Source organism: Protomyctophum bolini, assembly GCF_963924005.1.
Source record: "Protomyctophum bolini genome assembly, chromosome: 5".
NCBI lineage: Eukaryota > Metazoa > Chordata > Actinopteri > Myctophiformes > Myctophidae > Protomyctophum > Protomyctophum bolini.
In genome coordinates, this window is record NC_137866.1 from 26,058,698 (window position 1) to 26,130,786 (window position 72,089).

General features: G+C 41.3%; 2 protein-coding genes across 2 annotated transcripts in view; one reads left to right on the forward strand and one right to left on the reverse strand.

Moving 5' to 3' along the window:
• Positions 1–634: 634 nt before the first annotated feature.
• LOC308315446 (guanine nucleotide-binding protein G(s) subunit alpha) lies at positions 635–43,120 on the reverse strand. The gene is made up of 12 exons (XM_080763419.1): positions 41,628–43,120; positions 33,962–34,034; positions 26,134–26,188; positions 25,477–25,596; positions 21,601–21,698; positions 11,416–11,470; positions 11,092–11,165; positions 10,601–10,659; positions 8,824–8,944; positions 7,752–7,882; positions 4,296–4,363; positions 635–3,919 (listed from the first exon to the last, which is right to left on the reverse strand). Exons 1-12 carry the CDS (start codon positions 41,764–41,766, stop codon positions 3,773–3,775), a joined length of 1,140 nt encoding a protein of 379 aa, XP_080619545.1. The 5' UTR covers positions 41,767–43,120; the 3' UTR covers positions 635–3,772.
• Positions 43,121–51,081: 7,961 nt separating this feature from the next.
• Positions 51,082–72,089, forward strand: part of LOC308315026 (piezo-type mechanosensitive ion channel component 2) — a gene marked incomplete at both ends in the record, with an annotated part of 47,661 nt that continues 26,653 nt past the window's right edge. Inside the window, 15 exons of the mRNA XM_080762850.1 lie at positions 51,082–51,145; positions 52,799–52,894; positions 63,308–63,409; positions 63,511–63,556; positions 64,008–64,010; positions 64,416–64,548; positions 64,831–65,047; positions 65,979–66,192; positions 66,293–66,461; positions 66,911–67,006; positions 67,148–67,189; positions 67,886–68,018; positions 68,785–68,939; positions 70,480–70,746; positions 71,775–71,883. Of these exons, the coding sequence (XP_080618976.1) occupies positions 51,082–51,145; positions 52,799–52,894; positions 63,308–63,409; positions 63,511–63,556; positions 64,008–64,010; positions 64,416–64,548; positions 64,831–65,047; positions 65,979–66,192; positions 66,293–66,461; positions 66,911–67,006; positions 67,148–67,189; positions 67,886–68,018; positions 68,785–68,939; positions 70,480–70,746; positions 71,775–71,883 (1,846 nt within the window). The remainder of the gene's footprint in view (positions 51,146–52,798; positions 52,895–63,307; positions 63,410–63,510; positions 63,557–64,007; positions 64,011–64,415; positions 64,549–64,830; positions 65,048–65,978; positions 66,193–66,292; positions 66,462–66,910; positions 67,007–67,147; positions 67,190–67,885; positions 68,019–68,784; positions 68,940–70,479; positions 70,747–71,774; positions 71,884–72,089) is intronic.

Consider the following 72,089-nt stretch of genomic DNA (forward strand, 5'->3'; position numbering starts at 1 on the left):
GACCTGAAGAAATATTGCTAGATTAGATATGTAATTCAAATTAACCGATTGGTTGAGGATTTGGAGACAGGGGCGATTCTCAATATTTTAGGTTTGTGCAGTAGTATAGCCTTGTGATCATTCACCATGTCAGTGCCCTGAGGTGATATCAGGGGTTTGCTTTGTGTTAAATTGCTGTGGATCGTTATAATCAGATCCTTCAGACACAGAATTCTTAATTTAGCCGAATGAATGAGAGCTATGGCACACATGCGACCAATGTTAACGCAGATTTACGAACCTACAGTAGCTTTGTTAATTTCTCCATGTCCACATTTCCCCACATCTATTGAATGAATAGTGTGTTGTGTGTGTGTGTGTGTGTGTATGTATATATATATATATATATATATATATATATATATATATATATATATGTGTGTGTGTGTGTGTGTGTGTGTGTGTGTGTGTGTGTGTGTGCATCCATGGTCCTGCTTCATTGCATTGTCAGTGCACACCATGAAAATGTTTATGGTGCCAATATCTTTGCTTTATCAAATTCCTCATATTTTTATTGTGCTAGTTGGTTAAAAGATTTAACAGAAAACTTGTTATTCTATAACACTTACAGATACCAATACACCTTACTGAAATTACAAAATTAAGACTATAGAAGTGCACAATTACAATTATGACGGAAAAGGCAGAATATATGCCTGTCTAGTCATAGAATACTGCTGGCAGAGGTGTGTGTGTGTGTGTGTGTGTGTGTGTACTAATGACAGACCGGTTACTGTCTGCACCAAAAAAAAACCCACACCTTTATTTCTCAGAGTTCCCATTCAGAAACCCATATTTGATGTACACAGTAAATGAAGACTAGGGCACTGAAGTGAGAGAGTTGCTAAGTGTCACACAAACTCGTCGTTCAATGAAAATCTGTACTTTCATGACTCATGAGCGACAAGGTAATAAGACGAAAGTATAAAATAGGCTTAATACTGTACAGGCCGCCTCAGTTGTGCAAAGCTAGGATGGAGGACCCCAAATTGAAAAGAAATTAAAATGTATTTCTGTCTTTTCGTATTGTAGTAGTTTTGTCTTCCTTTAGAAAAAGAAAAAAAAGATTGTAGAAACAAGCAATGTTTAGCATTTTGACCATTTCTCATCACCTTTACTTTAAAGCTAATAAAGGAAATAAATGGTGAATAAACACTTATCTCCCATTTAACCCATCAAAATGTCTTTTGCAGATGGCACGGGATCAGAACAGAAGAAACCCGAACACAACTTCAGTTGAAAGGATTTAAGTTATAGCAATAGGCACACTATCAAGTGTACAATTTGTCAAGATTCATTTGATTCTAATAAAATACTTTTTTTTCTTTTCTTAAAACCCATATACATTTCATATATTTATCTTTTTGGGGTATATGGATCCAAAAATAGACATTTAAATCATAAAGAGAAGAGAGGGAGGGAGGGTGGGGCTGCAGGGTGATAGGGCAGAAATATAGCCTATTTATGTTTTGGAGAAGAAATGTGATGAAACATATCACTTGACAAAAAAAACACAGTTTCAACTGAAAAAGTGTCATTTTTATCGAGCGACACATTGTCGAGCGGCAATTCCACCAAAGTATAAACTATGCTTAAAGCTTAATTTTTGCTTCATTGCATGACTGTCACTTGCCGCCAATAACTGATTTTCAAGCAGCGCAACACCTTGACTTGAGACAGTTCTTCCGGCAAGCGACGTCATACTACCCATGTATAAATTATGCTTAAGACTTCAATAGCTACGAATGGTTGCTCTCCCTATGTCGAAGGAGAGCAGAAAGATAATAGGAAACTGAGGGGGCTTAGTAAGGGGTGGGGGATTGGCCAAGCTATACAGCGCAGTATGACACCCACTTTTAGCTCATTACACACATAGTCGTAATCAAGGCACAGGGATCTTCTAAAAGTGTTTTTTTCTTTTTCAATAAAGTTGTACAAAATAATACATTTTACAGTCTGTACAAGAATAATCAATCAGCAGTAAAGTAAAGACAGACATACACAGGAGCCAAGAAGGAAGTGAGGAGGAGAGGTGGTGGGAGGAAGGGAGGAAAGCAGGCCTGTTGGAAGGAGAGATAGGAAGTGAGTAAAGATTAGTGTCTGATTTCGTGTTGCTGTTGAATTTATTTGTAATTTAATGTTTATTATGATTTTCTCTAAAACAAAAGACCGTTTCCAGTAAAACAAGGATGCAGGGAAGGAATGGGTTGTGTTGAGGGACAGAGTGTAAAAAAGACTGCGAGAGGAACATCAGCGTTGGAAAATAATGAAAGAATAGGGGGGGGGTCGGAGTAGATGACTGAGAGACAAAGAGTCAGCTAAAGAAAGAAAAGCGCACAGGGCACAATGGCACAAAAGTCTACACAGACAAAAACAGCTGTGGAGACAGTAAAACAAGGTCAATCAGGACATGATGAGAGTTCTCTTTAACTTATATGGTACTGTACTGTAGAAGGATGCTTTTTGCACTCCGTTACTCGAGTTCCGTAAAAGTTGGCGTTTTCTCTTTTTAAATTTAATATAATCCCTCTTCACTTTTTTTTGCTGCACCACCAACAAGGCAAAGTCAGGTGGTAAAACAATCCCGTTGGAGAAGTCAGGGGAGCAACGATTATCATCACCCCATGGAAAATTATGTCCAAACTCCACCAGAAAAAAAAAAAGAACCAGAAAAAAGAAGAAAAATTCACATCAGCGTTGGCCTTGTTCCTCTTCCTGAAACCCCACTGGCTTACTGTTCACAACACACTCCTCTATGGTCCTTTGTCAGTCTCTGTGTTAACACTGCTTCTTTCTGGGGCCTAGCTGTAGAATCAGGAAGTCTAGTCGATCTCAATGCACTGTGCTATGTGCAGACAGCCAGACAACCAGTCTCTCAATGGCTGCTACAGGAGGACTCACAGGCAGGCAATGGTGGGGCCAACGGCCATGCGGTCCAGGGTCCAGTAAAAAGCATTGTGTTTGTAATTTGTATGTGTGCAGATGTGGTGGGGTGTGCACGACTCTTTGTGTGTGTGTGTGTGTGTGTGTGTGCGCAAGTGAAGTGAATGTGTCATAGCCTTAGGTAGGGATCTGTGTGTTCAAACTGCATGTGTATGTGTGTGTGTGCGCCATGAATTCAGTTCAAGTCCTGAGCACAGTGCTTGTTTTAAATACAGTGGAGTTTAGTTCATCAGCTGTGTTGTATAATTCTCTATATGCAGTATTTCAACAGTAATCTCTTTCCAGGTTGCAATATAGAAGTAGTAGCTCTTTTAAAATCGACCTAAACAGTCTTCACACATCTCACCTCCATTTAAATCTAAACCATCACGGTATTTAGGGATTAGATGAAATAGCTTGAGGATCAGAAACCTTCCGGAATTGCAGGAGCGATGCGCGCAGGAGTCAAATCAGAATACATCAGTCAGAGGAGTTTGGCCTGAGGGGTCATTGGTAGAGATGACAGATGACACACAAATTCACACTCCCATCACATCTCTTCTTGCTATACTGTAGGTAGGAGGGCTGCATCAGAGTTGAGGTGAGAGCCACGGGAGGTTCCAGGATCCTCAGGATTAAAGTTCAGAGTGTGTGTGTGTGTGTGTATTTCGGCTACCCCTCAACAAATTCTTTCACAAGAGCTTCTACTGTTACTGCCACAGAAGAGGGGAGTTCAGGGTTTTAGGGTTCCAAGTTCAATCCGTTTCATTTGTTGTTTTCTTTTTGGCCACACACCCCTATCCTCTCCCCATCACAAGAGTTCATATTGCCGGAGGTGCATCCTCTGAATGATGTCTCGACAGTCGTTGAAGACGCGACGAATGTTTTCCGTGTCGACAGCGCATGTGAAGTGGGGGTAGCAGTAATGCCTCCCGTCTCCACTGGCTGTGCTGATCCTCTGTACAAAAACACATTGAGAAACTTTATTAAACTACCAGCAGACTGATATTGTAATTGGAAAAAAGGATGTGGAAAAAAGGTGCCAATGTTCAATTTGTCGCTAATTCTTTAGTAATTTGATGAAAGCAATTTGACTGAAACGGCAGGACTACCTTTTTCCAACGATGCCTGTCCCTCTCCTAGCACTGGTTTTGTAGGTGTGCAAAAAGACTATTTACAATGTTTAGATTTGGTTGTTGATAAAACTCACTTGTACACTCTCCCACATCACTGCTAAACACTCATATCTGCTTGGCAAAATTTGACAACTGTCACAAAGTAAATTCACACATGCTCTCAAATTATACAATACAGGTTTCCTAGTCAGAACCTACCAGGAACTCATCTCGAATGAAGTACTTTGCTCGTGTGACCCGTGGATCTTCCCCTGGCTCTGGTGTTGCTGCAGGAGAGGAGCAACAGGGTGATCAGAGACCTTTTTAATATGATGATCAGAGAGACTCACACTGATATTCAAAACATTAGTGAAATCATACTTATAATCAACATAAAAATCAAGCAATAAACAAGTCCTATGCAAAAAATACCTCAAAACAAGGGAGGCCATTAACCAATTTTAACCCTGGCAGCATACATATTTTGAGCAATTATTCAGATGTACAAGCTCACAACACGGCGTGATGTTAAGTGTTAAGTTTGTATATTATTTATTTTAGCTAGACTATATTCACAAATCACACGGCGGCCATCTTGCCATTAATTTAATGGCAGGGTGGCAACTAGCCAACTAACTTGCCAATATTGCAGCTGTACAAAAAAAAAGTTCTATCTGCTAAGTGTTTGTTTAATAACTGTAGACATGTTGAGCTACTTTCTGTCAATAAATGCCTTGCAGGTGATTATTTTGAGAGGAGTTTGGTAAAGCAACGTCCTGCTGTCTACTGTATTATGTGCAACTTTAAACAGGTGGTACGCAGAGCAGTTGAGCGATTACCAATGAGCGCTTGCAAACTCGACGAACACTTTGGAATTGCTTGACAGACAGTAGCTCATAATGTCACTTTGCAGATAGAAAGAGAATAATTCAGTCCAACATTGCAATTCAGTCAATTGCAATGTTGATGAGTTTGACGTTGTTTAAAACTATCAGATAGGACTTTTCTGTTTGGAAACTTAATGGCAAGATGACTGCAGTGTGAATATGGTCTATTAGGGGCACGTTCGGAAATACCGGAGTGCACTTACCTATTAGTTTGCATTGCATAGTGCGTTATTTCCGAACGCGCCCTATATGACAAAGTAGTTCAAGTGGTTAAAACAGCTTCAAAGGTCTCTTGAGGCTTGTTGTTGAGGTTGAGAGTGGCCAGAGTGACCTCTTGTGGCTGGTGGCACTAACTGCATGCTACTTCAGGAATTGGGTTTGCATGTTGATCTATGTTAATCTGTCTGTCGGAATCTCTATCCAATAGGGGTGTAACGATTTAAATTTAAATGATCGAACTGTATCAATATGCAAACAGAAACATATCGTATCGTTTGACTTTTCATCGTATCGAATAGGGGCGAATTTCATCTTGACTCATGCTTTTTACAATATCATTATATTTCCTTGTGTAATGACTTGTTCAAAAACATTACAAACATTACTGTTTTCCAAAATAGCCAGTTAAAAATGTAAAAAGAAATATCAAATGGGAGAGGGAACTGTACAGAATTGTGTGTCTCTGTGCTGCTGTAGTGCATTCTCGTGTGCACGTGGACTAGTTTTGTTGACTTCCTGCTTGCGCATAGTTGTAAGCCCGCGTGAAAATGGCAGCTGCACCCAACAGTAGTCCTGACAGACCGTGACCACGCGGACGATATCAGCCTGTTCTCTGACCACGTGGAACAAGCTCAGGAGCTCCTGACCAGAGTGGAATCAGAGTGTGCCAAGGTTGGCCTAGGCTTGGCTGAATGCCAAGAAAACTGAAGTGATCACCTTTAACATCCCATCAGAGCATCCACCTGACAACAATAGGAGGCACTGCTTTGAAGGAAGTCAAGGACTTCAAGTACCTGGGCTCATGAGTCAACTCAACTGAGCAAGACCTGAAAGTGAGGAAGGCACTTGCATGGAAGGCCCTGAACGGCATGGCCAGTGTATGGAACTCCAACTTCCCCCGTCAAACCAAACTCAGCTTCTTCTACGCAACAGTAGAGTCTGTTCTCCTATACATTGAATGCTGGATCCTGAAGCCAACCCTGGAGAAATCTCTAGATGGGTGCTACACCAGAATGCTGCGTGCAGCACTCAATATCAGTAAGATGTTACCAACAAAAATCTGTATGATGGAATGCCAGACATAGGAGTGCGGTGTGGGACCATTTTGTCAAGATTGACGATAAACAGTGAAATGAAAATTGTGCAGAAAAACGTATATGTACTTATCACTCATCTACAACTGTGATGACAAATTACATTAAAGTGAAACACCTATACAGCCTTCATCAAAGCAAAGCAGCATGGTAGACTTCACCGTGAAACCTCATTGTGATGACCGGTGGGCACCAAGTTGACAGCTAAGAAGATAGCCCATTTCACATTGTTGAGGGGAAAGACTTCCGTGAGTTGATAACATTTCTTGAACCAGAGTAGGCCGTGCTTTATCGAAAGACAATGCCAAAGCGACTGGAGGGGCGAGTCGGTCGAACCCACGGTTGTCCAGAACCACCACAAAAGGCCTCTGCCTGGACTCTGGACATGGCCCCGGCCCAGTATATGGAGCTGGCCTGTTCTGACATCACAACACTCCATAGTTGGGCATGCCTGACACAGAACTCCATATAAAAAGGGACACAGACATACTAACTGGGTAGGGCATGCATTTACAACTTGCATCATTCCAAGTAGCTCAGTGCCCAATGGGCACCGCTGAGCTGACATCACAATGATGTTCTGACATCTGCATAGACTCCATATTTGGGGATGCCTGATAAAGAACTCCATATATGGGCATAAAAGGGACACAGACATAAATGTGGTGGGGCATGCATTTCCAAGTAGGCCAGTGCCAAATTATTGTAATTTCTCAAATGTCGACCTTGTTAGGCTGCTGTAGCCTACGGATTAAACAAGTGTTCCGTGTTTAATAAACACAAAATAAAGACATTTTTATTATCATTAGGGCTTTGATGTGAATTCTAAACGTGATTAGTTGTGGTGCTTAAAGGAAAGTGCCGTTTCTCTCAACTGCTACGCAGCAAAAATAAAAATAAAAAAAATAAAAAATGACAGACAGACACATCGATAAATGCCCCCCCGACATGTCGACACACAAAATACTAAGTCGTTCACATCCCTAGTATCAATAAATTGTTTATAATGCAATGAATCGATTGCCAAGTACTTGTGTGTTGTATTTAGCAAGTCTTAATGTCACGTGGCCTACTGGTAAAAAAGATATGAGGTAAATATTTACAGATTCCAACCGACCTGCATTTCTATATATCAATGGGATAAAGATTAAGGGATAATAACAGAACATTCTTTCAACTGGGTCATATTTGGAACAGGTGGTGAAAACTGGGTATAGGGTTATTATATTTGTTCAAACTTTTATTGGGACTGGAGTTACAAACTGGGCCTTTCCTGGACAATCTGGGACATCTGACCACCCTACTTTAGTTTAGTTAAATTATTTCCCTGAAATGTTCTTCTCCTCCCAAGAAAAAAACACTTGACACATAGAATTGAATTTCTATGATTTCTAATTGAGATTCTATGCAATCTCTTAAACTTCTGTTATATTTTCTATCAATCTTTTCTGCTCTCCATTCCCGTCGTCTCTCACCATCATCCGGTGTGGTGTAGCGAGAGAACTCTGGAAAGTATTCTTCGATTTTGGACTTTCCGGCCAGCACCTTCTCTGCTAACAGGTCCTGCTTATTGAGGAACAAGATGACAGAAATGGTCCTCAGCCACCTGCAGACCATAGAATACAGAAGTTAAAACAATAGGGACATTGAGTTTCTGTCCTCAACGAAAAGGTTTTATTTCATTAACTGTAGTAAGTTAGTCCATTAGAAATTTGACAATATGAAGATTTGAAACATAATATAAATCTATCCATCCTCATAAAATACACATTTACGGAATGACTAATACAAGCAAAACTAAAATACCAGAGAAATACATGTAAATGAATGTGAACTGAAGGAAGACAAGCAGGAGATTTGTATTTTTTTGCTCTACTTATTTTATTGTTTTATGAATTTATGCTGTCTGCACTGTATGCACTTTTTGTGCCCAACACGTCCACACAAATGACCCCCGTAGGAAGCCCATGGCATCTGGGGACGACTTAGGCTCTTTTTTAATGCTATAAAAACCGCTAAAAATCTCTCTCTATATATATTTTTTTGTTTTGCTTGGCCATGCCTTCTTTAGCAATCCTAGACATGTTTCGCGCATGCACACTGCCGTTCACTTCCTTGTTTACGGCCCGACTAAACTGTTTTATAGGTAAGGAAGGTGGGGCTTTTCAGAGTAAAATCTGCCTCATCTGCTGGGCACTCTAACTCCTTTATTTTGAAAAGATCCGGTGCACTTCTTTTTATTTATTTATTTTCTTTAAAGCTGCTTTCATATGGAAAAACAAATGACAAATAATTAAATGTTGAATCATACATACAAGATATAAAGATTAGAGGAAAAAGTGAGCCCATTTCGCCTTTCACTATTTTAGACTTAGAGTGACAAGGACATTTATGTTTATAATAATTAGCGTTAGATCAAAGTGAGGGAGAGGGTTTAGATGTGGCAGGTAGTGCACTTTGGGACAGTCCTCATAAGTGAAGTCTGGTATATGAAACTGTGTGTGTATGTATGTATATGTGCATTTGTGTATTGTACTCCAAGTTCACCTGTTATTCCAAATGTTCTTGAAGAGGTTGAGGGCCTCCTGTAGACGGTTGGTCTGATTGTCCTCTCTGATCACCATGTTGTAACTGCTACTGGCCACCACAAAAATAATGGCTGTTACATCTGTAGGAGTAGGTGGTGAGAGACAGAGAGAAAGGGAGAATCAGTGATAAAAATAGATATCTCAACACAAGAAGACGAGTAAGACGCGCGAACGCGGGAAGCGAACGCACTCAGCTCCATATATGGGCACAAAAGGGGCCAGGTCCACAACAAACAAATGACTGGCCCCTTTTGTGCCCATATATGGAGCTGAGTGGACCTGGCCCCTTTTGTGCCCATATATGGAGCTGAGTGATTGCTGATGCAACACACTCCATATTTGGATAGCGGGACAGACAGACAGACAGACAGACAGACAGACAGACAGACAGACAGACAGACAGACACACACACACACACACACAGACACACACTCATGATCTGCTAGGTCTCATAGTAAGTGCTCACTGCGTTCGCAATTAGAACAAATGAAACAAGTGAAGAGACATTTAACCACTTGAACCCTAGCATTCCTATTCTGGGGGGGGGGGGGGGGGGGTCCTGTTTGTGAGGGAATTTCAGGGAAACCTCACAGAAAATCGTCAATCTACAAGCTCACAACTAGGGGTGTAATGATATAGTAACTGTACCGAAATATCGAATTTAATTAAAAAGATCGAAGTATATCGATATGTATTGTAAACAGCAAATATGGTATTGTATCGATTGACTTTGTATCGTAACGTTTTGCAAATAATCGGTATCGAATCGTTTTGCAATGTATATAATACAGTAGTACTATTTAGAAATTTTAAGAGAAAAAATAAAAAGATGGTTTTAATTACTTGTCCATTCCATATAGCTCCAATTGGTCTATCGATTAATGTGTATATTCTCTGTGTTCATGTCAAGGCGTGGGTTTGTCCATATGTGTTAAATACAATGTCCATCTATTTGCCATAGAATCAATGTGTTTACTTATATATATCCATAATTAATAAATCTTTCCCTTAAAAAACCTGCGCTATCCACAAGTTTCACACATATTTAATATATTTGCTAAATAATTACTGTATCGATTTCAAATCATCGAATCGTATCGCCATAATGAACCAATAACGTCCATGTATCGTATCGTAAACCATGTATCGTGATATTGGGCATGTCAAGCAGACAATAGTTCCAACTTCCATCATGTAGCTTGGAACTTACAAGAATAAGTACTTTGGTGAAAGTAATTGAAACAGATGGATAATGGCTGCCATAACCTTTCGGCTCACAAAGGACAAACCAATAATTACGTATAATTTGACATCCCCCAAGTGTATTTAAAAAAACGTTTTATTTTGTTGCCCGAAAATCAATGTTTTAAAAAAAGCCTTTGCATAAACAAAAAGCTCTGTGGTTCCGTTATTTTATCATTAGTTGTTTTCATAAAAACTAAAAAAAAGTGTATAATAGAGGAAGAAAGATGTGAGACGGGTGGCGGGAATAGAGCAGTGGTTCCCAAACCTTTCAGGTCGAGACCCAAAAGAGAGAATAGACGTTTACCCCGGGACCCAAACTAGTGAAAACAGCAGATCTACTGTTTGGGAAACAGTGGGATAAAAGGTTAGAATCAGAGAAAGACCTTGGATTTAAAAGGGTGGAAAATGTAGTCATAGAAAGAAGATGAGAGGACGAAGGAGTGAGTAAAAAGGATGTCACTAGATTAATCAGCCAATCAATCAAATGTACCGTTGAAGCACTGGATCCATTTCCGGCGTTCATCCCTTTGACCACCAACATCAAACATGCTATGAAGAGAACAGAGAAAACTGTTGGATATACAGATCATGACCTTTGAATGATAATCATTGTCAGGTGTCTACTTGCATAATCTTATGAAAGCTTAACCCATTTAGGCCTGACCTCGGAAAAAAGAAAATCTATCTAAATCCTTTTCACGATTAAAAAACAATAGCAGACCTACAAGCTCGTAGCGCGCCACTCGGTGGCGCGCTATGAGCTTGTAGATATGCTATTTTTCAATAGCTAAATTATAACAATGTTTAAAACACCAAAAAGGGTTCCCTCCCAAAATGGGTTAATAGATAAGAAGAAGATTGTGAAATAATTGTGAATTCTATTTCAAAATTCAGATGCCAGTGTCGTATTTCAGTTGAGAACCATTGATTCAATAGGGTTTTAAAGACAAACTTTCTTCTTGAGAGTTTTTATTTACTCACTGGAAGTTGACTTTATCCACTTGGAATCTTGTTTCAAAGATCCCTGAAGTCAATACTCTGCACCTCAAAAGGTCCTGGTTAAAAAAAAGAAGGGGAAAATAAGTATGTAATATGAATGGGGTTGGCTTCCAATTAACAGTTTCTTCACATTTAGTTTCAATTCATAAATTATGTTGTGAAGACAAACAATTCATGTTACAATATAAAAAATATGATATGAATTTGATAAAGTGAATATAAGTATATCTGCAAAACACAGGATATGCATATTTTATGTTTTGTAGATCAGGTTTACTACATTATATTGTTTAATTAAGCACTCACTTGATCTGTGGGAGTATAGTCATTCTGTTTCACTATGTCAATCTTGTCCAGAAAGCTGCAGAGATAAAGGAAAAAGGATGTTAAGTACTGGACATACAGTAAACAGTCCTTACAAACTCCATTCTTTCTTACACATATTCACTCAAGGTTGATTAACGTCATTAACGGTCATAAAAATGAATGCAATTCATTTGTGTGAAATTTTTAAGCAGTGCCCAACCATGTCTCTCTCGATGAGCACGAACACCTGCAACTGCTTAGCAAGTGATTACCACACAAACAGGACCGGAGACTGAGCCACTTAAAAAGGCACACTGGTCGGCATGAGTTTATGGACACACGCCGGCCACTTCTAAACCACACAGGAAGGCACGCGCAGTCGCGCACACACGCGCGAAAGACACACAAACGTGAAGAAGCCAAAGTTAGTATGCACGAACACTACGCACGCTCACATGGAAACACGGCGTGCACACAGCCACGCACACATGGGATAAAAAAAGCTCCAATGCACATGCACACACAACACACAGACACAGAGACTTAGGGCACGTTCGGAAATACCGCACTGGAGCTCACTCGCCTATTAGTTTGCATTGCACAGTGCGCTCAGTGCACCATTTCCGAACGCGCCCACAAGCAGCGTTTTGATCTTTAATTGGTAGTATTTGCAACACCTGTGACTGAAATTCCTATAATATTGTTTCTCTAGTCGATACTGTATATAGCTCAATTAAATACTAATCAAAGGCACAGCTTAATTCACACGGGGAGTGATTTTATCACCATATCTACTCTAGTATTCTTTTTTTTTGTGCTGCACGAATCTTGCTCAAATGTGAATCTCGATTTTCCTCCACAAGAATTGAGATCACGATTGTAATTTTTTCCATGAAAATATTTATTGTCTGTAGTTACATTCAAAATGTGGCACCTGGAGCCAACTACTGTGGCTTTAAACAGACAACATCAAAGTGTTTGACTGAAATCTCTTAAAGTCTCTCTTGTGAGATTGCATAGGTGTCTTGATCTTTTTTCGATTCATTGTGCAGCACAAATTATTTTAGCAACTTACTATCTTCTATTCTAGTAAGTGAGGAAATCGAGGCAAAGCAGAAAAAGCCCTGACAAGATTTGATCTTTAGCCAACAAGGGTACATACATACAACATACTACATACTACAACACCATCTCAGACATCGTGCTTAAAAATTGTGATCTCTACGGAGCAACTCCAGATACACTTTAAAATCCTGAGTGTAAATTAATCTAACCACTTAAGCCCCATTTAAATTAAAAAAGTGAAAATAGCCATCTTCGCTATTATAGTCACCATTTGGTCACAATGGTACACTCTATGAGTAACAAATATTAACACTGAGGATTTTACTTTGTACAATGAAGGAGGGCTGCAATGACTGGGGGATGAAATGCGCTGTGCTTTTGGAGCATAGAAACAGAGAATTACAGATGGAATGGAGAGGTAAGGACGTAATGAGAGAGAGAGTGGAGATGGGTGTGTGTGTGTGTGTGTGTGTGTGTGTGTCACTATGTTCTCGTACATGCATCACTGCTGGCACACACGCCAACCTCACACACATGCGCATATGTAAAGGTGGACTTATTTGTTATGGCAACAGACATGGCATGTACCAGAATGGCTACGCTAATGCATTGGAGATTATACCATGTTAGCTTGTTGCTTCCGCTAAAAGTGAAATGTACTACATACAACAGGTTTTAGCATTGTTGCGCAATATGCACGAAATGAATGCTGAACACACATGGTAAAGGTCAGTCAGTGCTCATTTGCCCCCAAAGTCAGTGTAATCTTGAGAATGGAAATTATTACACGTAATTAGTATTAATTAATTTTGTTGTATTATCTATTCTAATTGGGAAGAGAAGTTTGATAAAACAAGGAAGAAGAGAGGCGGGACAAAAAAGAAGGAACGACACTAGGGAGAGAGGAGAGAGCAGGAAAGACAAAAGGCTTGTGTGTGTGTGTGTGTGTGTGTGTGTGTGTGTGTGTGTGTGTGCAGAAACAGGAACATGGATAAAAAACAGAGTAGTGAGAGAGAGAGAGAGAGAGAGAGAGAGAGAAAGAGAGAGAGGGGGGGGAATGATAGAGTACTGGTGTCTATCTGACATTACAGAGCAGATTTCAAAAATAGCTCCTCAGCACGGTTACCATGGAGATCCAACCATAGCTACTATTAATAGTCTGATCAGCTCCCAATCTACTGTGTAGTCTGCTGGACTAGAGCCAGAAAAAGGATCGAGAGAGAGAGAGAGAGAGAGAGAAGAAGAATGAAGAGATTCAGCAAGAAACTGAAAGTGAAGGAAAGACATTGAGGCTGCGTTAAGAGGAGGGAGAGAAAGATACAGAAGAGAAATGTCAGAAGGGGAAAAGCAAGGGAGGGCTGAGTGGGAGCGTGTGTGTGTGTGTGTGTGTGTGTGTGTGTGTGTGTGTGTGTGTGTGTGTGTTAAAGATAGATGGAGCGAACAAACTCCTGGATTGAACCAACTACTGTACATCACCTGGGGGGGGGGGGGGTTACCGTCTCCCTACGCCGTTCAAAATACAACACAAAGCACTAATTCGAAACACATGAGAACAGTAGTTCAACGCTGCTCAAAAGCTGGAATATTTAGCAATGTACCTATTCTTAGATATCACAGACATCACCCCCCCCCCCCCTCATCCTCCCATCCTTCATCTGTCCCTCCGTCCTCAGAGGGGACATGTCATGTTTGGGGTTCCTGCAACTGTGCAAGTCACTGCTGGATCATGAAAACTTTGTTAACTCCAACTCTGGTGTTTTTGTCCCCGTTTTTCCACAATCGAAGATGACAGCGTTGATTGTTATCTCGGTTGTGTGGAGGATTCATGAGTCATTACACAACAAAACCCTTTCAAAGTACAGACACACATTCTGTAATTTGAAAAAAAGAACAGAAAATTGCATGCAGGCTTCAGAATATGATATGCGTTTGGGCGATTTCAATATCATTTTTATTTTAATCGAGTCAAATGCTCCACAATATGCAAAGAAAAGCAATAGCTCAGAGATGAACCAGCAAAGAAGAGAAATAAATTGGACAGAGAAAGGGGGATAGACAGAGGAAGTGAGAGAGTGCAAAAGACAGGTGGCAGTGTTGACACATACGTAGTCAGATGCTGTGGCATGTTGTCAGTGTACATACCGGTATAAGCTATTGTGTGTGTGTGTGTGTGTGTGTGTGTGTGTGTGTGTGTGTGTGTGTGTGTGTGTGTGTGTGTGTGTGCGCATGCATGTTTTGCAGTGTGTGGGATGACACAAAACTATACTTCTTCAGGGTATGCTGCCCCTTTGTCAGGTTATTGTAATTCAATCAGTGTATTGTAAAAATACGTTTGACGTGTATAAGAACATTTAACCTCAGCGAGAGGTTATGATTATATGTAGATTATACAGTACAGTATGTATATAGATAGACACAGGTACAATGTACAGCTACATGCACACAATCTACAAATGTTTATTTTCTTCACTCCAAAACATTAAAAAAAGCTTTTCATCTTGTTATTGTATTATTTGTTATTTTTTGTCACACTGTTGAGGAGGCTCTGAGAGAAAATAACTAATAAAAACAAGTTGAAAAAGTATAAGAAACTGTTTTCTCGCAATCGCAAATTGGGTTAAATGTTTTTCGTACTTCTGGTCCTATGAAGAGAAGACTTTCGCACACCTGGTTCAGTTTCAAGCAGGTGCATTGGCGACAAGTACTACTGGTCCTGCAAATTTAACATGTACTAGACTTGTACGTACCCGTCGGCCACCGGCCTTCTTAGGAATGATGCAACTTGGGAACCTAATAATACCCGTTGTCAACTTGTCATAGCACCCGTTTTATCTGTCTGTGTCCCTTTTGTACCTATACTGTATATGGAGATGTCTGTAGTATGCAATACCTGTTTTCATAAAATCTATGTATCTGTCTGCCTCTGTATCTGTCTGCCTGCATGTGTGTGAAGAGTGCAAACTGAAAAGTGGACTGATTAAGTAATCAATTGGCAGGTGTGTGGTTGCCATGGGAATCAATTGGCCAAGGCAGAGGCTGGAAATTGCACAGGTGAGGGGATTTAAGCTGATTAGGCCCACTGGCAGAGCCTGACCAGAGCCTTTTTATTTGTGGTGGTTCTAGAGAACCGTGGGTCCGACCGACACGATACCGGGCACTGGACTCCCTGTGGGGGTGTGGAACGCGTGTGTCGAATTTGAAGTCGGTGGGTTCTGGAATTACATGCATACAACCGTACACACGCACGCACGCAGAGACGTGGCGCATTTATAGTAGGATGCCTAAAATTACAAAATAATACAGTATATTAAATTATCAACAGTTTTTTCTATTCTTTTTTTACTTCAAAGTGGGGTTCAGGGTCCCTGGTCCCTTGAGGTGGTACAAATCCAAATGGAACCTTACTGTAACTCTCTTTTTTTTTTAATGAAAAAGAACCACTGAATAAGACAATGGCTGCATATGTGAGCACATTTTCAGCAGTCAGTGTGTGAGTATCTGTAGTTCATGTATCTCGAACATACAAGTGCATCCACTATTGCAATTACTGAATTGCAGATTGGCTCAAATTACAGCTGTTTAACACACTGTGTCCATTAAGTGGTTCTTCAATCCTATCAATCGGTTTTATATGGGTGCGTTCGGAGCACAGTGCTCAGTGCGCTATTTCCGAACGCACCCTAAATAATTCTCTAAACATCTCGTTTAGCAAGTTGTGAAAGTCAAACAACTTCCATTGTGGTCAACTCTGAAATGGTCTTGAACAAATAGGTATTAGTTTCCGAAATGAGGAAATCTGCCCTGTTGATTTCTTGCCTTAAATGCTTTCGGAAGTTCATTTTATGAAAAAGTAATGGCTCTGGTATGAGAAAGTACATTTGTAAGCGTGCTTTCCTCTGTCTTTGGTTGTGTGTTGCTTGAGTGTCTAGTTGCAGTGTCGTTATCTCAGCGTGACCACAGTACCGCTTGTTCCTCCAATGCGTTCCCAGAACTCAGGTTAGTGCTACTTTTTGTGCAGAGCTGAAATTAGGTTCTGAACATTATCTGAAACCGAGCCACAGCCTATGGAAACAAATCCAGAATCCATGAATGTGTCACATGGCACAGCACATGCACCAGAAGTGGAATGCATGGCTGAATATACGATCTACATAACTTATATAATTCTTACCATTTTAACCATATGGTTAATAATAAACCAGTTAATCTCACCATCCCTAATGTATATTTTTAATATTTAAACGAAGCTGACTGACTGATGCAGTCAATAACTTGCCTTCTAAGAAAGTTACTATAAAAGCAATACTACCATAATAAAACTGGCTAGCACTTACTAATAAACTTTTTTTGAATTACTATTATAGCCACACCCATAAGTATTTGTCATATAGTGCATATGTTACAGACTACCGTAGGCATTTAGGTGACACTGCTATCAACAGTGAGTGAGTCACAATAACTGAGCAGCAGGGAGGGCTCCAGTATCTTGCTAAAAGGACCCTTCAACAGGACATTTAACTGTTAAGTAGCTTTGAAGTTGTGACCTTCAGGTAATGGTACAGTACTGCAGTGACCTTCAGGTAATGGTACAGTACTGTTGTGACCTTCAGGTAATGGTACAGTACTGTTGTGACCTTCAGGTAATGGTACAGTACTGCAGTGACCTTCAGGTAATGGTACAGTACTGTTGTGACCTTCAGGTAATGGTACAGTACTGCAGTGACCTTCAGGTAATGGTACAGTACTGCAGTGACCTTCAGGTAATGGTACAGTACTGCAGTGACCTTCAGGTAATGGTACAGTACTGCAGTGACCTTCAGGTAATGGTACAGTACTGCAGTGACCTTCAGGTAATGGTACAGTACTGCTGTGACCTTCAGGTAATGGTACAGTACTGTTGTGACCTTCAGGTAATGGTACAGTACTGCAGTGACCTTCAGGTAATGGTACAGTACTGTTGTGACCTTCAGGTAATGGTACAGTACTGCAGTGACCTTCAGGTAATGGTACAGTACTGCAGTGACCTTCAGGTAATGGTACAGTACTGCAGTGACCTTCAGGTAATGGTACAGTACTGCAGTGACCTTCAGGTAATGGTACAGTACTGCAGTGACCTTCAGGTAATGGTACAGTACTGCAGTGACCTTCAGGTAATGGTACAGTACTGCAGTGCCTCGAAGTGCTCAGATAACCTGCAACCACAAGGCGGCTTGTCTTAAGCCACAATGCTAGGCAGCAAAAAGAGAAGCCGTCTTAGGCCAAGTATCCACTTGAGATTTGTCATTTAAAAAACAAAAACAAATAAAAACCTGCCAACCTGTTTTCAAGTTCAGAGATTAGCATTAAGTTGCTCCATTTTTGCTTACTTCTATGTACATTTTCTTTTTTGACAGGTCTCTGGTGGACACGTGGCCTCAGGTAAGTTTCCATAAACAATAAGTGGTCATTTGACTACTTTCCCTATCCCTTCCATGATTTGGAGGTACAAGAACGAACCGAACAAACTAAGGGGTCAGAGGATACGAGCGGAGTGGAGTGGGAGCAGAGCGGGACGATTTTGAATTGAGAGTGGACTGGAGCTGTTTTTAAAATGCGTCAGAGCCGAGCACAACTTGTCTGAACAAAAGTTGATCTACAAGCTCACAAATCGTGGAAATGTGTATAAAATAAATGGCTAATCATTTCAATTATATTACAAATCTATATAATAAAAATAATTAAATTAATGTAAAACCTAATCGATGGAAAAATCACTAAGATAAATAACTGATAGTTGCAGTCCTAGCTCACACAGATCCGCTGGCCTGGGATAAAATCCAAATAAGTCTCTTCAGCCTGCTGTGCTTCCCTTTCATCATCAGTCTCACACTAAGCTTTTTAAACCAGTTGCTCAACTAGTGGTATGGGATTTTAAAGTACGCCACCCACAAGGTATGCTCTGACAGGGTTGTCAATGAATCAGGGAAGGTGGGAGAGAGAGCGAGGGGGGGGGGGGGGGGGGTCTAATCATGGGGCCAAATAAATAAAATACAGCCAGGCGTCTTCTGGGACGTAACACATAATAGTGCTGTTCGTAAAAAAGTGATATAAGTGAACTAAGGTTGTTCTCACCATAGGCAACCACAGTATATTAACTAAAAGCACCTGTTGTTTAGAACTAGGTGTCAATTCCTCTAGTTAAAAGCCATCTATATCTAGAAATTGTGTGTGTAATCCACGTAACTCGTGATCCGTTTGTCCCACCAACTTCAAATTCGACACGCACGTTACACACCCCCACAGGGAATGCAGTGCCCGGTGTCGAGTCGGTCGGACCCACAGTTGTCCAGAACCGCCACAAAAGGCCTCTGCCCAGGCCAGACTCAATATTTGGGCAAGGGCCTAATTAATTTACTCCATCTATAAATGCACCATGTGTGCGTGTGTGTGCGTGTGTGTGTGTGTGTGTGTGTGTGTGTGTGTGTGTGTGTGTGTGTACGTACGTCTGAATTCCATTTAAGGGACACATACATAATAACTGGGTGGGGCATGCATTTCCAACCTGCATCGTTCCAAGTAAGCCAGTGCCCAACAGGCACCATTCTAGTTATATCAAATTAGTTTTTAAAAGTGGACACAGGTAGCCTGTCGAATGTCCAGTGGTAGTATACTATATTCTTACAAGCCTTGTGCTGGGGGAGTAATAATTGTCACCTGATCCGAGATTACAGGAAGGGTATAAGCCAGGGATCAGAATGTCAGAGATGCAGGTGCATGATGGCTGTTTAGTGATTTAACCCATTTAGACCTGAGAACGATTCTACAAATGTCTTCTAAATCATGACAGTTTTCAGAAAAACCCATGTTTCTATATTAGTGGTTCTCGAACTATTTTATGTCAAGAAGCCCAGAATTATATGTATATATTTCTGATATATTTCAACTTGTATAATATATTTGTGTATTTTGTAATGAATAAAAACAGCAGTATAACATGAAAGTATTCTTACAAATGCATGGTAGGGAAACATTTTCATGGAAAGGACCGCAACATTTACACTTATTATCCCACAGACCCCTATTTGAAAAGTATCAAGGACCCCCAGTTATGCACCACAGAAAGTATGGACAGTCGCACAGGTACTCCCAGATATATTTGGTAAGTCGCAGATCCAATTGCAGGTGCATTTCACTTGTTTTTGAGACAAATTAATTTAATGAAGAGGATTGTCAGAATATTTGGCGTGTGTAATGCAGGGCAGTTTGAGGTTGGGGGACAGGGCTGCGCAGCGCTAGGTTCCGTGAGGCTGTGCGTAAGTCGTGGCGCTGTGAGGAGGCGCTCGAAGTGAGCAGCTGTCTTGCTCTATGCTAAGGAAGTATTAAATTGCATAGGGCACTGTTTGTTGTGTTGCGGCGGTAGCTATAGGAAGCATGCCAGTGGGGTACCAGCGAGAACGGTGGCCTGTGTGATGCAGGTGTTGCTAAGGGGCGGAGGTGTTTTAATTCTGCGTTTTATTTCACTAATAAAGTAATTATGAATTTGTAATTTGTTAAATGGGGAAAGGGGCTTCGTTAAGACCTCCATATTATTATGGTCAGTTCCTGTGTGAAAAGTGGGAGTGATTGGTGCAGGCAGTGTGGAGCTATGACAGTGTTTGTGATATTCAGACATTGAGTTAATTATAGTTTGATTTGGCCACCGACCCCCATCTGAAAATATGTTGTTCCAGGGACCTCCCAGAAGCAAAGATTTGAGTTAAAAACGTTTGCTCTGAAAGAATATATATTCAAAGATTTGCACTACATTTTCACAAATTTTCAAAAATAGCAGACCTACAACCTCATAGTGCTATGAGCTTGTATATCTGCTATTTATCAATAGCTAAAGTGTAACATAATGCTAAAAATGGGTTAAAAACAAACAATTTTAAGCACCCAAACAAATAAACTCTGGTGGCCACAGCCCACAACATGATGCATCCCTGAGTCCTACACCAAATCAGCGCCCCAATCACCTTCCAGGTTGATGGGAAGCAATCAATGGCCTCCCAGGCCCCATTGGCTAAAGGATTTTATTTGTCCACGCATGCGCAGTAGTGCGTCATCATTACAACATCACGACACAAATAGTACATCACGGACAAATATCACATCTCACAATGTTGCCGGGGGATTCCTCCGATATCATTATCTAAACTCTGTCATGAAAGGATTTACAGTGGTTTGGATGCTCAAACGTCGGAACATCGACTATTCAATACAATACCTGGTGTGACGTCACACTCTCAGGTTAAGTCTCAAACGGGTTAAAATCACCCTACAGTGAATTGGATTTTGGGATTAGGTTACTGACTCAGAATATTCCCACTCAATCACGTGTGATTGGACTTTGAGGCAGGCCAGCACAGATGCTTTCAATGTCTGATAAGAATGCAATATGCAACATCACCAATATCAACTGGATAGCTCTTTAAGTTGGGTATAGTATAGTACCTTGAAAAATAGAGAATAACCTGATAACCTGTTTTAACATGTAGCTGTAATAATATATAATTTGTACATTCATTTTGGCCTTTTACATTCATCAAATGTGTGTGCATTAGCTCACACTGTTAATCCCCGTGATAGCGGAATTGTAGTTGTTAACTTCCAGTCAGTGAGGATAGTGAGCAAAGACAGGTTTTTCTCTAGGGAGATATAAGTTCTAGTCATTTGGCATTAGGACACCCTAGAAAATATGTGACTCCCTGGGGAATGGAGTTCACTGCCTAATGAGCTAGCCTTGGTCCCAGCCTTACTCATCTGCGAAGACAAAAGCCTGGTCACGACTCACGACCTAAGGCAGAGAGTGTCTAGCGGGAAGCGGGGCTTCCAGCGTTTTAACTTCTCCTGGAAGTTGTCATTTTTCCGCTTCCGCCAAATTCCTGCACTTCCATTTAGAGTTTAGACAATCAACAACATAAGGTCTTGCCCAGCGTGCTAATGAGCTAGATCCGTCCAGCTGACTAAAAGGGAAGGAACTTCCACAAGACGTCTTGCGGGTGTAGATGTCATGCACCTATGAGGGTTACTGGGTGTAGATGTCATGCACCTATGAGGGTTACTGGGTGTAGATGTCATGCACCTATGAGGGTTACTTACTACTGCGCACAGTCGATGAGCTGGTACTCATTGGACCTCTCATAGCAAGCCTTGACCCCCTCATCCTGCCACAGTGTCTTCGCATGGTCATAGAACTCCTGGGAAGGAGGGACGGAGAGAGGTAGTGAGATGAGTGAAAGAGAGGTACATAGGGAAGAAAGCACGGGTGTGGGTAAGCAATAGAGGCATACAGAGTGAGAGAGGTGAAGGTGTATAACATTTAGGTATAAATATTTGTGACTGCTGCTTACTTCAATGACAGTGACTTACAGTACATTAGCCACATCAAAGGAGTAAAAAAAGCATGGAATGTGTATGTGTGAATGTGTACAGTATGTGTGAGGCTGTGAGCTATACCAGTGCAGTCTATGCCTGCAAATTGTTTTTGTGCACATATTAACACTTATGATGTCCAGGACGAGTCCACGTCTTCATAATTACACCCGTAGGAGGCCCAGGACGTGTGGACACATCTTTAGGTCCTTTTAAATTATATATAAATCGCTAACATACATTTTTCGACAGAGGCCGTTGCTAGGCCTTGCTCGTCGCCCCGGAGCTGTTTTTCTGCACACGCAGCCGTTTACGGGCCTTCCTTATTTACTCTGAATCTACAGCGCTATCCATGGTTTTGATCAGAACGGCGATGTTCTGTCCTAATTTCTGACTTCATCAAGCATCTCGTTATAGAATATTAACGCTTCTAAAGAGAGATCAGACTTATTAGCGCGAGGTAGCAATGGAAGATTTCACGTCCCGGTTTTGGGGTGAAATGGAAGGCAGGGTTTTTCAGAGGAAAATCTACCTCATCTGCTTAGCACTCTAGTACATTTATTCTGACAAAAAAAACAGTTGACTATGCAGCCTTCAAGGTGCACAATACAAATAATATAGTGTATACACAGTATGCATGCAGACATAATTTGTCATAGCAAATTCCCTTCTGATTATAAGAAAGCAGCATATGGAGTTTGTCTGTCGTCCGTAAAATGCGTCTGAGGGCCTAGTGGCCTACTAGTACTGCAGCTTTGTTGACACCACATGCAGTGTGCGTTGTGCCTGGTCGGGGCCTGTGTACATGTCTGAGAAGGTAAATAGTGGTGGAGGGAGACAGAGGCGCATACCAGTAGGGCAGAGGAAACTCACTGGAACAGCTCACTTTAAACCAACTGAGCTGCACCATCATTTGTACGCTTAACACCAAAGTTTGACTAATTTTGCTCATAATCGCATCTAGAGTGATTTATACAACAAGCGAGCAGATGGGGGATGATGAGTATGGCTCAGAATGGCTTAAAAGGTAATCCCTGATGAATTCGCTGGTAGGTGTGATAACAATTATTACGGTAATCATAATAATAATCAGTCCTGATATAATGATTTACTATATTCTACGGAGTCCGAGAGCGATACAGTCTATGCACAGTTCATAGTGTTGACAGTTTTTTGCTCTTCCCATTTCTGGTTCAAGTCAGTTGTCTTGTAACAATTCATGGATTACTGAAATACAAAAGGTGTGTAGTAGGCTATTGTCTCACCATGAGTGTCTATTACCTGTTTCAGTTAAGCAACAGGAACTTGTGGTAGTTAATGGCCATGCACAGGGCCTAATCCAGGCTAAACGCAAGATACTTCCTGGTTTCAGAGTGGATATATCTATTTGCATTTCAGTGTTACACTCTCACCCTCTCTTTTTTTCTTTCTCATTCCCTCTCTGTACACTGATTTATGACAGACAAAGTATGTAGAATATGAATGAGATACATAGCTTGGTCAACAAAAAAAGGAAACCACATAATTGACAATAATGTTACACATGATAATCTGACTGGAAGTGAGGATATATTTACACACACACACACACACACACACACACACACACACACACACACCATCAAGTAGCCCAGATGCGTACTACCGATGCTCTGCCTCATAATACCATCAAGCTTCCTTTTCCTAGCAAAAAGGACAAATGCCCAATCTCCATCCTCCTGATTTACAACGGGGCCTTTGCATTTGACAAACAAGTCGACCAAACAAACAAATGCAGCCAAATAAACCAGTAAATGGTTTCCCAACAACTAGGCATATGTGGAATGTTCTCGGGCAGCAGGGAGACTTGGCGTTGGTGAAAAGACACAGGTTTGATGCTCACCACAGATATGTGTCTTGAGCAAGACTGCTGGATGCTTTGCTCGCTGTACTGTAAAAAAGCTGCGGTGTCAGCAGCATGTCTTATGTATATAAATAAATTAATGAAGATTATAGTGTAAAACACGATCACAGACAATGCATACATAGGTGCTTGCCTCTATATCATCACATAGCCTTGCATTATCTTCTGCTTGCCTAGCCCATTCAGGACGGGAACCCCTTTTGGTGTTTTAAAGCATTATGTTATACTTTAGCTATTGAAAAAAAGCAGATCTACAAGCTCATAGCGCGGCACCGACTGCCTTTATTAATTGATAGATGAACCGTCGTCTGACAGGAAATGGGGAGACATGCAGCAAAGGTTGTCAGGATTGGGACTCAAACCTGTGACACGCTGCTGGAATTACCTATAGCTAAGCCCCTCCCCAAACCTCTATGGTCCAATCACAGCTAAGCATAACATGGGTTAGACAAACTTCTCCACCAATGGTTTTCCTATATGATAAAAAATGTCCCACTCTTTACCAGGACCAGAGTTAATGTAAAAATAAATAAAAAAGATGAATTGGTCTTTCTTAGAACAGCACAATGTGCAAAATGTGCCTTTTCTCAAATGGATAAAATATTATAATGAACACTTAATACTGGACAGGGCTGAGTTTAGCTCACTTTCAGCAAAATATTATATAAAAAACATTACTTATTAACCCATTCTGACCTGAGATCAGATTCATAGAGGTTTCCACTGGACACACACTGGTCTGATTAACCCATTCTGACCTGAGATCAGATTCTAAAAATGTCAGTCGTTCTTCGATTTTTCAAAAATAGCAGACCTACAAGCTCGTAGCGCGCCACTCGGTGGCGCGCTACGAGCTTGTAGATCTGCTATTTTTCAATAGCTAAATCATAACATGATGCTAACACCAAAACGGGTTCCCGGTCAGAATGGGTTAAAAGAGAAACACCTTCCACTGTATACTATAAACAACTTCTGTGTAAAGTTGGAAATGAGTGAACAAAGTGAGAATTCAAGCAGCCAAAGCGGTAACTGTAAATGAACAGAGGCACTCCGACCTCATAGTTTGTTAAGTCAATTATTTGATTAATGAGAACACTCCACAGGGAGCCAAATAAATCCCTCAGCCTAACCCTAGAGCCAGAGTATAGCAGGTCATTAGTATACCTCAAACCTCACCTCTCTACCATTGTCATGGGTTAAGACCTGGGACGATGGGACTTTCTGCTACATTGAAAGGATAGATTTCAAAGACTATTGCTGACAACACCTACTGCTGCAGCCTGCTACGTCGACTACTATAATTTAGATTACATTTTTGGTGACTGGGAGAATGAGATGGGGAAGGACATGCAATAAAATGTCTCAATAAAAAAGTATTGAGAAATACAATGTCTTACTACTACCACTACAGTGCTGCTATTTTTACTTCTACTGTACTTGTCTTTTGCCATTGTACTACTATTGTTACATCTTACTATCACTACTGTTACTACTAAATGTTGCTATCACTACTACCACTACCACTACACACAATTACTTATGTGTTATTACATTATACTCAAGCGTGTTATTACTTATTTTTCTGGTAATACTACTGCTAGTGTGTCACTGTGTGTGTGTGTGTGTGTGTGTGTGAGTGAGTGAGTGAGTGTGTGTGTGTGTGTGTGTGTGTGTGTGTGTGTGTGTGTGTGTGTACTCACCGATGGGAACTCAAAGTCTTTCTGGTTGACAAGGTTGAGGACATATTCAATCCGATACTGGTTGTCAGGGCAGGCCAACTGCACTGGTGGGGTGAGTGTACTCATAGCCGTAATGATGGTCTGATCAACACACACACACACACACACACACACACGCGCGCGCAAGAACACACACACATTCATATAAGAGAGACACACAAGCACACCGTCGGGCAGAAAAATGAATCTCCATCTAGTCTCCATCTCCATCAAAAGTATTTTAGTCTTAGTCTTAATGCAATGTTAATTTAGCCAGAAAATATTTAATTTTTTGATTAAGACCTTTTGTTAGTCATTTTGTCTACTGAAATGGTTTAGTCTTAGTTTAGTCTTAGTCGACTAAATATTAAAAACCATAGTCTTAGTCAACAAAATTAACATAATTCAACTTTTTATGTTTTTCCATAAATGAATGCTGTGCTTTGTCATACAAGAGTGTCACACAAACGTAGTGAAAATAGCCGATAACTTGTGAGCTTATAGAGCAGCTATTTTCACTATTTTATTTTAAAGAAATGAATAAAAAAGGAACCTTGTTGACATGCAAGGTTTCCATCAGACACCAAGAAAAAATTATAGTCTATCAATTAACCCTTAATCTAGTTGCCAGTCACTCACCTCTATGGCCTCTTTAATATTATTCTTGATGTCGTGAATTTTTTGCTTCTTCTCCCTGACAAAGAGACACAAACAGATGCTCAGTAACGTTCACAATATGGCATTAATACAGCAGAACCAGAGTGGTGACAACAGCTCCGTCATAAATGCATTTAATGACTTCTAATCACCAAAAATCACAGTTGAACCGAGTTCTGTCTTTCTGTATAATGCATTCAAATAGCCCACCAGAGGACTTCTGGGAAATGATTGAGCGAAGTGACGATCAAATATTTTGGATAATCAGGTTATTCAAAAAGCGCATCGTTTCACATCCCACCAGGGAGAAGATTGTATTCACCACCCATGTCATGTTACAGTAGCTGTCTAATTAGGGACCCAGTAGGCCAGGTGAATGCAATTAACTTCCCGGTAGGATACAAAACCATCAGTACAAGGGGTCTCCTGGGAACCAGGGTTGAATTGAATCATTACCAAAGCACAAACAGTTGTAATGGCCAAAACATGTACAGATGCACACATTGCATACCGAGTTCTGTGTATTTTGTAACACACTGAGCAAAACATAAGACGCTTAACACAGATGAGATAGATTATACTAAATAAAAGGTGATTTTGCATTTGGTTCCGCTTCCACTGCCATAAAGACGCTTGATTATTTTTAGCATATCAATCTCTAGATTCAATTACCGGTAAAATGCACCCTCACAAACCAGCAGAAGGTTTACACAACTCTAACTTTTCTTCAACCACCCCAATGAATAGCAACTTTGAGTACTTAGAAAAGCGCTATATAAATCATTATTATTATTATTATAACAAGGTGATAACAATTCCAGCCAAGTTGTTGTCACAGCTGGTAAAAATAGTACCAATACTTTTCTATTTCTATGATTAAATTCTGTGGTCATAGTACTGGACGTTCTACACAGAAATTTATCTATCCATTTGTAACTCAAGAGAACCATACATTTGTATGGTTCCATTTGCTTAACCCATTCAGGACGGGAACCCCTTTTGCATGTTTTAAGCCTATTGGTATACTTTAGCCATTGACAAATAGCAGATCTACAAGCTCATAGCGTGGCACCGAGTGCCGTGCTACGAGCTTGTAGATCTGCTATTTTTAAAAGAAACCGTGAAAATGTGTGCATATATTCTTTCAGAGCAAACGTTGTAAACTCAAATCTTTGCTTCTGGGGGGGTCCCTGGAACTACGTATTTTCAGATGGGCATCATGGGGGTCTGCGGCCAATTACATATATTTTTGGGGGTCCTTAGGAACATAGCTTTTTCAGAAAATCATGATTTAGAAGACATTTTGTAGAATCATCCTCAAGTCTAAATGGGTTAAAACTTTACTTAACACTCACAATTTTACAGTGTACCAGAGACTTTGTTTTATTTTATTTTATACTCTTGCTAAACTGCCAGCTGCAATGTTCCAGCAACCACAAATAGGCACATTTCCACGCATGGACGATAAGCTTTAGATTGTATCATATCCTATTCTAAAGAAGTATTGCTTAGGAGAGCTAAATATATAGAGTTAGGAGATACAGTCGTTTATCTCATGTTTAAAGTGCTGAGATGTTTTATTTTATTTTGTAATGGTCTACTTCCCTTCGCTGCTTTTTGTCCAATAAAATTACCAAATTGACACATTTAGTTTTTTACCTCATCTTATAAATGGACTTTACGGTTTCAGTTTTTGTACGAGAAGTGAGTTCCATCCATGTGTTGATTGATGGCACGTGAGAGTAAAATACAGCACAATACACAGAACTAGCTTTTGATTCGGGAAGTGTAAACAGACCTTCACCGACATGCCATGTGCAGAAAATGATCTTTCAACTAAATGATAAGTGTTTATACAACATATTTGGTGTCTGTGTGGCAGAAACATTTCTAAAGTAATAGCAGTTAATATATAATTTTACATTGAGCTGAGGATAGGCCATCACTCACCGTTTACAGGTTTTGTAAAAGTGATGAAAATGGGATTTATGTAACACCTATAATAATAATGAATTGCATTTTCCCAGAAGTTCCCACATTCACACACCAATGGTAGCAACCACTGGAGGCAAAGTGGGGTTCAGTGTCTTGCCCAAAGACACTTCGACATGTAGACAGGAGGAGCCGTGTTTCGAACCGCCGACCCATGGATCATTGGTCGTCCTGCTCTACCTCCTGAGCCACACCTAGACCAGTAGTTATTTTTTTTGACTGAGTGATCTGAAGTTTGCCATGTCGATGAAGAAAGAACACACTGTATTAAATAACAGTATTCCTCTAGTAAACTATGGTCTTGTATTGCACTTTCAGATTGTTAATTAATATATAAAGTGCATTAGAATCTTTAGAACCGTTTAAACCACTGGTTTGGACTCGGAAACACTGCAGTTGAGTAAACTATACTGCTGGTCAGCATAATGTAAAAACAAGAATGCCCAGTCTGATAGAACACACAATAGAGCTAGACAGCTGATGTAGTTTTGTTTATGAATGCTAAAATGATAGTGCAGTTATAGTACATCTGCATGACGCTCCCTCGTGCACGTGCACACACACACACACACACACACACACACACACACACACACACACACACACACGGTGGTTGGCCAATACTGGTCTTTCACAGATATACTATGTCTCAGCATTCAGACAAACAATAATGTACTGATAAATGCACAAATATGAGATTTCAACACAATGGATAATATTTCTATGATTTCCATATTTACTGTGTTAACTACGGAGTCGGACTACACAAGGACTAGTCTAAAAATGAAATGAACTGTCTCAATGATTCAAGAAAAGTGTTTAGTTCCCAGATTACAATATACAGCCAACAGCGTGAATGGTGTACTGGTTAACTCATACAGTACATAGCTAAATGGCAGTAGCAATAGTTCAGCACAGGCTAACATAGATTTGTTCTATTTTTTAGAAAGAGTTGTAAGAATGAAAAACAAAGCCAAAAAAAAATTGTCATGCACCTTGCTGCCCCGTTTCAATCCGGAAAAGCATCCTACCTCTTGAGAACTGTGATTTTTACTTTCTTTAACTGTATATATGATGATGTCATAATAGTGTATATTTGTATGTCTTTTAAATGAATGGAAAATGGAGGACTCCGATGTAAACAAGTCTTAGTTTTTGTATTCGTTTGAACTGTACCCAACAGCTAGCCTCCTGCAAAGCCATGCCATAAAAATATGAAAGGGAGAGGACAGTCTGCTGTCTTTAACAAAACTCATCATAATACATTTAAAAAACAAATCAACATTCATCATCATTAAAAGGAACAATCACAGCCATCCACATTGGTTTGGGATCTAAAACCTCCTCCATTGGACCAGCTCTAAAATACTTCAGTGTGACAACCTTCAACTACGAGAAGCTGAAGGAGACAGCAAGCACACTACAGTAGATAGAGAGCCTTCTAGAAAGATTTGGTGGAGAGAGAGAGAGTGAGGAAAAGTCCATGCTGGAGGACGGAGAATAGCCCCCACTAGTGAGAGACAAGGAGAAAAGGAGAGACCCAGACACCGAGACGGAGAGAGAAAAAGAGAGGTCCAGCATTCAGATTCACCCTCTTGTTTATTGTGTTAGGAAGGAGAATGAGAAGGCCCCGTTTACATTTTCAACCTGATAGTCATTAAAAATCACATGGGTCATTACAAAGTTGTGTGTGTGCCTTCTCAGTGCATCTTGGTCCCGAGTCCTGTGTGTGTATGCCCATGTGTGGTCTGAGCCCTTACATATAAACATTACATGACAACACAATATTTATGCACTTAACATTGACGCACGATTCATCTCAGTATTGTTTCATACAGTGGGAGCTATAACGTTCAAATGCATTTAGTGACAAATAAGTCCTTGATTTTTGATTCACGCACACACACAAGTCGTGGGTTCGATTCCCGAGCACGATGACCATTGCTGGATGTCACTCTTCCTATTTCCTGTCACTACACTCTACTATCTTCCTATAAAAAGGAAGACACATCGGTCTGTCTTTCTGTCATAACCCAGCTGATCCTCATTGGCTTAACAAATTGATCTGAATTTGCACAGCTTATGTAGGGCTTCAAGAAGCATTTTTTTCACCTTACCAAATTGAACACCGCTTATTAGCGAGAGAGAGAGAAAGACATTGTTTACCTGCCTCAAAATACATGCATCAATAATGAGATCTATTAAAGCGCATCACCCACACTCTACTAATTTGGTGTTCATATCGGGTGCAGTACTTAGTTTAGACAGTACTTGGTTTAGGCTAGTCATTGGTTAGACCAGCCATTAGTCCTACAACTACAACCTATCTCAAACCCTCACCCTAACCCTAACCTCCCACGGGGCAGCACACCTAAACCTAACCTTAACCCATGGGGGTGCGCACGCTTTTCCGACACACCAAAGGTCCGAAGCGCGGGGACATGCGATGCGAAAATGCGATGGTCCGACCGACATGCGCTGCTCCTGTGCTTGCGGTTATGGTTAAGTTAGGGATTGAGGTTTCGGATCAATAGTATGTCGAAACTAAAGCCTGTACCCAACCCATGTCTAACCAATGACTAGTCTAAATTAAGGCCTTTTTTAGACGGCGACCATCTCCATATAACACGTCAAAGTCCCGTTGCGTTCTCATTTTTTTGGACCATTTACACGAGAACGCACACTTGAATGAACACGCTACAAAGTGCATGCATATATATGCCAGGTCGATAGGTGGCGATAACGGGCTGCCAAATAGACCAGTCACCCACGTACAAGAAGAAGAACCTCTTCACACAAGCCTGTGCAACACGGCTCCGTCTTTTTGGCAAATCTAGAACTTCCTGTTTGAGAGCTAGCAAATTTAAGACATTCGGTTGCTTTCAAAATAAAAGTGTTGTTAATTAAATAATTATTACATTACATTATTAGTATTATTATTACATTACAGTTATTGTAAAGACACACATTATATTTCTGTGTAAAAATAAGTAATTCAATAACACAGAAACATAATGTGTGTCTTATAGCATCATTTAAATGCTTAATTTCTAGTTTTAATGTGCAAATAATTTATTTTAAATACTCTGCCGCGCAACACTGCTCCTGTCAGAGCATGCAGGCAAAGCGCACCACGGGATGGTTATATATTTTATAATACATTAGGCTACATAAACGCTGCTGCCGCGGCTGCCGCCTATCACAAGGATTTTTATTTACATCATGGTTTTACATTCACCATCATGCATGTAATAAACATATGCGCTGTGAGCCAACGTGAGCCATGGTGTCATAAGTTTTGCGGATTCACCGTTTTGCCTGTTTACACGGAGAAGGGATAAAACGGCGTTCTCAAAGATTTCCACTCTGGAAGGTGGTTTCACTTTGTTGCGTTTTCACCTCCTGAGAACACGGTTCTCGTCTAAATGACAGCAGCAAACGATACTTTATTTTGACGTTTTATATGAACACCATCCTCGTGTAAATAGCACCTAAGTATGCACCCCGTTCATATCTTCGAATGGGGAAGGACTAGTCCAGACTATTAGAATAACTAATAATAATTAAAGAATATCCATGATACATTCTGCTTGACTTTGAATAAGTTTTATATATAATTCAACAGGTTATGTTATATTTTGGTGTATGATGTTTTAAAATGTTGTTCAACTTTTGGGCCCCTTCTGAATTTTGAGCACCTGTCCCTCTAATGAAGGGATCAGATCATCAGACACTATCTTACACATACAGTACTAGCACACACTCCCATATCAACTTCTTTCAAGTCAAGGACCCCCAGAATTATCTGTATTTGGCTGCGGACCCCCCATCTGAAAATATGTTTTCCAGGGACCCCTCCAGAAGCTAATATACTGTATTTAAGTAAAAACAAAGTTGACTGTGAAAGAATGTATTCAAAGATTTGCGCCACATTTTCACGATTATTCAAAAATAACAGATCTACGAGCTTGTAGTGCGGCACTCGGTGCTGGGCTATGAGCTTGTAGATCTGGAATTTTTAAACGGCTAAAGTAAACATAATGCTTAAAACACCAAAAGGGGTTCCCCGTTCTGAAGAAACACTCCACACACAAGCAGAAGTCACGAGCTGTGTCACACGCCACTGTATGCCTTAGGTGCCGATGTTCTAGTCTAACCAAGATGCTTCCGTTTGAATCATATCCACTAAACACAAACAGACAAAGAAGCACACAGACGCAGAAACAAAGACGTGCATAGACAGACAGACACAGACACACCACCCATACCCACACCCACACGAGCCATAAGAAATATGTCCATTATTATTAACAATGTATGGGCACAGTTGCAGATCAATGAAAGATGTTGGACTACAAGCCCAGAGTGACCCCCAGGTTGGGAAACCCTGCTTAACCCATTTAGGCCCGAGGTCGAAATTTAAAAACCTCATGTTTCTATATCAGTGGTTCTCAATATTTCATGTCAGGGACCCCAAACATTATACGTAATATGCCACCGACCCCCATCTGAAAATATGTTGTTCCAGGGAGCAAAGATTTGAGTTAAAAAATGAAATTTCAGGCACATTTTCACGATTCTTCAAAAATAGCAGACCTACAAGTTCATAGGCACTCGGTGCCGCGCTATGAGCTTGTAGATCTGCTATTTTTCAATAGATAAAGTTTCAAATAATGGTTAAAACACCAAAAGGGGTTCCCGACTCCCGTACAGAATGGGTTAAACAAAAGCATGTAGCATCCTACAGTTAAGTAAGAGTGTATAATTCCTGGTATAAATTTGAATCTTCCTGGAGATGGGTGGTTGAGGCGGGGTCGTTTGCTACACAAGGATACTGTAAATTAAAACATGGCAAACATATTTTGAGAGCCAGTTGAAACTTTTTTTCCACTGAGCAGTTACCAAGTGAGATGAATACCTTGAATGAGATCTCGGCCTATATATATATATCGATATGTCTGGTGACAGTGGCAGCAGACAAACCTACCTAAAATAATCTTCTAATACTTTATGTTACTGTTTGTGAATACTATTTGGCCCAGCACTTCACTTGTCCCGACTCCCAAGTCAAATCTGCATGAATTACCGTGTCAGGTAGATAGATAGATAGATAGATAGATAGATAGATAGATAGATAGATAGATAGATAGATAGATAGATAGATAGATAGATAGATAGATAGATAGATAGATAGATAGATAGATAGATAGATAGATAGATAGATAGATAGATAGATAGATAGATAGATAGATAGATAGATAGATAGATAGATAGATAGAGAGAGAGAGAGAGAGAGAGAGAGAGAGCAAGAGAGAGAGAGAGAGAGAGCAAGAGGACAGCAAAAGAGTACTGTAGAGGAGATATGATAGATACAGGACTATATGTACCAGTCTAGTATGGGTTGTGCAAATAGGCCAAGATAGCATTGCAAAATCCCTAAATCCAACACAACCTCCTTGGTATTAATTGACCTGCTCAGTGGCCATGTGGTTAGAATATCTGCCCTAAGATTGGGAGGTTGGGGTTTGATTCTGGGTCACACCAAAGACTATAAAAATGGGACCCAATGCCTCTGCCTCCCTGCTTGGCACTCAGCATCAAGGGAGGCCGGGAGGGAAGGGATTGGGCGTAGATCTCTGCGACATACAGTACTGGCATCATGTTCAGGGGTGTACTTACTGTATTTGTACATCATGACTGTGGGATGTTTCTCACGCACACCAGAAACAGGAGACATAGGTTGCCACATGGCTTGGCAAGGCTTACTGGTGTTAAATCGGTGGGAGACACACCTGATTGCAATACTTTGCATACTTACTCTGCATTGAATCCGTTGACATGCAGAATCCTCATCTGTTTGACTATGGTGCTCTTTCCTGACTCTCCAGCTCCTGAGAGAGAGAGAGAGAGAGAGAGAGAGAGAGAATTAGAACAGAACTACTCAAATTCCTGGTTGAGGTTATGCTGCCCACCCCATTCATCTAATTTACTGTAACATAACCAATGTAATGTAAAATCGTCTCACGTGGTTTGTGTCTGTAGGACAGCAACAGACACATGTGAGGAGTGAGTCCTTGAGAATATGACCACATACAAAGGTATGTTGGGATGAGGTAAGAATCGTAAGATGCCTGTAAAAATATCAGAGATGTTGCCTACTTGCCGATACAACTATAGTCCAAGTTTGACTTCATTGATAAGCTCAAGAATAAACAACGGTCTAAAGACAGCCGGTATCTACTGTATCTGCAATACCTTTCCTTGTTCACCTGGGTGAGTGTACCCATGTCTGTGTGTCACCTGGGTGAGTGTACCCATGTCTGTGTGTCACCTGGGTGAGTGTACCCATGTCTGTGTGTCACCTGGGTGAGTGTACCCATGTCTGTGTGTCACCTGGGTTAGTGTACCCATGTCTGTGTGTCACCTGGGTTAGTGTACCCATGTCTGTGTGTCACCTGGGTGAGTGTACCCATGTCTGTGTGTCACCTGGGTGAGTGTACCCATGTCTGTGTGTCACCTGGGTGAGTGTACCCATGTCTGTGTGTCACCTCAAGTATAAATCATGCTTGAAACGTAAAAACAAAAACACCAAAGCAAATGTCGGTCCCTCTACTCCATTCGTCTGCATGGTTATTTAGTCTCTCTCTCTCTCTCCCCCTCTCTCAGATGTGATACAATGTCTGTTTTCATTTTTACTGAATGAGTCCACAGACAAGTTACAGACAGTAAGCAACTCATTACTTATGTACTCTACCCCCCCCCCCCCACAAAGTTGTTAAGTGCAGAGACAGAGTACAAGAATAGATAGAGCATGAAGACAAGAGCGACTTAAGCCACCATAATCTATTCTATAAATGTACAGAATCTGTGTGTATCCGTCTCTGCTTTCCCCACATAGCTTGAGAACAAAGAAAAAAATAACCCCAAAAAATAACCCATGGGAATGCAGTAGAGTTGGGAAATAAATATTCTAATCTCGAATATCTGTTGAATTTGGTGGAAAATTCATATTCTATTAGTGGCCGTGGCAACCGCCCAATGTTTTATAATTTCAATGATGTGCCGACGGTCTTCAGTACCAGACAAAAGAGGCCGGGGATTAATTGGTTAATGCCTCCACGAGTCTTGAAACACTTCAATGTGACCGATTTGTGTTTTTAGACAATTCTGAGACACCTGAACAGGGCATTTAATTTGCTCCCAATGTATGATACAATGGGGATTGGGGAGGCTACTGAGCAATCAATTCAATTCAAACGGCTTTATGCCATGAGAAAACATACGTTTACATTGCCAAAGCAAAAATCACAATATCGCCATATATATTATTATATCCATTATTTTGTCTCCTCTTCACTCATCCTCCTACTGAAACAATAGCCTCTGCTGAGATCCAATCCGCCATCTTGTTTGTCTTGAAAAAATGTATTGTGTGCAAGAGGACCACAATGGAAATAAGTCCTAGACTTTTATTGTGTTACTTATGCTCATGATGTTTTAACTCTATGTTGATTATTTTCGATCTCCGACATCTCTGACTGACCAACCATGAAATATTCTTCAATCTGTTTATCTGGGAGTAGTGCTGTTGTTTTTATTTTTTTGGTTATTGTTGTTTTGCTTTCTTTATATGAGTAATTGTCTTGCATTGTTCATTGTTGTTTTGTCATTTGTATTGTCATTTGTGCGGAAAAAGGAAAATCAATAAATACATTGTTGAAGACAATCTGTTTATCTGTGCGTTTTGTTTTTCATATTTACACCAGTGTCTTTGAAGCTGTAAATGGGAAAGAAAAAGATGTCCAGAGCGACTAGCATGGAAGCTAATCTCCAGTCGTCTGGTAGACGCCGTTGGCCTCTAGAGCGGATGTGGAAATGGTCTCGATCTTCGCATATATGTGTGTGGAAATCACCGGATATAGCAGGCGGGCTTTAGACTGGATCCGAGCACTGAACAGTAAATAGAAACCGTTCTTTAGTTTTGTGGCAAAGGCTTCATTCATACAATATACAGTACAAATAATTTAATGAAGGCACAGTGAAGGTTTTCCTACAGTCATTCACATTGCACAGTGTGGCTTAATTTCCAAGGGCCTGCCGCCTAGTTGCGCTGCAGTTACCCAATCCTAGATCACTAAATAATCAGCAGAAGTCTGAATTTTAAACGGCCCACGAGGCCCAGATGTACTTTTTAAACCATCCGCACCAGCAGAACGCACCTTGTATTTGCCCTTGATAATGCTTAAAAAGTATAACTCAGCCTCTGATGTATAGAGAATTCATCAGTTACTGCTAGAGCACAGAAGTCCGACATCACTGCCGTTAGACAGGGCGCCATCCACATGGGTCACGTTTTTTTTTGTGTTGGATTGTTGAGGGGCACTAGCCCCACCTATACAACTTTTGTCCTCACACGTCTCAATATTTGCCATTGAAAATGAAAGGAGAAATTACGTCAAATGTCCGCCAAATATGACGTAGATTTAACCAACCAATCACATAAATTCAGTTGTTCATGAGATGATGTATGAGGATGTATAATGAAAAGAGTGCCTCTCATGTCACACGGGTGTGATTTTATTGTATTCAACCGTGCCGCCCGGCCCCCACAGACTCTACGTCACTGAGCCGGATGATGTTATTCTTATGAAGCATCAGCTGACAGTGAAAAAGTACTAATGTATAGGTGAAGATTTGTTTTCTTTCTCCAAACACAGACGTTGTCAACTCAAATGTAACTCAATATCACCAGTAAGCTTAGACGCCTGAGGGCTAGAAGCGGCCTCGCCCTAAAGGGCGACGTCGCGTGCATGCATCCGCCTGGGTGACAGCAGACTGGTGGGCGAGCGCTGGTGCTTTGGCAAGGGGGGTAAGATCTTAATTTGATAAATTAGTTTTCCCAAGCTGCCGGGCGTGGCTGCACTAATAACTTTGGGGCAGGCCCGTCTAGAGTTTAAATAGATAGGTATCAGTCAAAAGGGACACACCGAAAAGGAAGGATGGATGGGGAAGGATCAATGGAATATCAGAACAGTTCAGCTCCATATACGGAGATCTAAGTGTTTGAGGTCAGGTGTCGAGTTGCTGGCCGATATTGATGACATCAGGGATCTCCATATATGGGCTTAATATTGATGACATCAGGGATGGTGTCACGTGATGTCACATGCTCCATCCCTGATGATGTCACGTGCCCGACCAACACACTGACGGGAAAGACACAATTCCAAATTCGCAATAAATGACATACTTGACAAAATCGCTGGGGTGGTTTGTTTGTTATTTTTGGAACACAGTTCTGTATGAAGGAGTGATGTCGGGACTTCAATGCTCTATTGTATTACTGATTAACACTTATAGATACCTATGATGTCCATTGTCCACACTTCCTATCAAATGAATCCGTGGGATGCCTGGGACGTCTTAAGGTCTTTATCCATTTTTTGACAGCGGCCATTGATAGGCAACGCTTTGCTCAGCACTCCCGGACCAGTTTTGCAGTGCATGCAGCCATTCACTTCCTAGATTACTGGCCGACAAACGTACTTATTTTCTCTGAATCTACGCTGCCTCTGTGCAGATTGATCATAACGGCGATGTTCTGTCCTAATTTCTGACTTCATCATGCATCTCGGTTAGAATATTAACGCTTTTAAAGAGGGATCAGTTTTACGCAGGCGATGTAGTAATGGAACATTTCACCTCCCGGTTTTGGGGGGGGAGAATGGAAGGCAGGGGTTTTCAGAGTAAAATCTCCCTCATCTGCTTGGCACTATAGCGTCTTTATTCTGAAGAAAATCCCAGGCACCATAAGTGTTAATGCGGTTCGCTCATCCTGATCAGTGCTGAGTAGCGCACAGGTCTACTCGGTTCGCTCGGGCATTTTACATATAATAAATAAACGTACCCTTTGGTGCTGTTGCTTGGGGGCAGCCATAGCTGAATTGTTAAAGCCCGCCTAGGAAGCCAAAGGTCCCAGGTTCGATTCAAGGCCTATGCAATGTGTTCCAAGTGCCCTAAATTAACCCATATAGCTGTTCCTCTAGTGCTAGGATAAGTAAAATGCAGGACAAATTTCACATACCGGTATGTGGAAATATACAGTGACAAAAACACCCCAAGGAGTGGGGACTGGGGACCAAATTATTATTATTGCTTGGTCAAAACTCCTCTCTCTAGTAACACCATCATTGAAAGAACGTGATTTTCAGTTGCCAAATAAATACCCTTAAAGGACCACTTCACCACTTTTCAACCTATCTTCATATAATTTGTCCTCAGTAATGTTCATGATAAAATACCACAAATGTTCCTACTCAGTCTGTGTCTCATAGGAGGGCTGTGGGCACTTCAGAAACTCATCCACCAGTGACTTCACCGTTAGGCAGATTCTTTTTTTTAAACAAGATTTGTTTAAAATAATATTTAGATTTGTATTATCGTGATAGCGATGGCTTCCATTAACACATTGCAACTTTTCAGGAATAGAAAGCCCGCAATTTATATTACTGTAGCTTGGATTCCCCATCGATGATGAACTGCCCACAGCCCTCCTATGAGACACAGACCGAGTAGAAAGAATTGTGCCATTTTATCATGAACATTAGTGAGGACCAATTATATGAAGATAGGTTGAAAAGTGGTGAAGTGATCCTTAAAATAGTGCAGTGTTTCATATCCAGCTTGGCTACTGGTATTGACCACCTTTGAATGAAACCCAATATATAGCATATTTCCTGATTGCACAAGAGATTATCTTGTGAGACAATGCAGAAAAAACAATCAAATAAAAAATAAAAAAACTAGGACACTAATCACCTAGAAAGACATACCATTTTGATATAGACACTGACCTGAATGGTCATAGAATTGGCACAATATGTCACAGAATATTAAGAGTAAAGTCATGGAATCTAATTAGGAACATGTTCATGAGTGTGAGATACCAAAGCTTTTATAAAGGCTATGATTGACACTTTTACTGTTTGAAGCCAATTTCACTGTTTAAAGTACATTGGTAAAATACAAATGTATAATAAAGACTACAAGGCTAAGTTTAGTAACTATAAAGCTACTTTAAACTTTAAAGCTACACTTTCATGTCAACCATTTATGAATCTAGTAGATGCTCTTATCCAGAGAAATGTACAATTCGCATAGAATGCAGAGATACAGTATACACAAGTAAACCAAGAGCCCCTAGCATCAGTTTAAACAATATACTATCAAAATAATAATAGGAAACTATAGGATACCAGGACAGGTACATTTTGACCTATTGTCTGATTAAGCAACATGCTAAATTAGTTGCTAAGAAAACATGAGCATGAATGACCACGGTATGTCTGCATGGTAGTCATATCTTGGTCAGCCACTATCGTCAATCGAGCAGGAGGTGGCAGGAAAGGGTACAGGGAGAGTGAAGTGCTGGGGGGTGAATGTAGAGTCTGAAGAGGTGAGTCTTCAGATTATTGTGGAAAAAATGTCATACGTAACTAATTATGTCAAATGTCATACCCCGGGATTCGAACCTGGGTCGCCGTGCAAAGTTTATTTTTTAAACTACTGAGCTAATAGAGCCTGTCAGATTGCTCAGACAGTACCACCAGTACCAGTGGTCACACCAGACCAGAAGATACAAATGTCTCAATAGACGCGCAGGGAGACCAAATACAACCACTGTAAGTTACATAATATATATTGTGGTATATACATAAATAACATACAGTATGTATTAATAATATTAGCTACATAGTGTGGCTTTTAGCTTTAATGGCTCTCCAGATAGTAGGCATATATCTTGCCGCCGAATTTATGCTTAAAAGTTTACCCCAGTGATGTAACTGGGGTACAATCCATGAATGTGAAAACTGTAACCCTTACTTCCTGGAGTTTGGCCATTACCATCAGTGGCTGTGACTGTGCCATTGGCCCCGTTTGCTGTGTTTACAGCAAAATAGCGATATTGACTTAATAAACCATGAATCAGGTTGATGGCAGCCTTAAACCATATGGGCATGCCAGGCTAATGCTTGTCCACAAAATCTATTATGGGAATTTCAGAAACACAAAGAATGGACAAAATAGAAATAAAGGGCAATTTTCTATGTCAATATGGGTCGCAAGATAGTTTGTAAAAGGCGTAGGATAAATGATCAACAATTAACTGAAAGGAACATCCATCTAGTCCAGTTGTTCTTAACCAGTTCTCAACTGGGACAGAAGTGAGGCCCCACTGCCCCAGTATATTAAACAAAACTTTATATTTCTACTGAAGTTGTCTGTGAGTGATCCCATCAGAACATACTCTAGTGTGAACCACATTTGTGCAGTGATCTAGTCCTGTGGGTCTACAACACTGTCTCAGTGAGGTACCAACCACGAATAAATTGTAAGAGTTTATGTCCTAACTACATATCCATTTTGGAAACATTATTATCTAAGCTCCATATTCAATACATCTGAATTATATTAGAGGATCCAAAGTGTGAAATGCTACAATTAACTAAAGGGGATCATGCTTTCTTACTAACCATAAAAAAATAATCTAAATTTGATTCATTGTACTTATATAGTACACCAATTGACAGTCATCACTGTCAACAGAGGACCATCACTGTTATTAAACTGATAAGACTTTTAGTAGGTTACTGGTGATCATCCTTGTTGTGGAATTGTTAGTGGTTCAAACATATCTCCCCAAAACATACAAAATCACAAATTACAGATGGCTAGGTCCAAAGTTGAATGGCAAAGTTAAAACTGTCAAATTATATAACAGAAAGCTTAACTTTATGGCAGACATCTTTGCTTTTTTGTTTTCAGGCGAGTTTTGTCCTTCTACTTTCCTAAAGTCATCACAACTTCCTGCCAAGCATAAATACTGGCTTGTCATTCAATAGGCCAGGTCTCAGGCATTTCTCTAATCAAATATTATGATTTTCAGAAAGTACATTGTGACTTCTTGGGCATGATAACCCAAGGCAATATGAGGGCAGTATTGTCCATAATAGAAGACAGTGGGTAAAGTTTAACTATCATACTCTTTCTTAAGGCCCACGGTGTCTCATTTATACACACACACAGCAACCACATGTTGAGTCTTATAGACATTTAATGGGTTAAGACAGAGAGAGATCAGAGTGTGTGTGTGTGTGTGTGTGTGTGTGTGTGTGTGGTGGAATAAAAGCAATGTGGAAAACACATTATACAAAATGAAAATTACGCAACGTTGTTTCTGTTTAGCCGGAATTTGCCATGTCTTCTAGCTTGTTTTGGTGTGCAGCTGACTGACTGTCAGTTCACAGCAACATGTCAGAAATCAGGATAGTGCCACCTTGTAGCCTTTAGCATTGGCAATGTTAAAATGTTGCACGTAACAACTGAATGTAGTGCAGGAGAACGGAGCTGTGGTGTGGAGAGTGAGAGGCCTTGCCTCCTGTGAAAAAAAGGAAAAAAAGAAAGAAAAATAACTCTTAACTTACCTAAAAGTAGTAGCCTGTGCGTTGCTCTGTATATCTGTTTGTCTTTTTGTAGTTGCTTCTCTATCTTTTTGTTTGCTTCTCTTTGTGCTTTCTCCTCATTTCTCTGGTCTTCGGTCTTACTGTTGCCCAAACAACCCATCTTCCCGCAAGAAAAAAAGGGGTCCAGGGGAGGGGGGACGTGGAAAAAAATAAATAAATAAACAAAACTATTCTAGATCCCTCGTTTGGCCCGCGAATTCGGGAGCAATATCAACGACATCTACACAGTTTGACGTTTGTCGTTTGATCAAAATACTGTCCGTTCCGTAAGACTATCTCCGCGTTATAAATTATGTGAACATAACGCGTATTTTCAGTAGATCTTGCTGTCAGAAAAAAAGGGCAGGATACTGTTGATGACGACACCGAGGCCGCCTTCTCAGTTTGCTGAATTTCTGTTCGGCTTTTTCCTTCTTCCCATGCAGTATTTGATACCGATACGAATTGTAATCAACAATTTAATGGCTAAAAGAGGATTTTACCTCTTTGGCTTCCAATTGGAGGGAGCACAAACAGCCTATTTTGCATCTCCAATGCGCGGCCCGGGTCTTGCGTCTCACTGTTGCCCGTGACAGGGACCCAAACTCGGCATGTCAGAAAAACTCGCCTGTACAATGGCACGTATCTTTTTGGCACGTTTTGTAACAAGCATTTCCCCAATAAACGCTTCTATTTTCTACGTATTTCCCTGAAGTCTCTCTTTTGTTCGCGCAAAGACGGGCAGCAGAAAGAAAAGTATTTGCACTTAAACCAACTACATGTGTAATATTTTTCGTCGCTTCCGTCTTCATTCAACTCCTTTTTTCTATACATCAAACAACCCAAATATCTCTAATTTGCCTGTGGTTTTTAGTATGGTTCCCAGAATAATTCCGTTTGCCGATTTTCTTCCTTATTTGTGATGGCTGTTCCTGGCTTTTCCCCCTTCCAAAAGGCCTTCTCTGCCCTCGCTTTTTGTTGCCGAACGTGTATCCTCTCTTGACATCACCAACACCAAGGCTCCGAATTGCGCACCGATAGTCCCCCACTCATTCCTGGGTCGGTTCCGATCCGTCTAAACACGACAGCGATGTGAAAATCCTTCGAATTTTCCCACGTTTCTTGCGAGTAAAGCCCCGCTAGCAGGCTCAGTTTTATATTCCTCTGGAATCCGAATGGCAGCAGGCTGTGACTACATGTGCATTTACATTCACAAATAGGACACAGGTTGTAACAGCACATTCCACCGCGAAGAAGGCCGCTTCCTCCCGGGCTGGTCGTGGAAGGTTCAAGATAGGAATCATCAATTCTTCAAGGTATTATTTTCCCCCTTTTCTTTTTCTCTCCGGGAATAGTATATTGAGACAGACAGCGTTGAAGAGACGGGGTGGGGCATAGCATAGCCTACAACGCTCATGGGAAGGACCGAGAGGGAGAGAGCGTTTCATCACATGATTACACAGAACAGAACGTCAGCATGGCCATATTTTGCGGAGAAAACGGCGCCCTCTTCAAAGAAAACGACAGATTGGGGACCCTCGACTCGACTCGACTATTTGGGAGGGGGTGGTCCACTGGTACGCCAACCCTACGATGTGTGATCTGATCTATAATCTATTCTATGTAGCTGGCGAGGCCGGGGCTCGGACGGCTCGGACCATACCTTGGCTTACTTGGTGGGCCAGTGTCATATCTCATCAGTGTTTTGTATTATTTAACGAGGATTTATCCCAATAGCTCTATTATTCAGATCTATAATCTATTTATATCAGGCCTTATTCAGGCTCATGAAATAAATTCCACATCACGCCAGAGTTTTTGTTTTTTTACTTTTTCATAATGCTGTCAAATTGACTTGACTAGGTCATGGACTCCGCATGAAATAGACCATTTCAATGTTATCTCTCGAGATAGACTGTTGACTCCCTCAAATTCAAAGGAAAAGAGGGCGCTGTTTTCCCTTTATGTTTTGACGATGGGTTCTCATATTGCAATGTTTCTGACCCTAATGTGAAAATATGCTGAGTAAGTTAATGGTAAAATAATTCCTCACTTGTATGTTTTTTGTTTTGTAATATCAGGTACTTGGCTGATATTACAATACACAGGGGCGGCATTATAATCTGGATGCCTGTTTCAATATCTTCAATATGAGGCCCCCATATACACCTATCATACTTCTATTGATACAGCAGTATTGATACAAATAGTTTTGACTGTTCTATATCGCATGCAGCCATTACTCTCAACAATTATATGCAGCAACATCTCACCTCATCCTGACGTCCCTTCACAAAAAAGTGTCTCCCCTTTACCCCCCAATGCCGCACATTTTACCCAGGTTGTTAACAGGAAACAGGTTAAACTTAACATCGTGGGAGTGAGCAAGGCAACAAGAGAGAGAGGGCCAAGGGTGGCGCGAGGTTGACTGACGCCTGGCGGTCAGTCAGAGCTCGGAGGCCCCCCTGAGGGTGGAGGCCTGTTTCAATTGAAACTGGTGAAACATAGCTAAGGCCTCTGATGACATTTGGCTGGAGACCTAGTGGTCGTGGAACCCCCATGCCCTGATCTCCAGAACCACTTTGATCAATGTTGGGCCCTGTTCACTCTTTCATTCTTAAAGTTTCCTCTGCTGTTTATGCCTGGTTTGCCTAAGTACGGTAGCATTTCTCTCTTCTATTATTTCATTACTTTAGTTTAGACAACGCTTTTCCATTATATTCTATGATTCAAATTTCAAATAGGCCTTTTTTATAATCTTAAATAGGCTAATATTTAAGCACTTTCTTAAAATGGTAAGTTATCTAGTAGTATAGGTTCTAGAGCTACAAATCTTCTACTATTATGGGGTCATATATTCCATGGAGGTTCTGTTCTCTATTTTATTATACAACCAATTGTATAACAATTTGCCTGTATAAAAAATACACACAAGAGATAGTCCTACCTCTTTTGCTGTTAGGTCTGTCAGACACTAGAGGGCACTGAGGGCAGCAATATCATAGTTGTGAACTGCAGACTTGTATTAGCATTTGTCTTTCAGTTGAATCAGTTAGAGTAACTAACTGCACTTAAAATACTAACGGGAAGAACACCCGTGCTCAATTACTTTGTTAAATACAAGCACAGCCAACTGCACATGCATGCATTATGACTAAAATCAATTTATCGAGGTGAACTACTGAATTGAGGAGACTAGTGGTAGTGTCTTCCTGACCCTCACCCATTAATAATATACAATTAATTAATTAGAACTCCTTCCCTCCCTCTGCCATTGAGGCTGAAGAGCGCATCACTGCATGCCTGGCTCAAGTGGATGTCTTCCCACCACCTCAACCTCAACACAGACTGAGCTTCTCTACTTCCCTGCCCCCAGCGGGATCTAACGATTTCCATTTCCTGGTGGCTTCCGTTCCACCTGCCAAGGTGCTGGGTCCGGCAGTCGCTGTATTGGACCAGGAAGTAGGGGGCATTAACAGGAAGGTGAGAGAACTGGGCCCTTTGTGAATTAAGTGGGCCTGGCCTGCAGGATAACTGGGACGTTTGTGGAGCATTACGTTTATATATTATTATGTGTTACTGTGAATACATTTAAATGTAGTCTAATCTGTATGATAGACTATACAATTGGGTTGGGTTGGTCTCCTTGCTCTTGCTATTGAGACATTTAGGGTCTATAGGTTGGACACAACATTTATTTGAAACAATCCTGTTTATGGTTTGACACGACCTGAAGGTCAAAACAATTAAACTTATCCCCAGAGCAAATAGGGAGGCTCTATTAACTCAGTGGTAAAAATGTCAGCACTTGCACATGAGACCAGGATTCAAATCTGGGGTAGAAACGTAAAGTTACATAGTGCAGCTTTAAGTATCCTTAATTGTAGTAAAGTATTACATTTTAATTACACACAGTGCGTGTCACTTCCTCTATTAATCAAAAACAATGTACTGTATGTCAACATGGGTGAGTCAAGATTGCTGGTTAACTTAAATAGTACTGACGCCTGCTAATTGTCCTGTGGGTTCTGGGGCCTGCATTTCACAACCACAACTCCTACTCTCAGTTCATGTAACACAGGGATGCTGTTTTTCTGCCTTACACCCTGGACAACGCTCCACACTCTTGTCCCTCCTGGCTCTCAAAGATGAAATAAACTCTCCATCGCAATCAGAACTGCAGACTCACTCCCAATTTCCCTCCAAAGTCTGAAGGCTCACCTCTTTAAACTCCTCCACCAATGGTCATTGCCACTTAAATCCCTGTCCGCCAACGTTATTGATTTAAGCTTAGGTTTAGTTTGTTTTGCTTGTTTCTTTGTGTTGCCCAACTTGCCCCATATAGCCTTATTTTCACAGCAATATTTCCCACCACGGACTCGTAGTAGCCTCGCGTCAGTGACAGTGTGCACCATACTTTCCACCTCGGAGGACAGTCTGGACTGTCTGGTGGTAACCACAGACCAAAGAGGCTAACGGGGGCGGGTCTTCACGGGGTTTTAAATGACACTCCGCCAACTGGTCACTATGTCACTGTAAGCCAAGTGCTACTATTGGTTGTTGCTGACACAATTGATGAGAGCGTAATTTATCCTAGTGGTGCATGTACTGTAAGGTAGAGTTTTAGGTTTAAGACTGGTTCACAGGATATTCAATGTCACCATTGTACATCGTTAAGAATGCATAGACAAAGTGGAGTTCCGTTTAAGCCTTTTATTTTTCCATTCCATGAGAATTTCAGAGTTGATGAGGCTTTGCGTTTATGGTTTTTAGTTTTACTATAAAATACAGAAAAACATTTTGGAGAGCATGTGGAGATGTAAATGTGGTTTGTCCCAAAATGGATGATTTTTGGATAGGATACATGATCAGGTACAAAAGATTTTTAGGAAACTTGTTGGAGGGAAAGATGCATGGAGAGGATCGATATCTGGTCAACATTTTATTGGCAGCAGGAAAGAAAGCTATCACAAGAAAATGGGGACAGATGGAACCTCCAACACAGGGACAATGGGAAGAGTTGATTGTGCGCTGTTCTATTTTATTCTGGAAGAGTTGATTGAAGAAATATATCTCATGGAGACACATCGTTTGAGACTGCAGGAAGAACAATTGGAGGATAAATGGTTGAAATTGACAATATGTAAGACCGAACATAATGATTAAGGGTATGGGGGAATGAGGAACAACGAAAAATGCCTAGGATTTGATGTAATATGCAAGTTTTGATACGCAAATTATTTTTTATTTTTTCCTTTTGTTGTTGTAATATGTTTTTAAAAAAGTGACAAAATATATGTAAAGAAAATATATTAAAAAAAAGAAAAACATAAACAACATCACAATTAATTAGCAATAGACAATTAGGTACAATAATTAGAACTCAAGAGGGGATGGGTAGGCCTACCTCTACATGAATTAGGAGTATAACACACATGGGACAATACACCAGGTGACATTCAATATAGTAATTACTGCATTGCCATGAATACTAAAGTGAACTACTTACACTCAACTGCAAATGTTGGAAGAAGGGAGGTGCACGCTACAGTAAAGGCTTTGGGGTCAACCAGGGGGGCAGTCAGACAGATATTTTGTGAAGCCACTAAGGAAATGAAAGTTCATATAATGGCCTGTTGTTGGACCCAGAAAAACCCATAGCCCCATAGAAGTCCATGTATTTGGGCCCAACTTCACCTAGACTGTATTACCTTAATAAACATGGTCATGAATACTTTCTTTTTCCAGTCACTAGTTTAAAGTCTCATTTCTAATTTCATAATATTCTTTTTGGAAAATTATGGTCCCATTAATTAAAAAAATGACCATAAAGTCGCGTATGTTCTGAGGGGCGTGGCTACCGTTACAGTCTATGATAGGGATTCCCCTCCCACTCGAGTCAAAATAAAAACCAACAGAGAAGAAGGGGGGAAGTCCCGCCTCGTTGTCTGGGCCAACCAATGGCCAGCTGGACCAAAACGGATCTAGAAAGATGGGGACTTTCATTGCAAGGACTGACAGGCTTCATTTTACCCGGGTAACGCTTTGTCCATATTTTTTACAGTCTATGGCGTCTACACAATCATTAGTATTCTTCAATCTGCCTATTAGATTATGAGATATCTTGTGTACAAGGTAGACACTGGCCTGAGGGTGGTGCTAGAGCAAAGGACATGATAGCATCACTCAAATAAGAATCTTCCAGTGATTTTGAGGTTGTGTGCAATTAGAAAATCTGGCCTAAGGCAGGAAAAAAGTGAATTCAAAGTCTCAAATGTGTCGGCGTGGACACTCCCTTAGAGGTAATTAAAGGTGTAACCATTTACCATTTAGTGTTCACTTCAGCTAAACCATTATCTGCCTTCAGTTACTGCCCCATGGCAAAGCGAACTGTTATGAGTCCCAACTGACCCATAGGCCCTATTGGTTAGTATGGTGTGCACACACACACACACACACACACACGCACGCACACACACCCGCACACGCAAATTGCTGTCCCTTTATACACTCCCTTTACAGTATGTAAAATGCCTTTGCAGCGTTTTCGAACTGCACTGTCAATGAAATATCATCTGCCTACTCAGCACTCATCATAATCAATTTAGACTTGCTTCTGAGGAGTAATTGAGTGTGTGTTCTCTCTCTCTCTCTCTCTCTCTCTCTCTCTCTCTCATTGAGACAGAGGGTTTATCCAGACACAGAGGTGTTTTTGTCCATAAGAATCCACGCAGAGTCTTCTATTGGCTTGGTGTATTTAACATGATTATAGGAACTACTGTGTGGTTTTTAGCTTAGCTAGCGGTTGTAGGGAGTTCAATAACTGTCTAGTCTTATGAATGGTTCAGAAATGTTAATGAAGTAGCTACATATCATACTATTACAACAACCAATTATTACAGGTGATTATTAGTAGTAGTAGTAGTATGAGGAGGAGGAGTCTTAGTCATAGTAATAATAATAGTATTAATAGTCTATTTGCTTATGATTGGTTGTATTGTATTGCTTAGTGAACATGCATGCATGCACATGTGCAGCATTGCTGTTTTGTTTATTGTGAATTCACCACCTTTAGAGTACTATAGGTTTAGTGCTGTTATGCTACATGATTTCCTGTTTACACCACTGTATAGTTTACATCAGGGTGTTTTCAACCTTTTTATAAGTGCCACTACAGAAAATATCTGTCTCTCCAAGTACCACCATAATAACTGATGTTAACATTTGGTTGGGAATCTCTGGTTTACACAGTGAATCATTATATAACCAGAAACCCTGACTTTCATTGCATGTTGTACCATGTTCGCATGAATGATAATGTTATTGGAGGAGTCATTTAGACTGTGTGGTAGGATCAACAATAACTGAGGGACGGAGTTTTGTTATTCATTCATCCACCATCCCATTCATTCTTATACACAATCAACAGGTTAAAACTCATTCATGCTTTGTAAAGTGTTGTATAGTCAGTGTTGTGCACAATAAAATAAAAATTATTGACAGACAAATGTGACACTTTTTAATCAATAGCAAGATCTGTTAGTGGGTCAGAATATAGCATTATAGCGGTGCCTGTAGGGCCTCTACAGCGGTTCCCGTTGGGCCTATACTTGGAACGATGCAAATTGGAAATGAATGCCCCACCCTGCAGATATCATGTCCGTGTCCCTTTTATGCCCAAATATGGAGTCTTCCCCGGGCAGAGGCCTTTTGTGGCCCGGCAGAGGCCTTTTGTGGCGGTTCTGGACAACCGTGGGCCCGTGGGGTGGAACACGTGTGTTCAATTTGAAGTCGGTGGGCGGAGTGTTAGTCTAGTTTTAGTCGACTAAGTATCATAAGGTTTTAGTCAACGAAATCTACAGTTGATTTAGTCGACTAAAATGTATTTTGTCGTTACTTGTAATGACTGATTTTACACAGATTTTACAAGCTCACAACGCGTTGCAGCGCGACGTGTTGTGAGTTTGTAGATCGGCTATTTTCAGCATGCAACCAAGTGTAAAATTACTGTAAAATATTGGATCTGTTGTCCACTAGTCCCTTCCTAACATTTGAGTCAAATTTTTAGTTGTTGACGAAATTGTCACTATTTCTTTTTATATACATTTTTTATAGAGAGATAGAGATATAGGCTGACGGAAATGGGGAGAGAGAAGGGGGGTTGACATGCAGTAAAGGCCGTCGGGATCGGGAGTCGAACCCGCGGCACACTGTCAGACTGGATTACCTGGATTATAGATCTTCAAGAGTTAAAGATCTATAAGTAATTTGGTTACCAACTCTCCATCATTTACCTGAGGACCACCTGGAACCGCTTCAAGGACCACTGATGGCCCCCGGACCACTGGTTGAAAACCACTGTTCTAGACCTATAGATGACGGACCTCATCAAATTAATGATTGTTTTTTTATCTGTATTATATGATGAAATATGCAATGGCATATTTTTCTTTAAAAATGGTCATGTTGTCTTTTTTTCTGCTTGTAGGTTCATTCTGTATTGATCAATCCTCTATAGTCACACCAGCTCTTAATGGCTTCACAGCCATGAATATTAGATAAACTTTCCCTTCGCCCGCCCCCCCAGCACAAATATGATGAGCCAGCCTGACCTGGCTGGAAGCAGACAAACACAGGGCTGGGGATTGCAATAGTGAGATTAATATCAGATATGACCAGATAGAAAGAAATGTGATATGAGACATGGTGTGTCACAAACATATACCTTCACATTTACGGTGTACAGTACGTACGCACACATGCAGGACACACACGGACACACAAATAAGCTCTATAAAATATTTTTAGATCAATTAATGTGAACGCAATCAAAACTGCCATCAGATGTTTTATACAGAATATAAACAGTCACTCTTGTCAGAACCTTCTATTATCCAAAATTGTTTTATTTATTTTTCCTTCCATAAAGATGCCAGATAGTCTCCTGAGGAAGATTAGACTCAATATCAGCATCGTAACAATGATGCTGACCCATTATGCCAAAGAGAGGAAGAGAGGAAGAGAGAGAGAGAGAGAGAGAGAGAGAGAGAGAGGAGACAGGAGAGAGGGGAGAGAAGGTGAAGGAGGGTGTGACAGAGGCTGGAGGCTGTTTTTGTTTTGCGCTCAGAACCAAGACAGTACATACTCTTCTCTATGCATTCTCATTCACTTGGCTGTTCATCTGTCAAAGACATTCTTCAATTTTACTTTAGTGTTTTCTTTAGTTAATCTCGAGATAGTCTGAGTGTTAGGCTCTCAGATGGATGCTACGAGACAGACTGATCTGAGCGATGTGTGAGCGGGTTGTAGTTCTAGTGTCCCACCAGAGCACTACTACATACAACAGTATCTGTTGTAGCTCAAATTCTTCCGGGCTCCCGGAGACGGACGGTGTGCATTTGGAGAAGGTGTCTCTCTGACAGAGAATTAAGGAGCCATGGCTGGGGAGATCGTAGTGGGGATGCTCTATAACTTATTACTACCTGTACTACTACTCGCTGGTGAGTTGGCTTGTGCACATCTAATACCATACGCTGAGTACTATTATGAACTACTATGCTGTACAGTACTACTGTATATTACTGAGGTTTGTGTTCTGAGGAGGTGAAAGCCATAAGGGATGTCTGTAGTTTAATATTACCTTCCTCTAATCTGTGTCTTAATCAGACTTTGTGTGATTATAATTCAGCAATTTCATTTTGATTTAGCAAAAGTCGAAAATGTCTCTGTTTAATTTAAATTTTAGAAATTATTTAGCATTGGAACCCCGCAAAAGTCTCTTTGTGTGGGCTGTGAGAACTCAACTATACAACAAGGACACAACTGATTTTGTGTAATGATGACAGAAAGGGAGGAATGGAAAGGGAAACCTTTTTTTTTGTCCTGTGGGAGAAATTGAGTTTCAGCTTTATCCAGCTGGGGGTTAAGTGTCAGTGCTCAGTAACGGTTCAGACCCGGGGACATTCTTTTTCCCAGATGGCCTCCCGTCCCTACCCATTCACTTGCATCTTTATGGTGTATTTATTGTGGAGATGTAGAGCATTGCGTTCACTATTATTGTTGTGTTGAAACAATGAAGGTACTGGATGCTCTTAAGCTTTTGTATATGTTGATAATTGCCAAGTTGCAACAGAAGTTGCACTCATAAACATCCAGCCTACATTCCTGGGATAATGTGTTGATGTTGTTGGGGGTAAATTAAACAAATCTACCCATTAATGTCCTATTATCTATTATCAAACATGTAAAACATTACAGAAAACCATTGACAACCATATGTACAGTATGGTATATGTCAGTATATCAGTCATACCTCAATCTAATGCACCAAATAATTGAGAATTATTTAACAAGTAGTTATTACTGATGTGACAGTATGATTTATTATTTGATTAATACAGTATAAGAACATAAAATAATATAATACGCCATTACGCCCGCACACTGTCCATCTGCACGGCATAAGAGAACATGTATTAAAGGAGGCATCATTTCGGTCACTGATGACCTTCGTCAGTCTCAACAATTTTCAGCTTTTCAGCTTCTATGAAACAGCTACTATTTTAGTCTGCATTTCGTCCAACATAGGGATTCACGTTCAGGCTAGGATGTAAAAACTGGTAATCTGTTACCATTCTGGGTCTGTATGTGTACGTATGAGGGGGTAAGTTATGTGTATTTGACTTCATGTGTGTGTGATGGTGTAAGTTTATTCTTTTCCCATGAACAGCATTTGCTACACCGCAGCAGGAAAGTGCCTAGATGTATTTGAAGAAGAAAGGCCATTTTCTTTCTCTTTTACCTATACACATTAATTAAAAACCCAGAGTTTTCATCTACATTCTCAAATAAATCAACACAGTATTTTATCATGCTTTAATAGAATATTTATATAACGTGGCAAGGAAATTACAGATTATTGATGAGAGTTTGAACAATTACACAGAGACTACGCACACTTATAGAATGATATCTAAATCAATGACTATTGTCACTATTGTGTAGTTTTCTTTTATACAATAAGACATATTTGGTGTTTTGTATTTGTTATTCTATTTTCTATCTTGTATACATATTATTTTAGTAGCAGTATTTTCCTGAGATTATTTAATGAATTTAAATGTTTTATACCTGTGTCTCTGTCCTTTCTTCAGCATCCTCCTTCCGCTACAATGGTCTGTCATTTGTTTATTTCCTGTACCTGCTCACACTGCCACTGCTGCCCAACCCAAACATGGCCTCCATGAAAGGTGAGATTAACAGACACAACAATACAATAGAACAGAAAGTGTCTTAACTACACAACACAGTAATGTCCTCAGTGTTTCTTAGGAGGGTTTACAAATGTATAAATGAACACGAGGAACTATATTTACCAGTAAGACGCCCTGAGGGCGAGAAGCGGCCTCGCCCTAAAGGGCGAGAAGCAAGGTCAAGTGCACGCATCTGCCTGGGTGACGGCAGACAGCAGACTGCTGGGCGAGTGCTGGCGCTTTGGCATGGGGGGTCAGATCAACATGGAACAACATGATCCAGTCTTCTCCATGTATGGCTATCCAGGGTTAGATGAGGTCAGTGTCGTGATCTTCATATATGGAGATGGGCATATATGGTGGCGTGACATGTCACAAGGAGTGATGTCACGAGGCGTGACCTTATATGGAGGCGTGATGTCACGAGGCGTCACGTGACAACACAGGGAGAGCGAGGCAACAGTGGAGTACAAGTACTTTGTTACAGGCCTACTTAATAGCTTTTGAGAGGATCTACCGTATATACTTTACTTGAGTTTTTATACTATCATGATTAACCCCCTCATTTTTACTTGTACTATGAGAATCATGTACCGGTACTTTCACTTTTGATAGAACATTTATTGAAAGCTATTTTAAGAATTTGAATCAAGTTGTGTGCTTGCACATCAATATTATTAGTAGTTACTGCCTCTGCATGTGCTCTTCTTCCTACAGTATACGGATCAATACATTCTGATGAATTAAAGTCACTGAACTCCCCTTCCCTCAAAGTACTTTGTAAAGGGGATGCGGTCAGAATGGTTAGATCAATTATACATGACTTGGTAATTACCGCGTGGAATTAAAAGATGTCGTCTCAGCATTTTGACAGCATTTTCTCTCCTTATCTCCTTATCTCCCCGCCACACACAAACTGTTTGCCTTTCAGTCTCTCTATTCTATGGTTACCTTCACCCCCCCCTAATCTGATCCCACTCTCTACCCTATGGGCTAAGTGGTCAAGTGTGTGTGTGTGTGTGTGTGTGTGTGTGTGTGTGTGTGTGTGTGTGTGTGTGTGTGTGTGTGTGTGTGTGTGTGCGTGTGCGTGTGCGTGACATGTGTGTGCTGTACACTTGATGAGCAAGTATATAATGTGGCCTTGTGTTCATGTCTATTATGCACTTAACTTTGTTTGTGCGTGCGTGCGTGTGTGTGTGTGTGTGTTATTATATCTGTCAGATGGGTGTGAAAGTGATTATAGGTGCTCATTTTGTTATTCACTTTGCTGGGTGCGTGTATCTACTTATTCATGTACAATGTATTTGTGTGTACACATCACGTGCACTTTATCTGTGTGTAAGCGTGTATGCATGTGCGTATACGTGCACAGATGAGTGTGTATGTGTCCTCCTACCTTTTAGTGGAAAGCAATGGTGTGTGAGTTAAACAAAGCTTTTAGTAAAAAGCACAAGACATTGCTGCCTCAGCTAATGTTGGGTCATATACTGGCTATTAACGCATCATCTTTTCCTCCCGGCCTGGTGTTGATTGTCAAACTCTTCTGCTAGAGTGAGTCCACTTTGTTGAGAAGGTGTACGGGTGCAATCGCTCAGTGTTTCTCAAACTTTCTCATTTCAATAACCTCCAGTCAATAACCTCCCAATCTATACTGTAAACTGTTCAATCCTCAGGGTTAATTTAACTCTTGACAGTGTACAAATGGGTCCATTCAGTTCTATAGACCTTGATGTGTCTTTCTTACAGGGCTCTGTGGATTAATTTACCTAATTCCTTTGTTGCAGTTGCTGTTGAATTGAATAGGAGGTCCAAGCGGGCATATTTCCTTCTTTCCATTTATTGATCAGCAATCAGTTACAGGTTACAAGCATTCGTTCCATGGTTACAGCATATTGAGGCCTTCGTCCCAGGCAGAGCCCCTAGGTTCCCCTTCTCTCTCTCTGCTGTCCCTCACTCACAGTTCTAACTGATTCTCCGTTCCATCTTATACATCCCCAATCTGTGGGTGTCACCTTGTCCCTGTGTGTGTGTGTGTGTGTGTGTGTGTGTGTGTGTGTGTCAGTTGACCCTTAAGACTCGGTCAACAAGTTACCACAGGTGATCTTATTTTCAGAGCATTCTTTAGTGATACAACCTCATCCTGTCCACTATATGCTAATATGACAGGATGTACTCACAGCTGTTGCCAGCTTTATCTTAAAGTGCCCCTAGGCTATCTTAGTGACTATCCTACATGACCTCTTCACTCAGGCTTCCCCGCGTGTGACCTCTTATAGGCCGAAGTGTTAGGCTATGTGAACAATTATGACATATGTAGAGAGGCATAAGCTATCAAAATATACATCATATCCCCCCTTCTGGGGAATTACATATTCCCCAGACATAATTCATATTTCATAAATGACCAAAATTATTTTTCAAAAAAAAAACAATGTTCACTTTTTTTTTCTTTTCTCAAAAAACTCCAAAATGTTCAAATTCCCCAACTGTCTCCCTTCATAGGTAATAACCCTCTTCCCCCCTGGATACTGAGAAGGTAAAACACAGTCAGGTTAACACAAAACTCAAAACAAAACATCATCATGTTATTTGACATCTGTTAGACAATGACCCTATCAGTCTTATCTTGCCCTGCGACTGTTTTAGACTCACATACTGTTCTTGACATAAAAGTCCTATCCCGCCGATCCCTGTACCTGTATGGACATTAATATTTGCGTGGAAGTGGATTCCAATATCGACTTAATAAGAATAATATTCCCTTATAAATATCCCCTTCTCCCCCCCTTAGTTTGTGAGTAACTTTCACAGAATAATGGACAGATGAATGGCCCTGCAGAAGCCATCATCTAACCCATGATTTGGAAAGGCACACACAAACCAAGAGCTAAAACAATATTTGTATTACTAATTAGAATATAATTCTTATTTTTGGATTGGATTTCACTGTGATATTCAAGGAAATTCTAAAATACTCATCTGATCACTATTAACCTACCTTTTTTTATGACAATGAATAGAACTTATAAAGCAAATAAAACCGTTTAGGACATCATTCCTAAACTGAAAGTCATTAGAAAGTCTTTCTTTCCCTAAACTAAACTAAGTATCAAAAAAGTATTAAAAAACAAAACAGGGTGACAATACATTTCCTCAGTGCCCCTAGCTAGAGCAACATCTAGAAAAGGTCAGTGTCGGATGACAGCTAGGTGACAGATCTAAAACCATGCTTTCAATAGCACAGAGAGGGGCGTGTCAAGTCAACTGTCTCCTTTAGCTGTCCAACTCATTGTTCATGAGATCCGGTCAACTTGACTTCCCTCAAAGTTTCCCGATGTGGTTTCTGGTCACATTGTCCAGAAAAATGACCATATATCCCACATTTATGGCAAACTCCTCTCATTCTCCAGCTTTCTGGGCTGTGACGTGTCAGTGGAATATATCCTTGCTGAGATGCAGCCCACTGATAGGGTGGCACAGGTGACTGCCATCCCCCCTGTTGCCATCTCTGCTGTGACGGTGGGTTTTCCCACTGCGGCCTCTGTGGTGGCCCCAAAACATCAGGTGTCGCTCGTACTCTCCATGGCAGAAGTGGTTGCTGAGGTGCTGTAGATTGTTGCTGACCCATCCCCTGTTGAGTCTGTGGCATCGGCTGCTGCTGGTTCTGCTGTTGTTGAGGGACCCCCTGCTGGTTCTGCTGTTGGTTCTGCTGTTGGTCACCTGTCAAGACAACAGTGCAGTACCACTGCGAGTGATTCATCCCGCCACATCGAAAACAGCCTGTGTAATTGGATCCACGTCCAGCATTAAAGCGCCGACCCTTTTGACCTCTTGGGGTTCCAAACTGGTTTTGCGGAGTTTCCATCATAGTTGTCACAACTGTTGCCTGTACAGCTTGTTGTGCAACTTTCAGCTGGGTCTTGGCCAACAGTCTAATCACCTCTGCGTGACTCTGTTTCTGCTCATCTATTTTCTTGCGGAACAGTCCAACCCAATGCACAATGTGATCGATGTATTGTACGAGGGGCAATCTCGCCAGACCAACCACTGTCTCCAAGTTGGCCCTGACCTTTTCAGGAAGTCCCAGTTCAATTTTCGAGCGGACAATAGCCCGTTCCATCTCATTACGCTCAGGATCTTTTCCTGTGACATCCATCCATTTTTGAGCAACCCTGGCGTAATAGTCACGTGGATTTTCGGAGTCTCCCAGCAAATCTATCGTAAAAGTATCCGGATGCATATTGTAAGGAAAAATATATTTCAGTGTACTCCACAAAACATTTCGGTGGACTGAAAAAAGGTCTGAGTCCCCCAGTGTCGAATCCACATGATGTGCAGCTAGGCCAGCATGGATCAGAACGTTTTCCAGGCCAAGTGTGCCAATCTTACTTGAAAGTAATTTCTTAAATTCTGCCATAGTCAACTGAGTGTCCACCATCAAGGCATCAAACTTCCGACACCACTGATATGCTCCTTCCTCAAGTGTTGGCAACTCGTTCTGGCTGTACTCCATATTTCTACTCTTCACCATCACCGGGAGCATCCTGTTGTCCGCCTGTCGTTCGATCTCCCCCCTGGAGTGTCGTGGAGAGCTCGCCTGCCAGTCTGCAGGGCCCCTGTAGGTGTCGGAATGGTAGCCCTGCTGTGTACGGGCTCCACTGTCCTCCTCCTCTTCCTCCTGTTGAGTTGATCCCACACGTCTCTCCGTGCGTCCAGCAGCTCTGTCACTGCACTGTCTGCGCTCCAGCTCTTTCAGCTTCTTAGAACGGTGATTGTATAGCTGGACCAGGTCACTTTCTTGACCTTTCAATCCAGCCAAACGCTCCTCAAAGTATGTAGTAGCGGCTGAATCCGCCCTATTCTCCTGCATAGTCTCCATCGTCTCAGTAATCTGCCTGCAAAGAACATTGAGACTATTGCCCAGAGAGTTCAGCACCACGACAGCGTGCCTCCTCTCTTCCTTCTGCGACTGGCTGTCGCTATTGTCACTGCCACCAACAGAAATGGTGCTCATGGCCAGATCGGAGCTTGCTGTCCGTCTGTCACGGGCAGAGGTACGGCTTCCCCCATCCCCTGCATGTACTGTACGTCCCTCCACTTGAGCTATAATATCCCGAATGTGCGGGTCATATCCCCCAAAAGTCAAAGTCTTTTTGCCCCTTGGCGCAGCCACCGGAGAGTATCTTCTGTAGATGTCGTCACCTCCATGTAAACTGTCTCTGTGGCTGTGGCCAGCCTCATCCTGCAGGTCAGTGAGGTCACCCAAATCGAGGATCAGATGTGCCTCTTTCATCAGAATTTCACTCAAACGTGTTTCTATAGCATGCATAGACTGTCTCTGTGTCCTTAATTCACTGGTCAAGTCCTCTTTCAGGCAACGTACCCGTTCCAGCTCTTTCTTAACAGAACGTTGAATGTCGCTGTCCTCTGGCCGTTGCTTTGATGTCCTCATGTCTCTGCTGTCATGAACTTTCACCTCAGCCTTTGCTGAGAGCACATTGCTGTGGTCCACAATGTCAATGCACTGTTGCTTCTTGTCCGGTACTGACTCACTGACATTGGGACCTTCCTTACAGAACATATCTAATACTGATAATTCAGTCTTGCGTTTCAGTTTCCGCTCATTCGTTTTCTGATCTGCTCTGTATCCATGCACAAGAACCCTTATGGCATTAATGACTTCTGCATCAAAAGTACCCTCCAGAGGCCATGGTCTGTCAATGTCCGGCCAACGCTCATTAAATTTCTTTGAAATCTTCAAAATATCCTTGCATGAAACTGAATATTTCTCTTGGACAATGTCCACTGGGATTATCCCTGTGTCCATCATACTAAATAGTAAATAATCTAGACACTAGACACTAAACTTTCACACAGTCACACTGTGACACACTCATGCTGTGTCTCCTCTCACTCAGTCACAGACATGCATACTCATTTGCATATACTATCCCCACAGAATGAGTAGATAGCCTAGTCAACAAACTCACTCCAAGGAAAACATGCAATACTTTCTCTAAATGAGAAAACTACTGACAGTAACAATCTGCAACTCAAAAAATAAACATAGAAATGCCTCTATTTTTTTTAGACTAGCAAGTCAAGTCACTGACTGAGGGAAGAGATTGACCCCCCCCCTGCATGCACTCCACACAGGCTTCAAATGCACTCAATCACTCCCTCATTTACATTATTCTCAATCAAACATCGTGATCTCACTCACACAGGCTTGTAATCTTCTCATTTAAACCCCTGGCCAGACTACCCCAATTCAAGCTTCATATGACCTGGCAAGCAGTTGCTTCTTCTGACACCTTTAAGATGTACCAAATCAAATTTCACCACCAAAATAAAAAATGTCAACAGTAGACAATGTCTACCATCGCTATGCCTTTTTAAATGAGAAGATACCATGCCGCAGACACTCTCATACAGAGTCGCTTGAAATGACTACTACTATTTAGTAACATTATTTTCCAACCCTTCAAACATAACACATTCATATCACACAATAGTTTCTTAGACTACTACCCTTGACTCAATCACTCACTCAAAAGCGACACAATGTGCTTCTCTTACACATACATGGGAACCATAATGGTCACCCCTACATCCCCCACACTCATTTGCATACAACCACTCATGTAATCAGTAGATTAGTAGATTAGTAGATTTAACTCACTCAAAGCAACGGTTTTATCCTACTATCAAATTACTCACCCAGACTATATATTTATTTTTATTTGTACTACTAAAAAACCTGCAGGATTAACAATCCTTAATTAACCTATATTTTACCTAAATTTAGTCATTTCCAATGAGAAATGCATTCTCAGTTACCTTCTAAATTTAGCTTGGACCCCCAAATTAAACCCACATTTTTAAACCTGAATTGTCCCCAATCTCTGAGTTTTGGAGCACAAGACAACAAGCCATAGAGCTGTTGTCTCCGTCAAATTAAAAATGAACCTCCGCTCTAATATCTTTATTATCCTTTTAAGAAAAAAGTCAATCTACTTTTTAAAACAGCCACTGATCAAAAAATGAGGTGATAACCATTCCTTGCAGACGATCTGATTAGAATAGCCATCCCAGCTACTATTTCTCCAAAAGGCCTAATCCCAAACCATATTACTATAGTGAAGTTAATAGTCTCCTATTTTGATTACTATATGCCAAATGGATACTTTAGCTCCACATTTTAACACAGAAATTGTCCATAACTGCACCTTAAATAATTTCTTAAATTTAATTTCACACTATACATACACTCTAACGTATATGATTAGCCATTTTATAATTCCCTTATCTAATTTAGTTCATTTATAATTTCTTAACCTCCTACTAACCTCCCCCCTTGAGCCATCACCATCATATGGCTCATGACAGGAATCTCAAAGAAAACAGTGCAAGATCACCAGGCACACCCTGTATCATCACATGCCATCTATAAATCAACACATCACTCTCAAAAACGTGTAAGTCACCGGACCGCACAATCAAAATATCAACAAAATACTTAATCGAGAATTCTTTGGCATTCAACCATAACTCACAAAGATGCCCTATACCAGCACAGACTCATAGACAGACCTATAACCAAACAAACAAATGAATGAAGCACATACACGCACAACCATACCATGCATAGGCTACACTACCATTTAACTCCTAAACTCTGTCAACTCCCTAACAGAAGCAGACTCCAAGAACCTAACCACTAACCTAATCAATAACTTGCCTAACACAGCGTCCAGATGTACACTATGGTCCTAACACGTACTCTTAACACAAGAATGATAAGCCTATTCCATCACTCCAACTTCAATTCAGTCCTCGGGTTCCGTCCAAACTCACGTCAAAGGCAACAAAAAAAATCCACAGATACGCAGGTCCGTTTTGCGTGGCGCAGAAAATCTTCACCAAAGCTTCTCCAACATCGGGGCGCCATTTATGATGTGTCTTTCTTACAGGGCTCTGTGGATTAATTTACCTAATTCCTTTGTTGCAGTTGCTGTTGAATTGAATAGGAGGTCCAAGCGGGCATATTTCCTTCTTTCCATTTATTGATCAGCAATCAGTTACAGGTTACAAGCATTCGTTCCATGGTTACAGCATATTGAGGCCTTCGTCCCAGGCAGAGCCCCTAGGTTCCCCTTCTCTCTCTCTGCTGTCCCTCACTCACAGTTCTAACTGATTCTCCGTTCCATCTTATACATCCCCAATCTGTGGGTGTCACCTTGTCCCTGTGTGTGTGTGTGTGTGTGTGTGTGTGTGTGTGTGTGTCAGTTGACCCTTAAGACTCGGTCAACAAGTTACCACAGGTGATCTTATTTTCAGAGCATTCTTTAGTGATACAACCTCATCCTGTCCACTATATGCTAATATGACAGGATGTACTCACAGCTGTTGCCAGCTTTATCTTAAAGTGCCCCTAGGCTATCTTAGTGACTATCCTACATGACCTCTTCACTCAGGCTTCCCCGCGTGTGACCTCTTATAGGCCGAAGTGTTAGGCTATGTGAACAATTATGACATATGTAGAGAGGCATAAGCTATCAAAATATACATCAACCTGAAAAGGTCCATTTGGTTTCTAATCCTAGCTATCGATCCTTCAGCTGGCGGACCCCTGGAATTCCTTTAATAGTCTACTGGCTAACCCATAGAGCCCCATTGTGAACCCGGACATGTTGAGTACACCACGGTTTTATGTTAGAAATGTTGAGTATGTAGAAACTGCCGGATGCTAACTTGCATATGTTGAGCAATTTTCATAATTGGCATAATATGTGACCATATACCATTAACAACCTATAGAAGGCAAAAAATTAATTCATCATGCTTTATGTAGCATGTGACGGGTCAAACTAGGGTGTTTTCATGATGCTGAATCCATTCCAAGCATTCGTTTTGCAAAAAAACGGCCATAGCCACTTGTCCAAATGTGTTTTTGTGCAAAACTAATGCTTGGAATGGATTCAGTGTCATGACAACCCCCTCGTTTGACACATATGCTACTTAAAGCATGATGAAATTTATAATCCCCCCCCCCCCTTATAGGGGGCCATCTAAAATACTTTTAGATGGAAAGAAGGATTTAACAGTGTAAAATCTGAGTTCAATTAACACTCACGGTTATTTTGCATGCCGTCTTATTCCTTATGACTTTTTTATTTTATTTTGAAAAACATCTTTAGAATAGTGGAAAAATGTGAGCTTGCAGATCGACTATTTTCACACTTGTATAATAACAAATGAAGAAGTCATAATGCATTTTGCCTAATAATCACAATTAAAGGACCTATATTAGTGATGCACTTCCAGTGTGGGGAATGAATTGAGGGAAAATAAGTGAATATATAGTGAATAAAGACAATGGAATCTGAGATGCCCCCAAAATGAGACGTATTAGCCCGCGGACCCCCATTTTAAAAGATATGCCAGGGACCCCCATAAGAGAACATTTTTACGGTTCTAGCAGTTTGATATGCAATAGGCTATGGACCCCCATTTAATGGCATTTCTATCTCTGAGACCCCAATTTGTATTGTTAAATCAATTTAATCAATTTAACTCTGAGAGTGTACAAATGGAAGCAAATGGACACAGGTCCATTTGGTTCCATTTGTACACTCTGAGTTACAGACACATAAGGGTCCATTTGGTTCCTAATTAATAGCTGGGGATTCCCTGGAACTCTCTCAAGGTCCCCGGACCCCACTTTGGGAATCACTGTTTTTGAGTGGTGTAACCACTCCAAGGAACAGCAATGTCCCTACTGTATGTCCCCCCTATGTCCTAACCATAGACTGTAAAAAATATGGACAAGTGTTCTCCGGGTCTAACATGAACGTAAAATGAAGCCTGTCATTCCTTGTATTGTAAGTCGCCATCTATCTAGATCCGTTTTGGCCCAGCTGGCCATTGGCTGGCCCAGACAACGAGGCGGGACTTCCTCCCTTCTTCTCCGTTGGTTTTTATTTTTACTCGAGTGGGAGGGGAATCCCGATCATAGACTGTAACGGTAGCCACGCCCCTCAGAACATACTGACTTTATGGTAATTTTTTTAATAAATGGGACCATAATTTTCCAAAAAGAATATTATGACATTAGAAATGAGACTTTAAACTAGTGACTGGAAGCAGAAAGTATTCATGACCATGTTTATTAAGGTAATACAGTCTAGGTGAAGTTGGGCCCAAATACATGGACTTCTATGGGGCTATGGGTTTTTCTGCGTCCAATGACAGCGCCACAACAGGCCATTATATGAACTTTCAGGAAATCCCGATTTCCTCAGTGGCTTCACAAAATATCTGTCTGACTGCCCCCCGTTGCACCACTCACTTCAGACTGGTCTGATTTTAGGATAAGATTAGAACCTGACTGTCCATTGTTTCTACCAGGTAAAACGGGTCACTTCCTGCTGCTAATCATCTACACTAGTGTGATCTTCCTCAGTCTGCAGTGTTTCATGCAGATCCCCTTCGCCTACATCCCTGAGCATGGTATGTGCAAGAAATTTATATGAGACAGAAATGTATGTAGCAAATGCTGGAGCTTTGCTGATTCAATTAGTTTAAGGCATTGTTCTGTTTTTTTCCATCAGTGACCGGGTTTTGGGAAGATGTCCTGTACCATTTGGGCATTATAAGGTATGTACTCTCTCATACATATAGGGCGGCAGTGAGTGTTAGTGGGGCAGGGGCTGAAATCCCATATAAAGAGGGAACCTTTGGACAAAAATAGCAAAAATAGCAGATGTACAAGCTCTCAACGCGTCGCGCTGCGACGTGTTAAGAGCTTGTAGATCAGCTATTTTCGGGGCGCAACCCAGCACTCTTTAGCCAGTGGAGATGTATGGTGTAACGATATGGATTTCTAAACAAATTTGATCAACGCAAAATACTGTGTTCAAGTTTAGGAGACTTCGGGAAAAAAAGCAATTCTCCTAGAATGCTGGCATGGAAAGGAGTGGCATTTGCATTTCTTTCACCATAGTAAATGCTGCATTCGTGGTCTAGAAAGGGCAGTTGTTTTACAGACGGGTAAAAGGGCAGGGGCTGAAGCCCCCTTTGATGTCTATGTGTGCACGTCCCTGCTCAGGAGGTAGAGCGGTCCCGGTTCGAACCCGGACTCCACCTCTGTTACTATCGACGTGTGACACTGTTGTTTTCAGGAAATGAACAGAATAACCTGTGTTCCAATGGATCCAATGTAGTTATAATTTAGTCACAAGCTCTTTTTAATACTTTTCATTGGTATAATATTGATTCAATCCACAGACATACTTTATCTTTAATTTACTTTCCAAAATAGCGAAAATAGCCGATCTACAAGCTCACAACGTACCGTGATTTGACACGTTGTGAGCTTGTACTATAGATTGGCTCTTTTCACTTCTTGCACAACAAACTAACAAAGTAGTGCATTCATTTATTTAAATGTTTGATATGTGTTGGTCTAACTGTGACTGTATGTGTTTTTGTGTTTGTATATCTGTATATGGTCCAGGTTCAGTGTGGTGGATGCTGGGAACATTGTGCGTCTCTTGGCCCCAGACATTGGTGTCTTCATTTTGTCTCTCCTTATCCTGAGACTGTGCAAGCAGATGCTCAAAGTACCTGTACCTCCAATTCAACCTGAGGTAACCTCTCTCAATACTGCATGTGTCACTCACAGCTAATACTGTCAAACCAATTCCACTTGGTTGACAGATGGTGGAATGGATAATGACAGGGTAAGAATGTGGAACAAACATTTGGGTTGAGGTACTGTATGACCCAGGCTGGGCAACACCAACCAACCAATCTGTACGCCCTGCCTGTCGATTGAGATGCTTGCCTCCAGAACCACGTAAAAGTATGTGTGTTTTTCTGTGAAACGTATGAAATGGCCATTAATAGCTCTTGTTTTTGGTACTGAACAGGAAGTTGAAACCTCCGACACCGAGTCTGAGGGAGAAAGTGAAGTGTCGGAGGGATCGTCCTGTAACAGCTCAGATGACAGCACAGTGGTGATCCCGTCAGGCCCTCCAGAGTTTGTAAAGAAACTGATTGTGTTTGCGGCTGGAATTAAGGTGCTTCTCTCTGCCATGATGAACACAGCGGCGAAGGTGGTTGTGACCATACAGCTAGGACTGGCAGGTGTGTATGCATGTGTATATGAATGTGGCAGTTCAGCCTGCCACTGAGACTGAATGGTTAAAGTTTGAATTATTGTGTGCATTTCAGTGATATTTGTTATTGTGACTTTATGTATATTGTGTGGTGTCTGATGAAGTGATTGCTAATTGGCTCCAGGGTAGGGAGCATACTAACTGGGTTTGTGTGTGGAACACACCAACTTGATTATGTATAGAGACACTTATCTTTAATAATATTCTTCTTGGATTTGGACTCAGACTTGCTATTTTGAGTATTATTCAGTATTTTTCCTGCTATTTTGCAACCTTTGCCTTCTGGCCTAACACTATCCACACTAGGCAAAGTGTGACAATGCATATATGGGGATGTGTGTGTGCGTGCGTGTGTTCATGTGCATGTTTATGTATGTGCAACAAAGTAGCCATACCTGAACCGCATGTATGTACCCTCTGTCTGAGTGGTTTTCTAGTGCATTAGACATCCAGGCAGGATCAGGTGGTCAAAGGTGAGTGAATGTAGCAGACTAGCCCTGCCTGATGACCAGAAGCCTAATATGTTCCTTTACCAGGGAGAGATTACCATTTGTCTGAGTGAGCAGGATATGTTTGAGTCTAACTTCCCATGTGGGAGGCTCGGGTTTTCACAAGTGTGCATGTACGTGCATGTCCATGATTGAGTGTGATAGATCTCTGACTGTGTGCATATGCACAAATGTGTATTGTTGATTTTCTTTTGTGCCTTTATTGATAGTTACAGTGAAGACAGACAGGAAAGAGGGAGAGAGAGAAGGGGAGAGACATGCAGCAAAGGTCGTCATGAACGGGACTCGAACACACAACGCACTGTCAGGCCAGAGCCTATATGTGGCATGTGCCTGGACCACTAGGCCACACATGTGTGTGTTTTAATGTATTCATATCTTTATCTCCAGGAATTGTGCTCCCTTCATTGACGTCAGGCATCTACTTTGGAGTGTTCCTAGGCCTGGTGTGGTGGTGGGTTTTCAGCCGGTCCATCAGCCTTCTCTTCTTTAGCTCTCTGACCGTGATGATGGCCATTTTCAGTGCTGGACACTTATTGGCCCTGTATACCTACCAGCTGCCCATCGCCCAACAACTAATCCCACCTCAAGATGTCTACGCCAGGTAACAGAGGCTATAGTTTTAATTCCTTCAAAGGAAGACAATCGTGTCATATCTGTGTAACTCTTACCTGCCCTCCTGTCCATCTCTCTGTCTGTCCCAGGTTGTTTGGTATGACAGGGGTAATCAGAACCAACAGTTCTGACCCGTACGCTCTGGATCTGCACTCCCATGTCAGCTGGCCTGACTTCATCAACCCTCTGCTTCTGCTGCTGCTGTACTACACACTGGTGGCACTGCTGCACAAATGGGTCCACGTCATAGAGGAAGAGGTGTGTGTAGACCAGACCTACAGTGTGTGTGTGTGTGTGTGTGTGTGTGTGTGTGTGTGTGTGTGTGTGTGTGTGTGTGTGTGTGTGTGTGTGTGTGTGTGTGTGTGTGTGTGTGTGTGTGTGTGTGTGTGTGTGTGTGTGTGTGTGTGTGTCTGTAATGTCATTACATTACAAAGACAGTAGGGACTTCATACAACTGGTAATCACATCGCTTTTAGGCCGAGTATGGCTCCTGGCAGAGATTTGTGCTCTACTTGGTGCACTTTTATAGTTTAAAGTTTCTTATAGACATTAGACAGTGCTGCTACTGGTACAAAGAGTTCTACAACTAGTACCAATAATACAGTATATGTTTGTGAATGCCTGTACTGTACGCTTCTCCCATAGAGTACATGGTTATTGTTATTGTTGATATTCACGTTCATGTGTATTGTGCATTGGTTCATTAGGATATAGATGCTGAAGAGGGTGAGAGTCCAGTGGAAAGCCCTGAGATCCCTCCCAGCTTCTCTAAAATCCTCTACGTCGCAGGAGACAGCCAAGAGGTGGACTTACCTTACCTACTGTAGATCACATATCATCATTAAGTGTTAACCTAAACAAGACATCCATCACCAGTTGGATCCTGGATAAGCCTTAACAATTATTATGTATTTTTTATGTTTTTATTTCTCTTTTTGTTACAGCTGTTGACTAGTACAGATGAAGAAACATATCTACCAAATGAGGTACGTTTGTGTTAAGAACAATATCCATAGTAACTTTTAGATTTTACTGTCCAATGATGTTACTGCTTCATTTAGAAGGACTGAAAATAATTTCTCCAAAAGCACCTGATGTCCCAATGTGACTGTATGAGATTGTAAATAGATTTTTCTCCTAGATTACAAACAAAGTATTATATTTATTCTACCACCCCTATTTATAGTGGCACTTCCCACTCATCACATTATATAATGAATAATGAATTGCATTTTTATAGCGCTTTTCCAAGTGCTCAAAGCGCTTTACAATGGTTCATTCATGATACATTGGGAGGTGAAGCGGCGAACCGTCAACGCCAGCGTCCTCACTTCCCACATTCACACATCAATGGTTAGCTAACAACGACCAACTAATTGGAGGCAATGTAGGGTTCAGTGTCTTGCCCAAGGACACTTCGACAGGAGGAGCCGGGATTCGAACCACCGACCCAGGGATCATTGGACGACCTGCTCTACCTCCTGAGCCACAGCCGCCCGTATATAGCTGCCCGAATATACTGTATAGGTGCTATATTCTAGGATAACAGTATTATTGTCAGATAACTACATGTATCACCTTGTAATGTTATAATAATCTAGGAATTGGAAAGTGCACGCCTGATGGAACATCAACGGTAGTCATCGCTGGTCTACATCTCATGATGCGTTCTCTCTCCTCAGCCAATGGTCTTACTGATGGGGAGCTCCTGGCATGATCTCCATAGAAATGAGCTTGGAACACTACTGGGAGGGACGGGCTACTCAAATTGTGACCTGCCGCCACAGTACGAAGGGATACACTTGCGATCACAAGGTAGACTCACTGAATAAATAGCCACCAGAAGAACTACATAGACTTGACTGTTTCATTGGCCAGTATTTTCCACGGCTGTCTGAGTGGGTCCACTGGCAGAGATCCTAACCACTTCACTTTCAACATACACTTCATTAGTGGCGTCCAGGTGGCACAGGGGTAAATTTCCTGCCTGACTAAAAGTTTGAATACTCTGCAGTATATCCAGCTTGCATAATGAAAAAGATTTGTTATTGATTTAATACATTATTAGTTAAATAATGTAAACAACACAGACGTACAGTAAAACACACAGGGATAACACAAAAAAGCCTTGGGGACTTGTTTCCATTGTGGTTCTATTCAATCAATTCATCAACAGAGCATAGAACATGAACACCTCAACAAATAGCTATATTTACTGAGGAGAAAACGGAAAATTCTACCTCCACTTGCTTTTTCAGGCTTGCAGTTTTGAAAGAAGCCAATGATTCACGCCCTTCAATGGACGATGTCAGGTCATTCCACATTATGGTGGCAGAGTAGTAGAATTAATATTTTCCAATGTTAAACCTGGGAGGAAGTAGTTAGACAGGTATGTGGGCACTGTCCCTCAGAGTACCGGTATCTTAAATATCAATCTCATTGATATGCTTAACCCTGTCTTCTTCCCGAGCCGTCCCAAAACTAGCAAAGTGTATTGGAATTGGGCGAGTCATGGGCTTCACGTGTATTCTCATTTCTATCTTTTCATCCCTCCTTTTCTTCCCCTCCTTCCTACCTGAAGCAGATGGAGAGAGCGAGTCGGAGGAGGAGAGGAGTGAGGAGGTGCTCGAGAGTGGTGTTGCGGCCACCCCTCCGCCTTCTGGCCCCAGCGGTATGGTCGTATTTGGACGTCTGGTGCAGAAACACAGCTACGTCAGCGCCCTCATTATCATGATGGTAAACCACCCCACACCTTCACTTACAGACTGACTTCACTCTTACAATGATCAAAATAAATGTATTTGTCCAGCACAACAAATGCACAGGGATTTGGTGATGGTGCATGTCAACACGTGTGGTTGACATTATGGGCCCTATTTAGCATGGTCTAATGCGGGGTGCACAATGAGCCAATTTTGCTACATTGACGGTGTAGCGAAAGGGGCAAGCGGAGCCTGCAGCACCACCGTTTGAGCATTGCGGCTCAAAAATCCACCACTCCTGAATGATGTGTCTGGTGCAACGCACAGGTCTTGGACCTGGTCAAGCCAGCAGTGGACCTGGTGAGACATACAGTAGGAGTGGCCCGGACAGGAGTCAACCCACAGAGCCTAGTCCTTCCATGTGCCAGATTGATCTACCCCCAGTCCCGGCAGAGTAGTTCCGGAGCAACGGATTGTGTGGCCCTGCAGGTCTTTCCCTAATGGGACTGATCGAGGGCAGCTACTGGGACGTAAATCGGGACTTGATCACCTGAGTGAGGGGTATGATATGATATGATATGATATAGTACTTTATTGTCAGTTCACACTGAAATTTGTCTTGCCACACAGCAGCCAAGTATGCAGAACACATATACAAACACAAAGAACAAGACAATTTACATACATAAAGACATGAGCAATATCCACCGCTTAGATTATCCTGTGGCTACTACATCTCCTGATTAAGCCTCAAGGTCGACTGGTAGACAAAGGACCTCTTTAGTCTGTATGATTTTGCGACTTTGCGAGACCCGAAACCCTGATGACCTTGGGATACATCACTGAGGATATGTCCCAGGTGCATCCATGCAATGTTTTTTGTTCACGGCGCATTATCTAAGCGCAAAGCTCTGCGCTGGGTGAAAATGGGTGGTATTAATCCTCTGAATTATTCTTTTGCTTAAAACATACATTTGATCAATCAGAGATAAAAATACAAATAAAACAATCAAGAGGCAATGGATTAACAACATTCTTACAGGATGAAATTTTGGCATGTTCAGCCGGGGGGGGTGGGGTGGGGGGGGAAACCTCATGGCCCTTAGGCACATCAGCAATAGGAGTGCAGCGTACTGTATGTTTTGAATTGTTTACATTGGTAGTACAGCCTTTTTGGAAACCCTAGCAGCCAATGAGGCAATGACCACTTATTTTGCGCTTGCACGTTCACGTGTGGCATTTTCATCTGCTTGCTGAGAGCTGAACTATTTTCAACCTGCCGATTGGAAGCATTTTAGGTGAGTGCATTGGAGTTTTCAGCCAGGAAAAAAAAGCCTGGTCTAAATGGTAAAGAAATATATGCGGTGTCACTGCAGAAGCAGATAGCAGTGTGCCCTGATTGCGGCAACAAACATACAGTAGGCGCTAAATAGGCAGAAGATCCTTTGTTATCTAAACAAAATGATGCATTAAAATGATACACAAAATCTGACAGTCACTTATCAGTTATCACGTGTTTTATAATATCGATATTTATAAAACAGTAGAATATTAATTCTCATCTCCTCCCTCAGGTGTGGAGCATCACCTACAACAACTGGTTGACCTTTGCCCTACTGGTGTGGTCCTGCATCATCTGGATGATGAGAGACCGGCGGCGGTACGCCATGATGTCCGCCCCGTTCCTGGCCGTGTACGGCACAGTCCTGGTGGTGTTGGGCTTCCTCAGCGCGCTGCGCCTCAGCCGGGCCGAGCTGTACCCCGGGCTGCCTCCTGCTGTGATCGTTGACTTTGACCTTAACAGCTACCATCCAGCTCCCTGCGTTCACCTGGGAGCTAAGGTGAGGATGATATGGAAGGAGGGAAGATATAGTAGGAGGAGAAGTGAGATGATCTTTCATCTTCTGCATGAAGATGATCTGAACACCATGTCAATACACTTGTTAAGTGTAAATGTTGGTGATATAGTGTAGGAACAGAAGCCCATTCTCCATTTGTAAGTTTATAAGTCAGCTAAATGGCTCAAATACAATGAAACGGAATCTAAACTCACTCTCAAAATACTGGCTTTTAAATTAGCCGAGAGTGTAATGTAAATTTTATTGTATCTCTTACTCTTGTGTGTGTGTGTGTGTGTGTGTGTGTGTGTGTGTGTGTGTGTGTGTGTGTGTGTGTGTGTGTGTGTGCCACATGGCTCGTTACAGAAACCATGTCACACATTCTGAATGGCTGTTTTGCCTATAAAGGGCTTTACATAGCACGCCACGACATTCCTGTGTCAAACCTTCCATGTTTCAACTCTGTACTGAAAATACTGACATTTTTTCACATCTCTCTGCTAACACACCAGATGTTGTTGTGGTCAATGAAGAGAACAAATCAGTTTTCATTCTTGAAATGGCCTGCACCTTTGACTCTAGCTTAGAGGAAGCCTTTATGACTAAGGTCATTAAGTACCAGCCGCTCCTCCAGACCATCATTGAACTAGGCTATAGGTGCAATCTATATGTGTTTATCTTCGGCAGCCTAGGACATGTACACAGTTTGGTCGTAAGAGGCTTCCAACAACTTGGGATGCCAAAAAAAGCAGCCAAACGGCTTGCGAAATTCTGTGCAATATCTTCCACTATCGGTAGCCGCCAAATATGGCGAAGACGCTGTTACCTGTACCCCTGAAGGGTGTGTGGGTATTTGTTCGGGATTTGCCGACTGCATTCTGTACGGCACCTTGTAAATATTTGTGTCCTTGTGTGTGTGTGTGTGTGTGTGTGTGTGTGTGTGTGTGTGTGTGTGTGTGTGTGTGTGTGTGTGTGTGTGTGTGTGTGTGTGTGTGTGTGTGTGTGTGTGTGTGCGTGCGTGCGTGCATCAGATCCTCTATACCTTCACCTTCTGGTTGACATTCCGACAGCAGCTGAAGGAACGCCAGGAGGAACAGAGCCTGATGGCAGAATCACTGGAGGAGGTCAAAGTCATACCAGGTAATAAGACATTAGCCATATGTTGTTGTTTCATTGTAATAAAATAATAACTCATTAATAATAATAATAACTAGAAATGCACTCTGTCGAGGTGCCAACTTGCGCTTTGCACACAAATTGGCCATGAATGACCTACTTGTGCACGAGCAGAGTGCGCAACTTACCTTAGTATCAGCATCCAGTTCTTTTTAAGTTATTTTAGGTTG

What these genes read in the sequence shown, in the direction of transcription:
- LOC308315446 (XM_080763419.1), bottom strand. Translation starts at nt 41,766, where the DNA reads ATGGGTTGTTTGGGCAACAGTAAGACCGAAGACCAGAGAAATGAGGAG. An exon ending in CTCATCGACTGTGCGCAGTA is followed by an intron (nt 11,471 to 21,600) that starts GTAAGTAACCCT and finishes TTATCTCTGCAG; the next exon opens with CTTTCTGGACAAGATTGACA. An exon ending in ATGGATCCAGTGCTTCAACG is followed by an intron (nt 8,945 to 10,600) that starts GTACATTTGATT and finishes CTACTCCTACAG; the next exon opens with ATGTAACAGCCATTATTTTT.